The sequence below is a fragment of the Pelobates fuscus genome, chromosome 1, assembly GCF_036172605.1.
Source record: "Pelobates fuscus isolate aPelFus1 chromosome 1, aPelFus1.pri, whole genome shotgun sequence".
Taxonomy (NCBI): domain Eukaryota; kingdom Metazoa; phylum Chordata; class Amphibia; order Anura; family Pelobatidae; genus Pelobates; species Pelobates fuscus.
Window position 1 is genome coordinate 136,830,321 of NC_086317.1, and position 57,072 is coordinate 136,887,392.

The 57,072-nt window shown below is 46.9% G+C and overlaps 1 protein-coding gene and 1 pseudogene across 1 annotated transcript; both read left to right on the forward strand.

Moving 5' to 3' along the window:
• The first annotated feature begins 35,439 nt into the window (after positions 1-35,439).
• TMEM183A (transmembrane protein 183A) lies at positions 35,440-50,324 on the forward strand. The gene is made up of 8 exons (XM_063444325.1): positions 35,440-35,692; positions 41,228-41,317; positions 41,471-41,626; positions 44,422-44,584; positions 46,123-46,303; positions 48,121-48,201; positions 49,786-49,941; positions 50,069-50,324. Exons 1-8 carry the CDS (start codon positions 35,629-35,631, stop codon positions 50,252-50,254), a joined length of 1,077 nt encoding a protein of 358 aa, XP_063300395.1. The 5' UTR covers positions 35,440-35,628; the 3' UTR covers positions 50,255-50,324.
• Positions 50,325-54,506: 4,182 nt separating this feature from the next.
• On the forward strand, positions 54,507-54,625 carry LOC134579088 (5S ribosomal RNA; annotated as a pseudogene).
• The last annotated feature ends 2,447 nt before the right edge of the window (positions 54,626-57,072 follow it).

Genomic DNA, 57,072 nt, shown 5'->3' on the forward strand with positions numbered 1-57,072 from the left:
GTGCCACGAATAATATGCTAGATTGCCTACTTACAACCAGATTAGGATGATGATGGGCTCTAGCTGCAGTCTGGCTCCACTGGTCTGGTGTAGAACAGGCTCTCTGGAGGCTGTTTGTAACTGGTCCCAAAAATCAATGTTCTGGGAGAACGGGAAGCAGCTCCATTTTTTGGGGGCCCTTTACACAGCTCAAGGTCTGGGTCCCAGGGTCCACCTTCACGTTCCACCAATGAGTTTGTTCACAGGGGGTGGAGTGTGTACGGGATGTCCTGATATGTGTGTAAGGGCTGCAAGGTGTGATTCTGTGTATGTACGGGATGCAGTGTGTGCGTCTGTAAGGGGTGCATTGAGTGTGTGTAAGGAATGCATTGTGTGTTTCTGTGTGTGTAAGGATTGCATGATTGTGTGATTGTGTGTGTGTAAGGATTGCATGATTGTGTGTGTGTGTGCACGGGGTGCATTGTGTGTTCTGTGTGTGTAAGGGTGGCATGATTGTGTGAGTGTGTGATGGATGTCAATCTCTCTCCCTCGTCACTCTTTCTCCCCCCCCCCTCCCTCCCTGCTTCTTTCTCCCCCCCTCCCTGCTTCTTTCTCCCCCCCTCCCTGTTTCTTTCTCCCCCCTCCCTGTTTCTTTCTCCCCTCCCTCCCTCCCTGTTTCTTTCTCCCCCCCTCCCTCCCTCCCTGTTTCTTTCTCCCCCCCTCCCTCCCTGTTTCTTTCTCCCCCCCTCCCTCCCTGTTTCTTTCTCCCCCCCTCCCTCCCTGTTTCTTTCTCCCCCCCCTCCCTCCTTCCCTGTTTCTTTCTCCCCCCCCTCCCTCCCTCCCTGTTTCTTTCTCCCCCCCTCCCTCCCTCCCTGTTTCTTTCTCCCCCCCTCCCTCCCTCCGTTTCTTTCTCCCCCCCTCCCTCCCTCCGTTTCTTTCTCCCCCCCTCCCTCCCTCCCTGTTTCTTTCTCCCCCCCTCCCTCCCTCCCTGTTTCTTTCTCCCCCCCTCCCTCCCTCCCTGTTTCTTTCTCCCCCCCTCCCTCCCTCCCTGTTTCTTTCTCCCCCCCTCCCTCCCTCCCTGTTTCTTTCTCCCCCCCTCCCTCCCTCCCTGTTTCTTTCTCCCCCCCTCCCTCCCTCCCTGTTTCTTTCTCCCCCCCTCCCTCCCTCCCTGTTTCTTTCTCCCCCCCTCCCTCCCTCCCTGTTTCTTTCTCCCCCCCTCCCTCCCTCCCTGTTTCTTTCTCCCCCCCTCCCTCCCTCCCTGTTTCTTTCTCCCCCCCCTCCCTCCCTCCCTGTTTCTTTCTCCCCCCCCTCCCTCCCTCCCTGTTTCTTTCTCCCCCCCTCCCTCCCTCCCTGTTTCTTTCTCCCCCCCCTCCCTCCCTCCCTGTTTCTTTCTCCCCCCCTCCCTCCCTCCCTGTTTCTTTCTCCCCCCCTCCCTCCCTCCCTGTTTCTTTCTCCCCCCCTCCCTCCCTCCCTGTTTCTTTCTCCCCCCCTCCCTCCCTCCCTGTTTCTTTCTCCCCCCCTCCCTCCCTCCCTGTTTCTTTCTCCCCCCCCTCCCTCCCTCCCTGTTTCTTTCTCCCCCCCCTCCCTCCCTCCCTGTTTCTTTCTCCCCCCTCCCTCCCTCCTTGTTTCTTTCTCCCCCCCTCCCTCCCTCCCTGTTTCTTTCTCCCCCCCTCCATCCCTGTTTCTTTATCCCCCTCCCTCCCTGTTTCTTTATCTCCCCCTCCCTGTTTCTTTATCCCCCCCTCCCTCCCTGTTTCTTTATCCCCCCTCCCTCCCTGTTTCTTTATCTCCCCCTCCCTCCCTGTTTCTTTATCCCCCCCCCCTCCCTGTTTCTTTATCCCCCCCTCCCCTCCCTGTTTCTTTATCCCCCACTCCCCTCCCTGTTTCTTTATCCCCCCTCCCTCCATGTTTCTTTATCCCCCCTCCCTCCCTGTTTCTTTACCCCCCTCCCTCCCTGTTTCTTTATCCCCCCCTCCCTCCCTGTTTCTTTCTTCCCCCCTCCCCTCCCTCCCTGTTTCTTTCTTCCCCCTCCCCTCCCTGTTTCTTTATCCCCCCCTCCACTCCCTGTTTCTTTATCCCCCCTCCCTCCATGTTTCTTTATCCCCCCTCCCTGTTTCTTTACCCCCCTCCCTGTTTCTTTATCCCCCCCTCCCTGTTTCTTTATCCCCCCCTCCCTCCCTGTTTCTTTATCCTCCCCCTCCCTCCCTGTTTCTTTATCCTCCCCCCCTCCCTCCCTGTTTCTTTATCCTCCCTGTTTCTTTCTTCCCTCCTCCCCTCCCTCCCCATTTCTTTCTTCCCCCCTCCCCTACCTGTTTTAGCGTGGCCGAGCTCTGTACTGTCCGCGGGTACAGGGAGCTTTTGTTTCCTGTACCCGGCGGACTAACAGGAAGTGCACACTCAGTGTTCACTTCCTTTTAGTCCGGCCGGGTACAGGAGACAGATGCTCCCTGTACCGGCGGACTATACAGGGCTCGGCCATGCTACAGTGAGGGAGTGACAGGAGGGAGCGCTGAGCGCTTCCCTCCTGTCAGCCCCTCTCCTCTGGCTGCGCCCGGGCGGTGCGCCCTCATGGACGCACCAGCCCGGGCAGAGCTGCAGCCGCCTGAGGCTCTCTGCAGAGCGCTCGGGCGGCTGCAGCAAAAGGGGGGCCGGCGGAGCTGGGGGGGATTTCCCCATTACCTGTCCCCCCCGCATGATTTGCTGGGGGGGATGCGTCCCCCCATCCCCCCCGGTTCCTACGCCCATGCTATCACCTCATCACCCCCTCTTACTTTGTAACCCCCTTTCTCACCCTGTCACCCCCTCTTACTTTGTAACCCCCCCTCACTCTGTCACTCACCCTGTCACCCCCTCTTACTGTCATCCCCCCTCTCACCCTGTCACCCCCCCTCACACCATGTCACCCCCTCTTACTATGTCACTCCCCCTTACTCTGTCACCCTCCCTCTCACACTATGTCACTCTCCCCACACACTCTGTCTCTCTGCACACACTGGCACCATTCTGTGCACCCTGGCACCTCCCTTCATACACACTGTCAACCCTCAGCACTCTGGCACCCTCCTGCTCTTTTACACTCACCCTGCCACAGTTACCCCTTTACTTACCCTGTCACCCCCTGAGGGCAATCATTATACACACCGTCATAAAACATACCTTCGCCATAAACTCAGTGCCAAAGGCCACAGGCAGTACACAAACATACACATGCTCAGAGAAACATACATACAGATACAAGGATACTCACTGCCAGACACACACTCAGGTAGACAATGCAACAATGTATACAGAGACTAGTTCTCTAAATCCAGTGCTGCAAGCTCCCCCTTCAATATATCTACAGCTTCTTATACACAAAGTCATCTGCTATTTTTTTTCAATAATGGTGTTCGTGGGGGCCTCATGTATGAGTTTCGCCTAAGGCCTCGCCAAGTCTAGAGCCACCACTGCAGTACAGCCCTTCAGTATCCAATAGTCTCTTATGCAGGGAACTCCTCAAAGTGGTTTGCTCCTTCCCTCTGGAGCTGTAAAAAAAAAAAATATAGTTACAACCAAATCGTAACCAGAAAGCATATTACAATGTACTTTATATTATAACAAACTACAATTTCAATGTTGAGGATTGGAGGCGTAGAATAGAAAGAAAGATAGAGCGCTTTCAATTTTGAATAAAAGCATCTCTGTGACCCCTTTTAATTTGTTAAAAATACCTCACAGGTTAAACACAGCGCAATCTAATAGTAAATGGTTCTCAAGTATCCACTATTGGCTGCCATTGTTAATACATAGAAAGTTTAGAGGGCTCTCAGAAAAATTAAAATGGTCAGAAATTGGGCAGTGAACTTTTTCAAAAATTCTATTTCATTTTTTTCTAATTTTTGAAGCTCAGCTTTGGCTCTAAATATATAATTTCATGACATTTAGGAGTATTATGTATAACATGCTATGTGGGGGGAGCACAAACAGCCTGTAGCTGCAATGGTGACCAAGTGAATTGTCATCTGAGAATCATTTGTCACTCTCTACCTTATGTAGCAGCCAAAAGATACAAAGAATAGATTTTAAAATACTGTACTGAGATGTCACTGCTATATGAACATTAACAATATGGGGGAGTTTAATAAGTAAACGGGGAATGGAAGAGAACAGAAAATTCAACTTCAAATTTTAGGCCAGAATAGAATTGATGGAAAAATAGCTGTTCTGGACAATTTTTCTCATTTCATATATTTTTGGCCTAAAATTTGCAAAATATGCTTGTGGATATGACTAAATTACAAGGTCAGCATTTATAGGCTGTTAAGCTGCCCATTTACTTGATTGTTCAACTGAAGCGAAACATAGATCTAGAAGAATATGATGAGTGCATAGAATGGGATGAGCTGCACAGCACTCATATTCAACGTATAAGAAGTACTGAACATTAAGAGGTGTGACCTTGGCAGGAAGGGGCGGGTAGATTTAAATTAGGGTGTGCCAGAGATCTGTCATGCCTAAGGCACCACCATTTCAAAATACACCACTGTCCTCACCTTAGTGCATTATCTTTCTTTATTGTGTATGTTGGCGTATATTGATGGTCTTACGCCGCACCTAACCAAATAATTTAACCCCTTAAGGACACAACTTCTGGAATAAAAGAGAATCATGATGGAATATTTCAGCCATGTGTCCTTAAGGGGTTAAACACAACAGGTTTTACATTATGGTACAACATATTAAAATGCCATTGAATGTGTATTTTCACTTTAAACGTTTTTGGGAGTGATTTAATAATAAACACATTTCTAGCAAGATTGGATCCATGAGGATTTAGAGTATGAATACATATTTGCATTATAAAGCTTTCATGCAGTGTGAGATATAACTGACCTTTATACTGATGTAGGGCAGAAGCTATTTCCAGTCGTGCATCAGATAAATCTTTTGCAGAGGTCTTCACTACATGAATGGTTCTGGTCTGTAGAAACTCCTTGGCAAACTGTAATAAATGATTCAATTTGTAACAGCAATTCACATTAGTTATGAATAGCTTTTACAATGGTACATGAATGTTTACCATCAAGATCAAAACTCCCCAGCTGCTGGAATCCTGCTGGTTGCTGTGATGCATTATATGGATATTCCATTGGGTTACTTGTTCTTACGAAATATACTTCTTTAAGAACATACTACTAAAAAAATAACACGAAAAAACACACACAAACACACAAGTTTTAATTGAAAGTTGTGCACATCAGTTTAAGTGAAAACAATTTTTTCCCTAGGCCCACTCACCTCCAGTTGTGTTGTACTTTCAATAGATAGTTATGTTCATTTCCCAGTGGGTCCATTAGCACAAAACCCTTCTTCCACGTGATGACAATCTAAAAGATAATTTGGGAAAACACACAATTTTCTTTATGACATTCATATTTTTGGTGTATACAGCAGGTCTGTTCTGCGGTGTCATAGGGATGTAGTTAAATATCTGTATATGTAACATAATTACATAAATTATAAAAGCACATGATAACACAAGTAAAGAAAGGTTAATGAATGTAGTCCTTTAATAAATACCACTAAAATCCAATGAGCTCTGAAGTTCACAGGGCACAGCCAGAGATCTTCCACAGGAATCCTCATCTGAAGATTACCGAGAAATCAAAAGAAGACATTTTGTTTGTATTTTATATTGAAAAAAAAAAATTGTATAATGAAGCAACAATGTGATTCTTTACTGAACTCATTAGCATATGCTTACCCAGTATCCCTTGCAGTAGTAATATCACTACAAATTTGAGATTTCAATGGGAAAAGCAAGTCTTATGGCTTGACAGGTGTGTGTAGATCTGTGTTTAACAATGCATTGACACATTATAAATGCACACACACACACACACACACACGTATGTATGTATAATATGTGTGTGTACCTGTGTGTGTGTGTGTGTGTGTATATATATATATATATATATACACACAAAGTAGTAGAAGGCAGTAGTAGTCCCAGTTGTGATAGGAGTACTCGGGGGTGTGACTCCCAAGTTGGGAGAGTGACTTCAACAGATTCCAAGTGGGACATCTGAGATCACAGTCCAGAAGAGTGCAGTTCTAGGAACAGCTAAGATACTGTGCAGAACCCTCAAACTACCAGGCCTCTGATAGAGGACCCGAGAATGAGCAATAAACATAACAACCAGGAGGGGGTGAGAAAATCAATTTTATTTTTGTTAATGTGTATGTGTGTATGAATAGCTGTCATTGAGACAAATAACTAACCTTTCCAAGTCTATCGAATTTCCCTAAAAAATGATGCCGATGAAATTACTGCATCCAACTGGTGAATAGGTTCCTGTTTAAAAAGATTAAGAGTTATAATGCAGAATAATAATGCTACAAACACAGGGCTCGAGTCCTGCAGGAACGCGTGGGAACGGCGTTCCTGCACTTTTTCCACAGCAGGAACGCCGTTCCCATTACTAGTCCTGCAGGATCCAGGGCTGGCACAAGCGGCTGCGAGAGCAGGGGGAGCACAAATCCGAATCCCCTGCCTCTGACTGGGGACTCGGATTTCTAAACTCACCTCTCCCCCTGCAGTCAGTGGAGTCGTCCAGCCTCTCCTGATGATGTCAGTAGGAGGGGGCGTGACTTTCTCTGCTCTTCTCACAGGACCGCTGGGGAGCAGATGAAGCCACGCCCCCTCCTCCTGACATCATCAGGAGAGGCCGGCTTACTCCACTGACTGCAGGCTGCAGGTTCCAGATCCTGTCCCACCCCTCCTGGCCCAAGGTAAGCCTCAGGGAGGGGGGAAGGCACTTTAGTTGTTTTTTTTTTTATCCCTTTCCTCAGTCCCTGTCCCCCTCCCCAGTCCCTGTCCCCCTAGTTAAGGCTCTGCCCCCCCTCCTCAGTCCCTGTCCCCCTATTTAAGGCCCTGTCCCCCCTCCTCAGTCCCTGTCCCCCTATTTAAGGCCCTGTCCCCCCTCCTCGGTTCCTGCCCCCCTCCTCAGTCCCTGTCCCCCTATTTAAGGCCCTGTCCCCCCTCCTCAGTCCCTGTCCCCCTATTTAAGGCCCTGTCCCCCCTCCTTAGTCCCTGTCTCCCTCCTTAGTCCTTTTCCCCAGTCCATGCCCCCCTCCTCAAGCCCTATCCCCTTACTCAGTCCCTGTCTCCCTCTCCAGTCCCTGTCCCCCTATTGAAGGCCCTGTCCCCCCTCCTCAGTCCCTGTCTCCCTATTTAAGGCCCTGTCCCCCCTCCTCAGTTCCTGCCCCCCTCCTCAGTTCCTGCCCCCCTCCTCAGTCACTGTCCCCCTATTTAAGGCCCTGTCCCCCTCCTCAGTTCCTGCCCCCCTCCTCAGTCCCTGTCCCCCTATTTAAGGCCCTGTCCCCCCTATTTAAGGCCCTGTCCCCCCTCCTCAGTTCCTGCCCCCCTCCTCAGTCCCTGTCCCCCTGTTTAAGGCCCTGTCCCCCTCCTCAGTCCCTGCCCCCCTATTTAAGGCCCTGTCCCCCCTCCTCAGTTCCTGCCCCCCTCCTTAGTCCCTTTCCCCAGTCCCTGTCCCCCTCCTCAAGCCCTATCCCCTTACTCAGTCCCTGTCCCCCTCCTCAGGCCTGTCCCTTTCCTGAGTCCCTGTCCCCCTATTTAAGGTCCTGTCCCCCTATTTAAGGCCCTGTCCCCAGTCCTCAGTTCCTGCCCCCCTCCTCAGTCCCTGCCCTTCTATTTAAGGCCCTGTCCCCCCTCCTCAGTCCCTGTCCCCCTATTTAAGGCCCTGTCCCCCCTCCTCAGTCCCTGTCCCCCTATTTGAGGCCCTGCCCCCCCCCTCAGTCCCTGTCTCCCTCCTTAGTCCTTTTCCCCAGTCCATGCCCCCCTCCTCAAGCCCTATCCCCTTACTCAGTCCCTGTCCCCCTCCTCAGGCCTGTCACATTCCTGAGTCCCTGTCCCCCTATTTAAGGCCCTGTCCCCCCTCCTCAGTTCCTGCCCCCCTCCTCGGTCCCTGTCCCCCTATTTAAGGCCCTGTCCCCCCTCCTCAGTCCCTGTCCCCCTATTTAAGGCCCTGTCCCCCCTCCTCAGTTCCTGCCCCCCATCCTCAGTCCCTATCCCCCTGTTTAAGGCCCTGTCCCCCTCCTCAGTCCCTGTCCCCCTATTTAAGGCCCTGTCCCCCCTCCTCAGTTCCTGCCCCCCTCCTCAAGCCCTATCCCCTTACTCAGTCCCTGTCCCCCTCCTCAGGCCTGTCCCTTTCCTGAGTCCCTGTCCCCCTATTTAAGGTCCTGTCCCCCCTCCTCAGTCCCTGTCCCCCTATTTAAGGCCCTGTCCCCAGTCCTCAGTTCCTGCCCCCCTCCTCAGTCCCTGCCCTTCTATTTAAGGCCCTGTCCCCCCTCCTCAGTCCCTGTCCCCCTATTTAAGGCCCTGTCCCCCCTCCTCAGTCCCTGTCCCCCTATTTGAGGCCCTGCCCCCCCCCCTCAGTCCCTGTCCCTTAGTCCTTTTCCCCAGTCCATGCCCCCCTCCTCAAGCCCTATCCCCTTACTCAGTCCCTGTCCCCCTCCTCAGTCCCTGCCCCCATCCTCAGGCCTGTCCCTTTCCTGAGGCCCTGTTCCCCTTCCTCAGTTCCTGCCCCCCTTCCTCAGTTCCTGCCCCCCTTCCTCAGTTCCTGCCCCCCTTCCTCAGGCCCTGTCTCCCTCCTCAGGCCCTGTCCCCCTTCCTCAGGCCCTGTCCCCCTTCCTCAGGCCCTGTCCCCCTTCCTCAGGCCCTGTCCCCCTTCCTCAGTCCCTGTCCCCCTTCCTCAGTCCCTGTCCCCCTCCTCAGTCCCTGTCCCCCTCCTCAGTCCTTGCCCCCCTCCTCAGTCCCTGTCCCTTTCCTCAGTCTCTGTCCCCCTCCTCAAGCCCTGTCCCCTTACTCAGTCCCTGTCTCCCTCCTCAGTCCCTGTCTTCTTACTCAGGCCCTGTCCCCCTCCTCAGCCCCTGCTCCCTTCATCAGCCCCTGCCCCCCTCCTCAGCCTCTGTCCCCCTCCTCAGCCCATGGCCCCTTCCTCAGCCCATGCCCCCCCCCCCCTCCTCCTAAGCTCCTGTCCCTCTTCCTCAGCCCTGCCACCTTACTCAGCCCATGGCCCTTCCTCAACCCATGTCCCCCCCCCTCCTCCTAAGCTCCTGTCCCTTTTCCACAGCACTGTCACCTTACTTAGCCCCTGTCCCCCTCCTCAGCCCCTGTCCACCTTACTCAGCCCCTGTCCACCTTACTCAGCCCCTGCATACGAGCATCAGCCCCTGTCCCCCTCCTCAGTCCCTGCCCCTCTTCTTCAACCCTGCCCCTCTTCCTCAGCCCTGCCCCTCTTCCTCAGCCCCTGTCCCTTTTCCTCAGCCCCTGTCCCTCTTCCTCAGCCCCTGTCCCTTTCCTCAGCCCCTGTCCCTTTCCTCAGCCCCTGTCCCCCTCCTCAGCCCCTCAGTTCCTGTCCCTTTCCTCAGCCCCTCAGTTCCTGTCCCTTTCCTCAGCCCATGTCCCCTTACCTCAGCCCATGTCCCCCTCCCCCTCCCCCCACCCTCCTAAGCTCCTGTCCCTCTTCCTCAGCTCCTGCCCCCCTCCTCAGCCCCGTGCCCTTACTCAGCCCCTGCATACAAGCGTATAATTTTTTGGGGGTGAGGGGGGGAGGGGGCGGGGAGTGGATCTGGGGTGAGTTCCTGCACTTTTTTACCCAGGACTTGACCCCTGTACATACATACAACACAAGCATACACTAATTCACACTTGCCTGCTGCTTTCCAATCAGGTGATACAGGTATGCATCAATCACCTGCATTAGAGAGAAAGAAAAATAAATGATTTTATTTATTAGAGATTTTTGCTTTTTCTAAATTTTCTACAGTGCAGGCTCTTACCTCATCAACCAGCCACTCTGTCCCATGCAGTGTTTTGAATGACGAATTATATTGTTTGTATTGTCCGGCAACGGCTTCCACAGGGTCGTCATCTTCAGCACTCCACAGCCCTTTAACTGGAGAGAGAAAAAAAAAAGAAACTTAAACTGCAGTTAAGTTATTGTACTATTGGGACCCAAAGCTAATACAGGTTGAGTATGTCTTATCTTCAAATTTTAAAGTATCCAAAAGCATTGGTTCCAAATACAGCAGCCAGTCTGCATGAGCTCTCCTCATATATGCAAATATTCGTACATAAAAATCATCTATGTTCAAAAGCATTTGTGATAAGCCTGTATAGGTTCTCTGGTATAATATTAACTTTTAAGCTAATAAAACAAGAACATAATGCCAAACAGCTGCAACTTTATACAACGGACAGAATGGCCAACAATGATATGGCCAGACCAACAGGGCACGGCCAATTAAATGACCAACAGGGTCTAAATAGAAAATGAAGATCTTTGCAAATGCTACCTCTGTCTTCCAAGCTCTGCTGTAAAGTCAAAGATGCAGAAGGCTTAAAAAAACAAAACAATATGGGGGCGAGCCTGGAAGAGCATGGTGCAGGACGCTCGGTAAAGGAGCTCCGCACCCCTGGCCGTCAAAATAGCAACTTACAGAGGTGATGGTCCGGAATAAGAAGCTATCAGTCTCGGGGATGGCGGCAGTCAGCTCCCAAAGAAGAAACACGGGACCAATGGACGAATAAATCGCAACGCCATCAGACCTACGAGGCCCCTCACACGCCGACAAAATGGCGCCGGCCTCTTCGAGCTCGGAGAGTACAGGGGAATCCCTGCCGAGCAGCGAGCAAGCGGAAGCCCTAACGCTGATCCGAGCGGAGGTCACGCAGATCTCGGAGAGAATGTTGACCAAGGCAGACACGGGCACCCTGGTCCAGGAAATGCGAGCGGCCCTGCGGGAGGAATTAGATTGGAACAGAAGGTGGAGGAAGCGTAAGCGAGCAGCAACACAGGGCGGCGGAGGTGGCGGCGACCAGACAGGGGAATATGCTTCTTACCCTCCGCAGGCAAGTCGAAGACCTTGAAAACAGGAGGCAGAACCGCTACAAGCCACACTGGTAGCGTTATTTCAGCAAATCCTTGGAGAAGAGGCACCCGATGAGCTTAGGCTGGAGCGCGCACACAGAGCACTTGGGCCAATGCGGCAGGATGGAACCCCCAGAGATGTGGTGTGCTGTCTGCACCTCTGCAGCCTGAAAGAGAAGATCATGGCAGCCACCAGGGGGACGGCCACCATCCAGTTCCGTGGCTCAGACGTGTCCCTATACCGCGAGCATTGCGGCCAGTCACCAGCACCCTCAGGGAAAAGAGGATCCCATACCGCTGGGGATTTCCGTTTAGCCTGCAGGTAAAACACGGCCACACATGGCTGACGGCTCGCTGGCCTGAAGAGGTCCCCGGCTTGATGAGGGCACTCAACCTACCGCAGCCCAGTGTCCGCAACTGGATCCTGGAGGAAGCGATAGTGGCACGGCGGGCCCCCATGGCCCCCATCCGAAACACAGATGCATCTACCAGCGGGAGAGCCCCCCCGAGGAGATGGGGAGGGCTGGAAGGCCCAGAAGAATAGCTCTGCTCAAGACGAGTCGGGTTACAGGGAGACTGGTGAGTCTATGTACACACAGGGGACGTGGGGACACTAGGGTCTATCGGAACACCCGGGTCGCTATGGGCACACCTGGACTCTTGGCGTGGGAAATGTAAGGGAAGCACTGAAAAAGGGGCAGAAGGGTGACAAACAAGCCCGCAAACCGAACAATTTTTTCTCCCCCCCTCTTTTTTTTTTAATTTTTTTCATTGCTCAACTGGGAAGGCCCTGCGCACCGGGGGAATGGGGGTCACAACGGGCAGGAACTCCCCCCCCGCATTTGGGCTGTCACAGAGTCAGACATAAAAAAGCCCGACATGGGGCACATGCAGTTGATTGCACCACTGAGGGGAGGTAATGGGATCCACATTGGGGAGGGGTGCAGGGTCTCTGGGGGGAAGGGACAACGGCCCCAGCAGAGAGCGATGCAGTGCACAGCCGTCAGGACGTGCTTCCCCCCCGACATGCAAAGCGGTAGGAGACACAGAGGCCTATGGGCGGCCCGGAGCGGGGGGACCCGGCCCGCTTGCCGGCCGCAGAGAACGTGAACTACTGCTACTTCCGTGACACATTTAGTTTCCTCAGGCTGTGATCAGCTCCCTCAACCGGGCCTGATGGGTTTAATTAAAGGTTGTGGGGGGGGCGCGGGGTGGGACACTGGGGAAAAGGGTCGGGATCCGGGATTAGCTAAACATGGGACGGAGTGATATCGTTAGCTATGACCGAGGGTTTGTTATGCAACCATGCAAGGAGACCGCCCGACGGGGACCCCGGAGGCCCCGTACCAGCAAGGAAGGGGGGACCCGAGGGAGCCCTTACTGCCGCGAAAGAGTAACTACGAGGCCTGGAGGGGGGAGGGAGCGACTGGGGGCACTGTAGGCCGCATAGACCAACGATAGAAGACACTGAGGCGAGTGACCCACCCTGAGCAAGCGCACTAAGCAGTCGGTAGTTACCAAAACCCAAGGGTCGCCCTGCCCCGGCGGACTTGCCCCGACCCCTTTATTGCACCCACATGACTGAGAATAGGGGCCCATGCCCACCCAACCAAAGCTAGAGAGAGCCGATGGACCAGGAGATCCCTACCCCGGGTGACTTTGAAAGGGTCCAAGGGAGACCGTAGACCCCATCCTAACGACTCCCAGCTCTCTAAACCGATGACGGACCAAAAGTAGATACTGACACCCCGTACCAATGTACAGCTTCTGGACACTTTTTGCCTCCTTAGCCATAACTACTTTTCGGCCATGGGGGTGGGACAGAGAACCACACTATATACAAGAAAACTATAGACCCACTCTCACTGGGAACAAACCTTATACCTGCTTATCACTTGACAGCAGGGTAAACAATATCCACAGCAGTTCCTGCGCAGGTGCAGTCTAGGTTTTGCACCCACACATGGACATCCTCCCCGAACTGGTAGGGGGAGTGCGGAACACTCCCTAGAAGGGACCCTGCACGATGCCCCCACCACAGGTGTCAAGTCTACGTAAACCCGCTAACGGGTCTATACTCGCGGCCAAACCCAGGCCTTCCCCCCAGTGTCGGTCTGACACAGTTCTTTCCCTCCCCCCATCCCGCCCCCCCCTACCCAGCACCCGCCATGGGACCGGGGTTTGCCCCTGTGCCTCTCCGGCTGTGGTCCAACAACGTCCGAGGCCTGAACGCGCCCGAACGGAGGTCACACCTGCTACACACCCTGTGGATGGAACGGGTATCAGTCGCGTTCCTACAGGAAACCCACTTCCGAGGGGACCGGGACCCAAACTTGAGAGATACCAGATATGCCCAGGGCTTCTTCGCGAACCACCAAACAGCCAAAAATATTAAAGGCACTATCGCCGAATGCACGTACACCTTCGCGAGTATCTATGCTCCTGATACCAGACCACATAGATTCATCAAGAACACGCTGAACAAACTCGACCGATTCCGCAAGGGCCTATTGGTGGCCGCGGGTGATCTGAATGTGGCGCTCGAACCCAGACTCGACACCTCCAGAGGAGTCAGCTCCTATCCGCCTCACGGACTGAGAGACATCAGGGACATACTACGCGGGGCAGGCCTAGTGGACTGTTGGAGAGCCCTACACCCGGGTGATAGAGATTACACCTACTACTCACCAGTACACAAAAGGTACAGCAGGCTGGATTATATCTTCATGGCACAGGAGCTCCTCCATTTGCTCCTCTTGTCTGAGATTCGCCCACTGGGCTGGTCCGATCATTACCCTGTATTGACATGCATCAAGTCCCCCTTGTTCCGGCCCAGAACCCGACAATGGAGGATGAACAAATCAATCCTGACGGATACTACCACTGTCACGGAACTCCGAACGACGCTAACCACATTCTTCGAAGAAAATGAATCCCCTGACATGCCAGCCCTAAACCTATGGGAGGCACATAAGTGCGTGATTCGGGGAATGCTAATCAAACTATGCACCCAAAGGAAGAAAGAGCAGCAGAGGCGCACAGAGGAGCTCTACAAACAGATCTCAGAACTGGAGGAGGCGCATAAGTCCACGCAGTCCGAAGAGGACTACATGGCCCTACTGGACGCCAGGAAGACTCTACGTGACATCTTACAGCGGAAACTGCATTATACTATCCGCCGGTCCCACCGCTTCTTTTATGAATATTCAGATAAATGCGGTCACCTACTAGCCAGAATGCTCCAAAGGAGGAGGCGCATGTGTCACATCACCAAAATCAGAACTAAAGAACAGACAACAACCCAGATGCCGGATAAAATAGTGGAATTCTTCTGGGAATTCTATGAGACCTTATATAATCTACCCACCGTGACTACCCGAGAATCGATAAACTATAGGGAATTGCGGATGTCGGAGTACTTGCGGGAGCATGTCACTAAGCCGCTAAGCCAGGAGGCGGCAGAGGAGCTGGAAACGCCCATTTCACTAGAGGAGCACCAGGCGGCACTAAAAGGATCAAAGCTTAACAAAGCCTCGGGCCCATACGGATTGCCGGTCAAATATCTCAAGGAGTTTGGGGACGTGCTGCTGCCCAGATTCCTTACTGGCATTAACTCCCTACTGGAAGGAGGGACGCTCCCACGGGACTCCCTAGCAGCGACGATAGCCGTCATCCCAAAGGAAGGTAAAAACCCAGCCAGCTGCTCCAGCTATAGACCGATCTCGCTTCTAAATGCGGATCTAAAGCTCTTCACAAAGTTACTGGCCACCCGCAGCAGTAATGCTCTCCCGGAACTGGTGGACCCCGACCAGGCTAGGGACAACACCATCTGTGCATTAAACATCATTCACGCGGCCGGGAGCTCTGCACAGAAGCTCATATTGCTCTCCACCGACGCGGAGAAGGCTTTTGATCGGGTGGACTGGAGGTATATGAAGGCTACGCTACAGGCTATGGGTTTCGGACCGCACCTGATGACCTGGATTCTCTCCCTCTACACGACCCCAACTGCAAGGGTACGGGTCAACGGCGCTCTCTCCGCTCCAGTTTTAATACGAAATGGGACGAGACAGGGCTGCCCACTCTCCCCCCTACTGTTTGCCCTCTCCCTGGAACCATTCCTGGTGGCGGACAGACGGGATGAGGGAATAGGGGGGTATACCCTGAAGGGCACGACGCATAAGGTGCCCGCATATGCTGACGATATGCTGTTCTTCATCAGCGACTCCTTGGTCTCCATTCCAAATATGCTGCGAGCCTTTGCGGAGTACGGGCTCATATGAAACATGAAATTGAATGCAGATAAGTTGGAAGCCATGCCCATCTCACTGACGGAACCTGAAGTCACCCACCTACAAACTCAGTTCAAGTTCGCATGGTGCAGGATGAAACTTAAATACTTGGGGATATGTATCTCTGCGGACCTGACCCAGCTCTACATGCACAACTTTGCCCCAATGCTACTCATGCTGAAACATGACCTCACACGCTGGGCTAGCCTATGTGTGTCGTGGTTTGGCAGAATGAACGCTATTAAAATGAACCTCCTTCCGCGCCTGCTGTACCTCTTCCAGACACTCCCGATACAAATTCCAACGTTGTTCTTCCGCACCATTGACACAGCCATCTCCGGATTCATATGGCACTCTAAGCCTTCCAGACTCAAGAGAGCTCAACTGCAGCAGACAAAAGTGCAGGGAGGAGTGGGACTCCCCTCAATTTTAACCTACTACAGGGCAACACACTTACACCGCATAGTGGACTGGCATGCACTGAATACAGACAAAATCTGGATACGCATGGAGCTGGTGCAGACGGAGGAGACACTCCTGGCGGCTGTTTGGTTGGACGGGCACCCGAGGAGCGAGCAGACACGGACCCACCCTTTCATATGGGCGACCCTGCAGACTTGGTACTCCATAAGAACCAAACTCTCGCTAACCACGACACCAGGGCCGCTGACCCTAATCATCCATAACCCTAATGTATCTGGGGGCCTCAGGCCACAGGATATCAAGACGCTTGGAGCAACGGATTTCACGCACATGCAACAATGGTGTACGGCAGACGCCCTCAAAAAACTCCCAGACCTCTTACCAGATAGAGCCCCGACGGGTCTGGAGAGATTCCGCTACTTCCAAATAAAAGCATACTACACCTCACAAGAGCTTGACGGAGTTCGAGGAACTCTGCAGGGCCCGAACACACCTATGCAGGGGTGTCTCCACACTATGCGCTCTGCTCCAAACAGCAGTCCGCCCTGAACCCGCGAGATACATGGCACGCTGGGAGGAAGCCACAGGAGTCACGCTCACGGAACAACAGTGGACAAAAATCCACATACTTGCGCACCAAAGCTCTATGAGCTCTAAACACCAGGAGCTCAACTACAAATTGGTGACTGGATGGTATAGAACCCCTGAGCGGCTACACCGGATGAACCCTGACACCTCCGATTTATGCTGGAGATGCGAGGAGGCAGTAGGGACGGACTTACACATCTGGTGGTCCTGTAGAAAAATAGCTCCGTATTGGACCCAGGTCCACACACAGATCAAGGAAATACTGGATACCGACCTCCAGCTACAGGCACTTCAGATGCTCCTCCACCATACAGAGATGCCGATATCGAGATATAAAAAAATCTCACACGAAACACCTACTAAACACAGCCAAACTGCTCATCCCAGCCAGATGGCGCACCACACAGGCCCCCAATCTCCAACAGTGGATGGACAAGGTGGAAGAGATCCACGGGATGGAGACACTCACAGCATCCCTGAAGGGAACCACTGAACAATACCTGCAGACGTGGACACCGTGGATCGACTTCATATCTCGAAGAGGGAACTAGGACCACAACCCAATACACTCGACAGAAGGAAACCAGGACGACCGTCTCTACCTAGGCCCCGAGGAGGGTGACGGGGACGCATGAGGAGGAGGGATGCAGACAGCCGCGGGGGGAACGGGGGGCGCGCTCCTCTGCCCAGGTGGGTACTTGGGGGGGGGATACCCTCCCCTCCACACACCTTTCCTACCCCACCCCCTGTTCAATCCCTACTTGCTTGGCCGCCCTCCACACCTGCCCTATTACTGGTGCACAACCAGTACATCACCCTCCTAGCCAGTAACCTCACACCGTTGAAAACAGATCTCGTTTCCTGGCAACTGAACCTGCTCGGACGCAGGGACAACAGGAACACGGATAGAACCGAATCGGGTGCTGGGTTAGCTAAAGGAAGATTACCAGGCACACGGGGGCACCACCGACGGCTCACACCCTGAGACCAGATAGGGAAACAGGAGGCACAATGGGTCTTGCTGCTCCCCAGACTGATACTCGGCCCGACTTAGACGGGACGCACCGGTGGTGGCGGGTGAAATGGGGGCAACGGACACAACAACCCGAACGCAACAACTTTTGACTTTGAGCCCTGGAACCCAGACGCTAACGAGGAGACGACCACTAGTGGACCTGGAATCACAGCGACCCACTTGAAACAGGGTCATGACCCCCTAGAGCTAATAGACCGGACACTAGGTCACACCCTAATCCTAGAACGCACGCCATAATTTCTTCACAGTGCACAAGGCAGGCAAGAGAAGCCATGCACTTCGTAATCCGGTCATATGTTACACGATCTAAAGCATATACTTGATACTCTTGAAATACTGTTAGAGAAGCTTGACTAGAGAATGACTGTAAAAAATAAGGTCAAGCATTTTGTTAAGATTTTCTGAATTACGAAGTTACAGTTGTTGTATTATTACATTTACGCTATCCTGTGACAAAATGATAAAATGAAAATAAAGATTGTCAAAAAAAAACGAAAAAAAAACAATATTAAAGTTAAGCAACTACATTTAAAAAAAATATTGTACAAAAAGAAAGAATATGCTGAGGATACAGATTAAACACCCCATTTGCAATATAGATGTATGCAAGCTTTTCAGGTAGGGAGTTCGGTTATACCTCCATTGTGCTATCCTTTATCTTCGGGGCAAATTGAATCACAGAGGTCCTTTGTGGTACGTCGCATACGCCAGTGTCGTTTGATCAGGCAATTTCAGTGATCTGATATCACTTTGCTGTCTGGTTAATTTTAATCTTGTTCTTCAGGATAACATCGTCATAATTTGCCAACTTAACTACATTACCACACAGCTCCTTGATGATATAAGGGCCAAGGAAGTCAGGTTCAATACTTCCTCCTTTTCTACCACGCTTTCTTTATATTGTAAAAGAAAACCTCGTCGCCAACACTGTAGTGTAAATCCCTGTATTTCTTCTGCACTCTCTTGGCATACGCTACCTTCTGCTTTTCCTGCGACTTGGCCATGTTTTCCAGCATTGCTTCTTCTATCGACTCCCTCGAGGATTTCCTCTCCTCCATATACGTTACGTAATTCTTCTCCCTCGGCAGAACGATATTTGAAAGCTGAAAAACAAATTGTTTAAATGGTAGCACAACACAATAGAAATTTAAAAAAAAAACATCTTTCGTAGTACAGTTTTCAAGGAAAAAAATCAAACTGATAGTTATGAAGATTAAAATGCTTACGGAAACAAGAAGAACATGTTTATTTGTATATGCACACTACCTTTAAAGACAGTAAAGCAAAGCTTTACCAGATTATAGTTTAACAACAAACAACATTCAAATGTAATGTGCCACATAAGTTGAATAAAGCAAGTAGTTCGAATTAGGTGAGATCTGTATATACAAAACAATTAGTCCATGAAATATAGGCAAATATTTCACTGTGGCCGTAACAGACAGACATAAATAAATAAAAAACAGCTACCAGCAGATCAACAGGAACTTCAGCTGGGAAAACTGCCTCCCACCCATACCTCAGAACAAACGGAGAAAATTTGGTTGTGGTTTGGACCTTTGATCTGATGGAAAATAATGTAGCTTCCAAATACATGTCCCAGTTGTTCTGCTTTTCATTTACCAATTTAGAGAGAGCTCTAGAATGAAAAAAAGAAAAAGAAAAACATTAACACATTTACAACTCTACAAAGTAATGTGAAATTTATAGCTCTAACCACTAATAGAAACAAGTGGAATGTAATCATTATTATTATTATTATTTAACATTAGTTAAAGTGAAACCTGTGGAGCAAAGTTCTAATAAAACCCTGAATGAAAACTAAACTTGAATGAAGCTTACCTCTTTATATTATCATTTGTTTTCTCATCCAGCCCGTTTGTCTGAGGATGATATGTCGCTGTCACGCTTCTTTCTATTCCTAGTACACTGCACATCTGGTCGTTAAGCTTAAAAAAAATAAAAAGATACATACAGGTATATATAATTCTCATTTTAAAAAAAGGTTACTAAATCATTTGTGTATGTATGGTACATGGAAAGTAATCATACTTGATCGACAAATTCTCTGCCCTGGTCAGAAAAAAATCATTTTTAGGGCAACCATGTCAGTATATCAGGGAACAAAGATGACGTCCCCCCTCGGCAGCACTCCCACTTGGAGAAGTAATCCGTGGCCGTTAAAATGTACAGGAAACCATACACTGTCTTTGGGAAAGGGCCTGTCAGGTCAATCCCAACCAGCTCCCAGACAGCAGACACCTAATGGGATGAAAAAAAAAGATATATATTTATTTGTAATAGACCAATGTAATAATAGCAAAAGAAAAAACTGAAATGGGTTAACTAAAACAGTGCACCCATAATCAGAATCTAAACCCTAAATGGATCTGCTCCGCCAATTAATTGCAAAGAGTTGCTAGTAATGGAGAATGAAACAAACTAATTACAGTATATATGAATCTTTATTAGTCCCTCTTAAGGAAAATAAAATAAAATAAATAGAGTGAAAAAAATGTGTATGTACAGTGACCACATTATAAAATTAGGATCATCAATTAATCTATCCACACAAAATCATTTACGCAGTAAGAATAACTTGAGATAGCTATTGGGAGATAAAGTATTAGCAAGAGCTTATTGTAAATAGCTTCCAAATGCTACCTTGTCTGCAATCAGCTTGATACACTAGAAAATGTGGGCCAAACTCACAATATATGCATGTCTCCTACTTAATGTTAAAACAGTTACGAGAAACTGTTGCAAACAGCTTATAAGCGTATCCGTAGGTCGACTACAGTATCCGTAGGTCGACTATGCAAAGTGTGGACTAGAGAAAAAAAATAATAAATAAGAATGTATCCCCAGAAAATGGAGACTGTTTGTATAAACCTTAATAGAGCAATGTGCTATCAACAGTCAAGGCAATAGATTGCAGAGGGTATATAGGAATATATTGGGAGCAGTGTAAGTCGAACAAGTAGTCGTCTTAGTATGGCAACAAAAGTCTCCTTCCCAAACTCAGATTTAAAACGAGCGGCTAAGCGGTTAAGTAAAGAAATAATAGTAAATTCAACAAGCCCTAGTAACTCAAAAGAAGTAAGTCCCCAAACCCAAATTTTTAGTAAAATATATAGTGATCCTAAGTAGTACTATAGGCATGGAAGGAGTTAATTCCCTCATGCCGATAAGGCTGGCTGTCACTCACTTCTCAGGCCCCACCCATAATTTGGTCCGTCTGTTATACATCATGACGTCACACTTTTTCGATGGGCTGGCTTATGAAGGTTTAAAAAGAGGCGACAACCTCATAATTGGTTAGCTCTTGACAAAGGCGCCTGCTGGTGCCGAAACGTGCTTTGAGCATTACTGATACCAACACACATTCTACTTTGGATCACTATCTATTTTTCTAAGAATTTGGGTTTGGGGACTTACTTCTTTTGAGTTACTAGGGCTTGCTGCATTTACTATTATTTCTTTACTTAACCACTTAGCCGCTCGTTTTAAATCTGAGTTTGGGAAGGAGACTTTTGTTGCCATCCTCATTAGGCTGTACTAAGACGACTATTTATTGTCAACAAGCCTTTAGCTCTCTTAGGATTTATTTATACATACATAATATGGGGATTGAATTAAGAGCGCTCTAGATACTCAATTCTTTGAGGGGTGTTTATAAAAACCAAGCGAACACTTCACATTTCTGAGCTCTGTCCGGCCGGACCAGTTTAATCACCCCACGTTCTCTTCGTATATTATCATTTTTTATTAACCGTGGCATAGGGGGTTTTGATTGAGTGAACTAGGGTGATAAGAGGTTCACAGGCTAATATTCCGATTACATTATTAATGCGGTCTATACTGCCGTCTACTCTCTACTTTCCCCTTAGTTCTCCGATACCCGCATTGCATCTGGGGACCATTTGGAGTACTCTAATTGGGGGGACAGTGTTATTCACCGACTAGCATTACGATTACACTACTAGTTCGTCTTACACTGCTCCCCATATATTCATTCCTATATACCCTCTGTAAGCTATTGCCTTGACTGTTGATAATATCCCCTACCACCCTTGATACAAAATTCTTCTAGCACACTGGCAATTCTCTATAAGTAAGTAACTATAGTGCAGAAAAACAAATATACCTAGATGCTTCAAGAGACACACTAGCTCCTTCTTGGTAAATCACGCACACACTTTTTTCCTGTTCATAGACAGAATCAGTGGTGGGATTCAGCCGGAATGCTTATATTGATGATGATGATACTCGCCTTTTAATGTATATTTGGCAGTCACCTTTCTAAAGACTTATCTCTGCGACTTATTATACCCGGATGGGTATTCTCCTACTGACAGGAATTGGAAGATTTTGTCATACTTCTTCTCCATACCTATAAATGTAGAATACTATTCTCGGGTAAACTATTAAAATCCTTCACAGCCACCATTAGCCATCTGCTCAGATTAATAAACAATCAACAAATTTAGACAATATAATACTACCCTGAATAACCATACGTAAACGATATCTAAAACTATCCCTTTCACACTGGAAAAGGAAAGATGCCCCACCACGCTGTGTAAAGTCTGCTTACACTACACACTACATTGCAACAGATATAAATTAACTGCAAAGCATATGAGGAGAGAACTGTGAAGTGTGATAAATGTCACAACACGATATGGGTATTACTCACCGGCGGGGAATCTAATCAGACGGGCACTGTTAGGCAAGAGATTAGCCTGTGAGGGGACAATAAGGATAGAGTTGTAAAATATGATATATTTCTCACAACGATATAGGAATTAATCATGGCTACACAGTCTGATAAGATCCGACACAGGCAAGGGATGGATTCAGGGCCGGCGTGTCCATAAGGCGGCACAGGCGGCCGCCTTAGGGCGCACCGGCTCCGGGGGCGCAAGATTTCAGTGACCGGCAGGAGGGAAGCTCTCCCTCCTGCCGGCCACCATCTCCGCCCCCGGCGTGCGGCAGGGCTGCGATCAGGCGCTGCGAGGGAGCTCTAACCTCTCTGCTCTGCTCCCTCGCGCGCTGTCTGCTGATGCCGCGGGAGCCGGAATATGACGTCAGAGCAGAGAGGTTAGAGCTCCCTCGCCGCGCCTGATCGCAGCACTGCCGCACGCCGCCCAGCAGCCCCACTGGACCCCAGGGAATGATCCACACCAGCTCTCCAGGTAGGGAGGCTGGGTGGATATTATTTATGTATTAAAATAATTAGTGAATGTATGTGATGTGTCTGTGTGTGAGAGTGCCTGTCTGTGTGTGTGTGTGAGTGTCTGTGTTAGAGTGTGTGTCTGTCTGTGTGTCTGTGAGTGAGTGTGTGTGTGTGAGTGTCTGTGTGTGTGTGAGAGTGTCTGTGTGTCTGTGAGTGTGTGTCTGTGAGTGTGTGTGTGTGTGTGTGAGTGTGTGTGTCTGTGTGTGAGTGTCTGTGTGAGTGTGTGTGTGTGAGTGAGTGTCTGTGTGTATGTGTCTGTGAGTGAGTATGTGTCTCTGTGTGAGAGTGTCTGTGTGTCTGTGAGTGAGTGTGTGTGTCTGTGAGTGAGTGTGTGTGTCTGTGTGTGTGAGTGTCTCTGTGTGTGAGTGTCTGTGTGTGAGTGTCTGTGTGTCTGAGTGTGTATGTGTCTGTGTGAGTGAGTGTCTGTGTGTGAGTGAGTGTGTATGTGTCTGTGAGTATGTGTCTCTGTGTGAGTGTGTACGTGAGTGAGTGTATGTGTGTCTGTGAGTGACTGTGTGTCTGTGAGTGACTGTGTGTGAGTGAGTGTATGTGTGTCTGTGAGTGACTGTGAGTGTGTGCGTGAGTGAGTGTATGGGTGTCTGTGAGTGACTGTGAGTGTGTGCGTGAGTGAGTGTATGTGTGTCTGTGAGTGATTGTATGAGTGTTGCATGTGAGTGTGTCAGTGTATGTGTGTGTCTGTCAGTGTGTGTTTGTGAGTGTCTGTCAAATCAGTGAGAGTATCTTTGTCATTGAGTCTGTGTGTGACTATCAGTGTGTCTATCAATGAGTGTCCATCAGTGTGTGTGTGTCAGATCAGTGAGTCTCTGTGTTTGTCATTGAGTGTGTGTGACTGTCAGAAGAACACTAAGGGACAGGGAAGGGAGGGGACCAATAATGGACGGGGAGAGGGACTGGTTAAGAGGCACATAGGTGAAGATGTTATTTTTGAATGGGGGGGGGGGGCGGAAAAATACATCTTCGCCTATATACCCAAAAATCCTTGCACCGGCCCTGGATGGATTCAAATGCAAAGTCATTGACGGAACAATATAAGGTCAATATTGTGAACTCTGATAAGTGTCTCATCACGATATGGGTATTACTCTTATCAGGGAGTCTATACAAATCGAAGACTGCTACACAACTAAGATCCCCTTAACACTTACTGTAAACAGCACAGTGTGTTATATATAGAACAATGTGATATAGTATAGAACCCACTGTTCTATAAATATAGGACAATACAGCCTTATCATCTCTGCTACAGAAGGTGTAGATGTTCATGGACTTTATTGCCCATGGGTTTCTTTGACTAAACTGCACAGATAACCAATATCTAGGCACTAAGTCCACCAGGTCTATCAGTGCAGTATGTATATCCTGCATTGCTGGTAGATACTACTCAAACTACCAACTTTGATCCACCGTCAATGCTGGGATTTACCTACTGCACTGATAGCTCTGGTGCGTAAAGGATATTAGATCTATCTAGCACATTGGCAATTCTCTATAAGTAAGAACTATAGTGGAGAAAAACAGCAATATACCTAGATGCTTTAAGAGACACACTGGGGGGCGGAGCCTGGACGCCAATGGAGAAAGACGTGTGAAGCCTGAGCTCTCCCGTCCACGAGCCATAATCAGCTAACATCGGCACCTTTACCCGACAATCTACTCCCAAATTCAGGGGTACGCACTTGCCAGAGAACCCCCTAAACAACATCGCCATGGGAGGCACTAAAAAAAAAAAGGACACCCCCTTAACAGTGGCCTCGATGTTCCGCGCCACCAGGGAACACGGGCGGCCATCTTTGTCACAAGAGGCCCAAGAATCCGGGGCAGAAACCGACGAAAGTGAAGCCCCTGACAGAGACACATCAACAGCCTACCGCACACCACGAGAGCCGCTCACCAAAGCCGACCTCCGCCAAATGCTGCAAGACGCCACGGCAGACATAAAGGCACACACGGCTGCAGAACTGGAGCGACACATCTCAGGCCTAAAAGGAGAAATCGAGGCCCTCAACGACCGCACCACCCAGGCAGAAACCGACATCACGCAAATTAAAGCGAACACCACCCAGCATAAACAAGACATCTATTATCTAAGTGATAAAGTGCAATTTCTGGAAGACAGCCTCGAAGACCTAAATAACCGTTCACGCAGGAACAACATTAGAATAAGAGGTATGCCAGAAACTGTGGACACAGACGCCATCTTACCCACATTGCAAGATCTATTCAGATCCTTACTCCCACACTCCTCAGACCAAGACAGGGAGATAGACAGGGCACACAGGGCCCTGAGACCAGCAGCCCTCAACCCATCAGTCCCCCGAGACGTGATAGTCCGCCTTTTACACTTTGCCACAAAAGAAAAAATCATGGCGGCGGCCAGAACAACACAACCAAAGCATGGGAATCACACACTAGCCTTCTTCCAGGACCTAGCCCCTACAACATTGAGGAAAAGAAGAGACTTAAAACCCCTTACAGTGGCCCTGACACAACAAGGACTAAGATACCGTTGGGGCCACCCCTTCAAACTCCAAGTACGCATTGGAGAACAGGAGCATGTCCTACATCACCCAACGGCCATGGAGGACTTTGCAGCGGCCCTGGGACTACAGCTCGCCACCGTAGCACCGCCAAGAGACCGATGCAACAACAGCGAAATCAGAGAGGCCAACGCGAACAACCGTCCTCACCCATCGCACCGACACCAAACAAGGAAAGGGCCCCCACCGACAACCGGGACTGAAAACCAGGCCACTGGGACTTGACCAAAACGTTCACGGCCCGTGGACTCTCTCTCTATCCAGTGGACCATACCGCTGTAAACCCTACAAGGACTCAGGCCTGTATACCCTAAAGGACCGAAATGTTGAAATGTGTTAATGTTTCCTTTCTTTTCTGTTAATACTCACTCCCGTTACGAGGTTTTAATATGTGAAATCATAGGCTGGCACGCCCTCACGCAAAACACACCAGACCCGGGGGAAAAAGGCTTAAGCCACCAGCTCAGCCGAAAATCCCCGTCCCTACCTCCCCATTTTTTTTTTACTGCGCTACCCTAGCAATCACCCACAATACTGGGCCGTTTGGAAGACGAGGGTTTGGCAGACACCGCTTTACGGCCCACTCCACATTCCCTCTACCCTGCGAGCCATGATATAACCCGCCACCCGGGCACGCTAGCCCACCCCGCGAAAAGGCCCAACACAACTACTCTGGGTAGCACTACGCTACATGTAACAGGGCTCATAAATGACAAGGCGCTATCTCCCCCCCCCCCCCCCCAATTGAGACAGGGGTACCAAACAACGCTGACCCCCTTGTTACCAGAAGTTACCTTGCCAGGACTCAAATCCGGCGGTATCACTATCCCCCCTTCACGGTGGCACAAAGGTCAGTAGACACGTATTCCCTACAGCGGAACCTACCGCTATACCTCTTACGGGGACATAGACAGCTACACCCATTTACATTACAATGTTGAAATATCTTATTGTTATACTGTTTATGCTCATCCTTGCTACTAAGTTTATATGAGAGGTAACAGACTGATGAACCAGCATAATAAATATGCCAGACCAGGGGGCCAAGCCTAATGTAACTAGGCCACAGACAACCCTCCCCCCTTTTCTCTCTTTTCACAATCCCCCACAGCACCGAACCGCCAAAATGGCGAGGGTATGGCAGGTACTACTATACAGCCCAAATTATGTCCCCAATACTCAGCAGGCCATGGCACGACCCGCCAGCATGAAAAGCGGACATGCCACGGGCCAACAAGACCACTATTCTCTACCACCAGCCACCTAAAGAGCCACGAGCATAAAAATCCCACACGGCGCTTAACGCCACCGATATTATGACGCAAGAGTATGGCGGCACTATTCCCCCATCCACTACGACACGAGTAACAATTAGCAATACTCTGCCCATACTAGGACCAAGAGGTTATAACTCGCTCTATACTGTGGCACAAAAGCCAAGGGACACTCTTCTCACCCAGCAGATCCTACCGCTAAACCCCGGATAAGGACTAAGAACTATCTACCCCAATAAGTTGCACCGTGTAACTGTTATACGGTTATACTCCTCACGCTCACCCCAACTGTGATATTAACAAGGGAGACACAACCTAGAGTAAAGGTACACAAAATGCACCAGCACAGGGGGTCCCCCCCTCAGAGATTACTAACGCACAGTCACCACTCAGGCGTAAAGCCTATAACATAAAGGACAACCCAGGGTACCACCCACCATGGACCCCCAGCCACCTCAGCTCACCCCTCGTCTGATAACAAAGCCTAACGATATGTACACTCTCTCCACAGATCCGCAGAACTTATACCGCCTTTACACACCCGGCCATGCCGAGGCCTCCTCCTAAACGCAACCCCAGTCACCGGGCCACAATGACCCGCCAAAAGAAAACGATTAAGGTTACACACCCATGGCTCGGAGAGGACGGGAAGCGAGGTTCTACCCCTTCCAGACTCCTCCGACTCAACTCACACATCCTACCCTTAACTACATCCACCTGGTAACAAGCGACCAAACCCGCTTCCATCTCCAACAGGCCCATAGAACACCCACGAGGGACCTGGAATAGGTTTGCACCGATACAAGGGCACCTACACCCCCTCTGCCTCCGCCCCCACCTCACCTGGCAGCGTAGGTATAAGACCAGGACATATCCGACCCTCCTCCCGACCCAAAGGCGATCCCCAGACCTCACTCACTCAAAGACCCGACTCTTCACACTCAACAGCCAACAACGGAACAGACAACCCTTCCACCCCGGACCCACACTCACCTCCCCCCCACCGACCCACCCCCCACACACCAAGACGCCATGAACACCAAGCTGACATGCGTATCTATCAACTGCAAAGGACTCAATAACCCCGCAAAGAGACACAAACTAATGAGATGGGCAAACCGTACCAACGCAGACATAATTCTATTACAAGAAACCCACTTCACACAATCCAAACCGTTCCCCCTTACTAGCAGACACTACAGAGAGTACTACACAGCAAACTCCCCCATGACCAAACAAAATGGAGTGGCTATCCTACTGAGAAAAACTTGCCCCCCCAACATAAAACAAATACTCAAAGACCCACAAGGTAGATTCCTCACGATCACGGGCCAAGCAGGACACACCCGCTACGCCATAACCTCACTATATGCGCCACACACCCCAAATAAAGAGTTCTGGGACACATTCCAAGCCCACCTAGCTCTAACCCCAGGCCACCTCAAAATCGTAGGAGGCGACTTCAACGCCACACTGTCACCTACAGTAGACAGAAGACGAACCCGGACGCATCAAAACACAACACCCAAGATGGACAAACTACTACAGGAATTCGTACAAAGACAGAGACTGGTAGACGTCTGGCGCCTACTCCACCCGACCACTAAGGACTACACATTCTATTCCCACCCCCACAACTCGTACTCCCGCATTGACCTTTTTCTGATCTCACCATCCCTCACGCACATGACCCAAGCGGCTGACATAGGCAACATCACGTGGTCAGACCACGCAGACATTACATTATCAATCAAAGTCCCCGACGTAGCTAGACCATGGTCCTGGAAACTTAACCCCACGCTACTACACAACCCACAAATAACAGAGGCAATACACACGGAACTGACAAGCTACTTCACACTGAATGCACCTACAGCATCCTCACCAGGCATACTGTGGGCTGCCCATAAGACGGTCCTGAGAGGGAAATTTATAAGCCTAGCATCACATCTGAAAAAAACCCAACTAGCAGAGTTAACTACAGCCCTCACAAACCTTCGATCCCTGGAAACGAGCCACAAACAAAACCCCACACAAGACATTCTCAAAGAAATCACAGAATGCCGATCCAAAATCAAGGACTTCATGACAAAAGACACACACAAAGCCATGCAATGGACCAAACAAACCTATTATGAAAAATCTAACAAAGCCGACACCCTACTTGCCAGGAAACTGAAACGCAGGGCCGACCAAAAGCGAATAGACACAATACAATCACCAGACGGCACCAAACACCAAGCACCATCTCAGATCGGGGAGGTCTTCCAAAAATATTTCTCCACGCTATACGACCACAGCCCCAATACCCGACTAGACCCCGACAAGACCAGACGATCCATAGACGAATACCTAAAAAAAATACCCCTACCAGCCTTAAAAGCGGAAGCAATAGCCAAAATAAGTGAACCAGTCACCATCGAAGAAATTGCAAAAACCATCAAAAATACCAAACCCAATAAAAGCCCAGGCCCGGACGGTTTCACAGGACTATATTACAAAACTTTCCCCGCCATCCTCCTCCCCCACCTCTGCAACCTCTTTAACGCAATATTACAAGGACACCCCATACCCCCCGACATCCTAAGAGCAAATGTATGCCTTCTCCCCAAACCTAACAAAACCCACCTAGATCCAAGCCACTACAGACCGATATCCTTACTAAACGTAGACGTAAAGCTACTAACAAAATTACTTGCGGACAGGATCAACCCCCACGTACACAAACTTATCCACCCAGACCAGGTGGGTTTCATACCCCTTAGACAGGCGTACGACAACACAAGACGAACCTTCGACCTCCTATGGACGACATCTCACCGACAAATTCCCACTCTATTCCTATCCCTAGACGCCGAAAAGGCATTTGACCGACTGTTATGGCCATTCCTTTTTGCCACCCTGCACAAATTCCGATTCCCGGACACAATTCTAAATGCACTAGAAGTCCTGTACTCCACACCGGTAGCGAACCTCCTAATCCCAAATGCTCAGCCCCCCTCTTTCCGCATTTTCAACGGGACGAGACAGGGCTGCCCCCTCTCCCCACTCCTATTTGCCCTCTCATTAGAACCCCTACTCCAAACCCTACGCACTGACGCATCAATAAAAGGAATACGCATTAGAGACGAAGAATATAAAGTGGCAGGCTATGCCGATGACCTACTCCTCACCATCACCGATCCGAGGAACTCACTCCCATCCCTACTACACACCATACAAGAATACGCACGGGTCTCAGGCTACCGCCTTAACCTGGACAAGACGGAAGCACTCCCGGTACAAATCCCCCAAGAGGACCTAGACGCACTAAAATCAGACTACCCATTCCGCTTCAACCTCACACACATACACTATCTAGGTGTAGACTTACCAGTAGACGTATCCAAAATATACCAACTCAATTACTCCCCCCTACTGCTAAAAGCAACGGCCGACCTCAAGACTTGGGAATCCCACTCCATCTCTTGGCTAGGAAGGGTAGCTTGCATAAAGATGAATCTCCTCCCGAGATTCTTATACCTATACCAGACACTACCGGTCCAAGTAGTTGCCAAGGACTTTAAACTATTGCAATCACAAATAGACCGCTTTGTCTGGGCCAACAAACGAGCCAGGATACGGAGAGACATCCTCTACCTCCCGACACGGTCCGGAGGCCTTGGCTTACCCCATTTCCTCCACTATTTTCACGCAGCTCAACTAGCTCAGATTAAAGCACTGCACACCCCCATAGGACTGAAAAGATGGGTGGACCTTGAGCATGACTTATTTGGCCAAGATTTCCCCTCCCTCTATATCTGGGTCCCAAAACAAGCAAGACCACAACCCCCTCCCACCACACCGGCACTCGACACCTCCATAGCAATCTGGAACAAACTCTCCATAAAACATGCACTCACGACGAACCCCTCCCCCATGACACCAATCCTGAGAAACAAACACTTCACACCGGGCATGACCCCAAAAGACTTCACCCACTACGAAGACAATGACCTCATACGGACATACCAATTCTTCCAAAACCAGAAAATCACTGCATTCACAGACCTACCTCAAAACAGACCATTCACCACACACGACTTCTTCCGATACCTACAAATCAAAAACCTCTTGGAAACCCCCACATACAAACGAGCCGGTCTCACACCACTCACAGCCTTCGAACGAACATGTATACATGCCCCCATACAAAAAAGCCAGATCTCCACGACTTACGCACACTTACTCAAAACAACGGGGACACGGCCCCCAGGGTATGTCACAGCTTGGGAAAGGGATCTAGGACCCCCCGCAGACCCCACTGATTGGTCAGCCATATGGGAAGCCACAGCAACGGTTACAATATGCGTAACACACAAAGAGCAGGCATACAAAACCCTAATGCGCTGGTACCACACCCCACTAAAACACAAGCAAATGGGACTATCCGCATCAGATAGATGCTGGAAGAAGTGCGGCCACAAGGGAACATATCACCATATGTGGTGGGAATGCCCCCACATCACACAAATTTGGACAGACGTAGCGGCCCTTGCCTCAAAAGTTTTACACGACAATATTCCAAGGGACCCGTGGCTATGGCTACTATCCAAACCGCTCGAAAATACACCGCGAGCCCACAACAAACTGCTAGCCAAATTAGCCTTGGCCACTAGGAGAGCCATAGCTTCCCACTGGGGTGCACCCACAATCCCGACACTCACAGACATAAAAAAGAAAAAGAACGAGGCCAGGTCTATGGACAACTTATCAGCGCTCATACACGATACCACATCACATTGCAATAAAATATGGGACCTGTGGCTCATGGAACCCTCCACAGCCACTTAGGAAACAGAGGGCAAAGAAAGTGTATACATCGAGAGACCAGCAACTGGTACACAGGAGAACCATAACCTGGTCGACTCATGAGGAACACACAAACGACAAACGAAGGGATACATCCACCAAAGACGAAAATTACCATTACAGGCAGTAAGATCTACCTATACTCAAACCCGGTCTCAATTGTAACCACACAACAGGGCTAATCTTGATACCACTAAAACATCCTTAGTCAATAACGAGCAACCACTCAACCCAGATGTCAGGGACGCCTACGCCCCCACCCCTCAACCCCCCCCCCCACTACCCCTCTAGACACCCCAATACAGGGGACCCCCCAAAAATAAAACATACCCCACCCCTGAGTGATGTTCCCCCCCCCCCTACACCTAGCAAAGGTTAAATACTGCTCACCATATCGCTACAAAGTTACATAACTGTATGTTCCAACTGGCTTGCATTTATTTAGGTTGAGTTGAAAATGTGTTAAAAAGTCTATGGGAACGACACCCCCAATATTGGTTACAAACATAAACAATGCAAGGAATCATTATCGGAACAATGCTAGAGACGCAAAGTTAAGGAATATGTACCCTACTCCCCACCCTTTTCATTTCTGTACCCCACCCCAATCCCCAGATACAAAAGATATCGACCAGAAGGTAGAAAATGTTTATTTGCAATTAAAGCAGGTGGAAACCACCAACAGTTATATGATATACACGCTTGAACTGTTTGTCTATCGCAAAAAATACACGTTTGTTTTGTGAAATTTGTACTACAAATTTTAACCCCCCGTTTTCTTTTCTGTACCCCCACCCCATAAAACAAAAATCTTTTAAAATAAAGAATTTAAAAAAAAAAAAGAGACACACTAGCTCCTTCTTGGTAAATCACGCACACACTTTATTCCTGTTCATAGACAGAATCAGTGGTGGGATTCAGACGGTTTGCACCGGTTTGTGCGAACCTGTCATTAAAATTTGACAAGTTCGCCGAACCGGTTGCTACTACGGCTGACTGAAGTGTCGGCTCCTCGGTCCATGACCAAGGGCAGACACCAGGAAGGGCCCGGCGGCTTTCTCTGTATGCGAGGCCCCTCCCAAGAATTGGGAGTACTATACATACACAATGCGCGAAAAGACAGAGATAACAGTATTCAGTGACAGATGGATTTGGTTGCAGATGTAGGGCAGTCCCTCTGGCTGGGGTGCAGTTTCTCATCCATCCCTAGATGGGTGGGCTTTCGTAGCAAAAAGCAGGCCATGGCATATGAGATCTTGGAAATAAATATTTTGTTGTGAAACTAGAGTTGTACACATCTAACACACAGGCCACACTTACTACACAGCTCCCCATCTAACGCACAGCCCCCAAATCTAATACACAGCCCCTCCATCTAATACACTGCCCCCCCGCATGTAACGCACAGCCCCCCCATCTAAAACACAGCCCCCCCATCTAAAGCACAGCCTCCCCACATCTAAGGCACTGCCCCCATCTAATGCACAGCCCCCCCACATCTATCGCACAGCCGCCCCACATCTAAGGAACTGCTCACATATAATGCACAGCCCCCCATCTAACGCACAGCCCCCCACATCTAAAACACAGCCCCCACATCTAACGCACAGCCCCCACATCTAACGCACAGCCCCCCACATCTAACGCACAGCCCCCCACATCTAACGCACAGCCCCCCACATCTAACGCACAGCCCCCCACATCTAACACACAGCCCCCACATCAAACGCACAGCCATAGGCGTGCGCAGCCTATTGCATTAGGGTGTGCACCCTAAAGCACAAACACACACCGCATGTATGTATGTATATATATATATATATATATATATATATATATAATTTTTTTTTGTTTTATATACACACACACAGACACTCATAAATTATTATTTTTTTAATTAAAAATTGTCCACCCAGCCTCCCTACCTTGAGTGCTGGCGTGGACTTGTCCCTGGGGTCCAGTGGGTCGGGTGCCGGTCTCCATCTCAGCCGCGGCGAGGGAGCTGTGTGCTGTCTGCTTCCTCTCACCGCGCGGGCTGTCTGCTGTAGCTGGGAGCTGGAATATGATGTCATATTCCGGCTCCGGCATCAGCAAACGGCGCGCGGCGAGAGGAAGCAGACAGCACACAGCTCTCTCGCCGCGGCTGAGATGGAGACCGGCGGGGGGGGGTCCATTACCTCTTGCCCTCCCCCCCCATGACAGGGGGAACTCGGGGGGAACTCGGAGGGCATTTGGGGGTGGCAGAGTGCCTGCAGGAACGCGTGGGAACATTGTTCCCACGCGTTCCTGCAGGACTCACAGGCGTGCCGCGGGGATTAGGGTGTGCCTAGGCACACCCGGCACACCCCGTGCGCACGCCTATGCGCACAGCCCCCATCTAAAACACTGCCCCCCATCTAACGCACAGCCCCTCCATCTAATACACTGCCCCCCCACATGTAATGCACAGCCCCTCATGTAATCCACTACCCCCATCTAATGTACAGCCTCCCCCATATTACGCACAGCCCCCCACATTTAAGGCACTGCCCCCATCTAACGCACACGCCCCCCAATACACTGCAAAGCCACTCCCAAGTGCTGCACAGACCCCCCATATACTGCACAAACACCTGCCCCATATACTGCGCAGACACCCCCCCTATATACTGCACAGACATCCCCCCCAAAATACTGCGCAAACACCCCACCCCAATATACAGCGCAGAAACCCCCCATATACTGTGCAGACACCCCACCCCAATATACAGCGCAGACACCCCCCATATACTGTGCAGACACCCCACCCCAATATACAGCGCAGACACCCCCATATACAGCACAGACACCTCACCCCAATATACAGCGCAGACACCCCCCATATACTGCGCAGACACCCCCCATATACTGTGCAGACACCCCCATATACAGCACAGATACCTCACCCCAATATACAGCGCAGACACCCCCCATATACTGCGCAGACACCCCCCCATATACTGCGCAGACACCCCCCCCATATACTGCGCAGACACCCCCCCATATACTGCGCAGACACCCCCCATATACTGCGCAGACACCCCCATATACTGCGCAGACACCCCCATATACTGCGCAGACACCCCCCATATACTGCGCAGACAACCCCCCATATACTGCGCAGACAACCCCACCAATATTCTGCGCAGACAACCCCCATATACTGCACAGACACTCCCCCAATATACAGCGCAGACACCCCCCATATACTGCGCAGACAACCCCCCAATATGCTGCGCATACAACCCCCAATAAGCTGCGCAAACACCCCCAATATACAGCGCAGATACCCCCCAATATACTGCGCAGACACCCCCATATACTGCTCAGACAACCCCAATATACAGCGCAGACACCCCCCATATACTGCGCAGACACTTCCCCAATATACAGCGCAGACACCCCCCCCATATACTGCGCAGACAATCCCTCAATATACTGCGCAGACAATCCCCCAATATACTGCGCAGACAAACCCCAATATACAGCGCAGACCCCCCCATATACTGCGCAGACCCCCCCAATATACAGCGCAGACAACCCCCCAATATACAGCGCAGACAACCCCCAATATACAGCGCAGACAACCCACCAATATACTGCGCAGACACCCCCCAATATACTGCGCAGACACCCCCCAATATACTGCGCAGACACCCCAATATACAGCGCAGACACCCCCCAATATACTGCCCAAAAACACCCCCCCAATATACTGCACAGACAACCCCCCAATATACTGCGCATACAACCCCCAATAAACTGTGCAAACACCCCCAATATACAGCACAGACACCCCCCAATATACTACGTAGACACCCCCCCAATATACTGCGCAGACCACCCCAATATACAGTGCAGACCCCCCCCCAATTTACAGTGCAGACCCCCCCAATATACAGCGCAGACCCCCCAATATACAGCGCAGACACCCCACAATATACTACGCAGACCCCCCCAATATACTACATAGACACCCCCCCAATATACTGCGCAGACACCCCCCCAATATACAGCACAGACCCCCCCCCCATGGCTGAGAGTGTTGGGAGTAGGGAGAGGCTGACCATCAGGTGTCAGTCAGGATTCTCCTGATGGTGGGACACCGCGCATGCGCACTGTGGGGTAGGGAGATTTCACAGAACAAGTGGCCATCAGCGCTCCCTGCCCCCACACTGCGCACGCGCGGTGTCCGCGTGCGAGGCAGTGTTGGCTGGGTCGGCGCGTGCGCAGTGCGGGGCAGGGAGATCGGGTAAGTGACGTCACCGTGAGCACCCGGAAGTGATGTGGTCCCACGATGGCTGAAGATCCCGGTGGATCTGAGCGGCATTCTAACACGTTCTGCCCCCTTCCCCGCGGTCTGTAGCCATGACCCGCTCCGCCAGCTCTACAGACAGACCCCGCCGCGACAACTCCCGCCCGATACCGCCCTCACCATGCCCAGGAAGGGCAACAGGAAACGGCTGAAACACCGGGTGGACGCACTGAGCTCCCAGAGAGGTGAGAGCCCCGGGCGGAGGGGGGGGAAGAGGGACAGCTGCCAGACACTGAGAGAGAGAGAGAGAGAGAGAGTCTGGCAGAGTGTCACTGGAAATATAGTGTATAAACATCTGGGAGGGGACTGGGCTAGCATTGATATTATGGGTAATATGGGCAGCAAGGTCTATCATGCCTCTTTTTTTTAGTTTGTTACAAGTGTATTTTTTACATTTTTTTATATATATATATATATATATATATATAAAACAAAATAGTGCAAAAAGTAATTTCTTCTTTTATTCTTCGGGACCATGCATTCACTTTCTGAAATACACATTTAAGATCCTGCATACTAATTTGGAGTGACCGGCAGGAGGTGGGCGCACAGACTTCCTTTTGCCAGGCACTCTGTTTAGCATGGCCGAGCGGAGCAGTACTCACTGAGAGAGCACTTCCTGTCTGTCCAGCCGGGTACAGGAGATTGAATTTCCTGTACCGCGGAAGACTAGACAGGGGGAAGTTACTTTGGGAGAGAGAGGAGGAAAGGACACTATGGTACAGGGGAGAGAGAGGAGGAAAGGACACTATGGTACAGGGGAGAGAGAGGAGGAAAGGACACTATGGGACGGGGGGAGGAAAGGACACTATGGGACGGGGGGAGGAAAGGACACTATGGGACGGGGGGAGGAAAGGACACTATGGGACGGGGGGAGGAAAGGACACTATGGGACGGGGGGAGGAAAGGACACTATGGGACGGGGGGAGGAAAGGACACTATGGGACGGGGGGAGGAAAGGACACTATGGAACGGGGGGAGGAAAGGACACTATGGGGCGGGGGGGAGGAAAGGACACTATGGGACGGGGGGGAGGAAAGGACACTATGGGACGGGGGGGAGGAAAGGACACTATGGGACGGGGGGGAGGAAAGGACACTATGGGACGGGGGGGAGGAAAGGACACTATGGGACGGGGGGGAGGAAAGGACACTATGGGACGGGGGGGAGGAAAGGACACTATGGGACGGGGGGGAGGAAAGGACACTATGGGACGGGGGGGAGGAAAGGACACTATGGGACGGGGGGGAGGAAAGGACACTATGGGACGGGGGGGAGGAAAGGACACTATGGGACGGGGGGGAGGAAAGGACACTATGGGACGGGGGGGGAGGAAAGGACACTATGGGACGGGGGGGGAGGAAAGGACACTATGGGACGGGGGGGAGGAAAGGACACTATGGGACGGGGGGGAGGAAAGGACACTATGGGACGGGGGGGAGGAAAGGACACTATGGGACGGGGGGGAGGAAAGGACACTATGGGACGGGGGGGAGGAAAGGACACTATGGGACGGGGGGGAGGAAAGGACACTATGGGACGGGGGGGAGGAAAGGACACTGTGGGACGGGGGGGAGGAAAGGACACTGTGGGACGGGGAGGGAAGGGAAGGACACTGTGGGACGGGGAGGGAAGGGAAGGACACTGTGGGACGGGGAGGGAAGGGAAGGACACTGTGGGACGGGGAGGGAAGGGAAGGACACTGTGGGACGGGGAGGGAAGGGAAGGACACTGTGGGACGGGGAGGGAAGGGAAGGACACTGTGGGACGGGGAGGGAAGGGAAGGACACTGTGGGACGGGGAGGGAAGGGAAGGACACTGTGGGACGGGGAGGGAAGGGAAGGACACTGTGGGACGGGGAGGGAAGGGAAGGGAAGGACACTGTGGGACGGGGAGGGAAGGGAAGGGAAGGACACTGTGGGACGGGGAGGGAAGGGAAGGGAAGGACACTGTGGGACGGGGAGGGAAGGGAAGGACACTGTGGGACGGGGAGGGAAGGGAAGGACACTGTGGGACGGGGAGGGAAGGGAAGGACACTGTGGGACGGGGAGGGAAGGGAAGGACACTGTGGGACGGGGAGGGAAGGGAAGGACACTGTGGGACGGGGAGGGAAGGGAAGGACACTGTGGGACGGGGAGGGAAGGGAAGGACACTGTGGGACGGGGAGGGAAGGGAAGGACACTGTGGGACGGGGAGGGAAGGGAAGGACACTGTGGGACGGGGAGGGAAGGGAAGGACACTGTGGGACGGGGAGGGAAGGGAAGGACACTGTGGGACGGGGAGGGAAGGGAAGGACACTGTGGGACGGGGAGGGAAGGGAAGGACACTGTGGGACGGGGAGGGAAGGGAAGGACACTGTGGGACGGGGAGGGAAGGGAAGGACACTGTGGGACGGGGAGGGAAGGGAAGGACACTGTGGGACGGGGAGGGAAGGGAAGGACACTGTGGGACGGGGAGGGAAGGGAAGGACACTGTGGGACGGGGAGGGAAGGGAAGGACACTGTGGGACGGGGAGGGAAGGGAAGGACACTGTGGGACGGGAAGGGAAGGACACTATAGCTACCCAGACCACCCCTGTCCCAGCACCCTTAACCCTGAACATGTAATGGTTGGTGTATTTTAACAGTGAGAGACAGAATAAATCCAGAAAAACGCATGTCAGTTATACATTGATTTGCATGTCAATGAGTGAAATAAGTATTTGATCCCCTATCAATCAGCAAGATTTCTGGCTCCCTGGTGTCTTTTTATACAGGTAACGGGCTGAGATTAGGAGCACTCTCTTAAAGGAAGAAACATAAAATAACTGTCAGTCTCCCTTGGTCTTGTGCTCCATGCAAGATCTCACCTCGTTGAATTATCATCTTGTTAATGATCTCAAGGCAGCTGGGACCATAGTCGCCAAGAGAACAATTGGTATCACACTACACCATGAAGGACTGAAATCCTGCAGCGTCCGCAAGGTCCTCTTGTCAAGAAAGCACATGTACAGGCCCGTCTGAAGTTTGCCAGTGAACATCTGAATGATTCAGAGGAGAACTGGGTGAAAGTGTTGTGGTCAGATGAGACCAAAATCGAGCTCTTTGACATCAACTCGCCATGTTTGGAGGAGGAGGAGGAATGCTGCCTATGACCCCAAGAACACCATCCCCACCGTCAAACATTGAGGTGGAAACATTATGCTTTGGGAGTGTTTTTCTGCTAAGGGGACAGGACAACTGCACGGCATCAAAGGGACTAAAGGCAGGGCCATGTACTGTCAAATCTTGGGTGAGAACTTTCTTCCCTGAGCCAGGGCATTGAAAATGGGTTGTGGATGGGTATTCCAGCATGACAATGACCCAAAACACACAGCCAAGGATAAAATGTAGTGACTCAAGAAGAAGCACATTAAGGTCCTGGAGTGGCATAGCCTGTCTCCAGATCTTAATCCCATAGAAAATCTGTGGAGGAATCTGAAGGTTCGAGTTGCCAAACGTCAGCCTCGAAACCTTAATGACTTGGAGAGGATCTGCAATGGTGAGTGTGACAAAATCCCTCATGAGATGTGTGCAAACCTGCTGGCCAACTACAAGAAACGTCTGACTTCTGTGATTGCCAACAAGGGTTTTGCCACCAAGTACTAAGTCAGAGGTCAAATACTTATGTCACTCATTGACCTCCAAATCAATTTATAACTTTTTTGACATGCATTTTTCAGGATTTTTTTTTATTTTTTTTTATTCTGTCTCTCACTGTAAAAATACACCTGCCATCAAAATATAGACTGATAATTTTTCAGTGGGCAAACGTTCAAAATCAGCAGGGGATCAAATACTTTTTCCCCTCATTGTAATCTCTCTAGTCCATACCAATGCTTCTTATTGAGTAAAGTTGGGGACCACCTAGACCAGTGGTTCCCAACCCAGTACTCAAGTACCCCCTAAAAGTCCAGGATTTAGGGATTACCCAGTTGTGTTTAAGGTGTTTATAGAAAGAAAGAAAGAAAAAAAAAAACACACTTTAGACACAACAGGGTAATCCCTAAAATACTGGACTGGTAGGGGGTACTTGAGGACTGGGTTGGGAACCCCTGACCTAGACATTCACGCAACTGCCTCACTCAGCCTGTCAAATGCTTCTCAAAAAGGAACTCTGAATCCAGTGTTTTTCTATAATAATCATTCACAGTGTTTAGTGGTATTATGCTCTGTGTGTGTGTGTGTGTGTGATGTGTGATGTCACTTTGTGAAGATTTTCAATAAATAAAAGTCTTCAATGAGGACGTGCCTCAACTAGCTGTCTGACAACCACTACGGGTGTGTTCTTGGTGAAGTGTAAACATTGCTGTTTTCTGAAACGGCAATGTTTTCCACTCCCACACAAAAAGGTCAGAATCTAGGCAATAAAACCTCCTAATTAAGATGAATTGGTTTGTTGCTTAGAGTCTCCATCTACCTGTGCAGCTATATGCAGTTCAGGACTGCTCCTACACTTTTTCCCTACTTTGGCATGACAAAATGATAGATGTCCAGTAAAACATGGATGCTCTGTCAGTCCTAGTAATAAATGATTTATGATTCTTCCAGTACTCTGTTGCATTTCCCCCGTATGCTCAGCAGTTCCACCTTCTGTAGATATAAACACCACAAAATAGTGTGAAATTACTTGGCTTTGATAAGTGTGCAGCCTCCGGGGATCGTTATCCACAACAAACGATCTTTACAAGTATAAAAAACACAACCAAAACGGGATACGGCTGAAAATTCTATAAAGGGAACATATAGGAAAAACACAATAGTGTAATACAGTAAATGCAATGTATCTTGCGCTGATAATAAATGTACTCACGAGATGATGTAGATAAAAGCGCTCATAAGGTGCCTCCCATGATGGTATGGGGGGCTGGTAATCTCCCTTCCAATACGAAATTGTGTTTTCGGCATTTAGATCAATAAAAACGAGCGTGCTCAAATCAAAACGAAAATCGGAAGTGCCGGTTTGCCAAAAACACTATCAGCTGAGAGGATTTGCCCTAGGACCAATGGAGAATGTGAAGATTGGAAACACCCACAGTATTGATTAATTGAACATTGGGGCTAGCCCTATTTAAAGGGATTGTATTAAGGGGGAGTAGGATGTATGATTTTACTGCCTGTAAGATTGTATGTGGTAATTTTTTACTGCGGTCCCTGATGAAGTTCATGTTTTGAACGAAACGCGTAGGACCTAATACCGCATTTCTAATATTGATTTTAATGGTGTTGATTTCACCTTTTTATATAATAAAAAGATTTGCAGTTTGATCCTACTTGGAGTCCCGTGTACCTTTCAGCAATTTCGTATTGGAAGGGAGATTACCACCTTCTGTAGACCCTCGTTCCTATAACGTACTGCCCACATCTTGGCAGTTAAGTGTATATAAGCATGCAGGTAGAACTAATATTTGGGGGGGGGGGGAGTTACTGTTGAAACTGAACGTTTTGCTGTGCCAATTTGTGTGTAAATATAGGCTTCTATATAATCCCACTTTATACACCTTAATTTACCAATGGTAACTGCTTTAGCATTTTTGGACTAGTGCAGCTTTATTAGATTTAATAAATCCCAAATAATTTCAAGAAAAATTCAAAAAATGAGACTAAATAGTACATGGATCCTTGTGGTTGAAAACATTGCAAACAAATGAAAATATTGGTTCTGTATATTAAGATTTGTTTTGTAAACATTTTTCTCACCAGTGACTGTGGCAGATTATGCCAATTCTGATCCTGCTGTTGTTAAGTCTGGAAGGTTGAGAAAGTCGTTGGCCAATGCTGTACAGAAAGAAGGTAAGTTGATGTAGAGTGTTATACTGTGAGGCGCTTCTGTCATTTGAGTAGAAGTTCCCACTCTAGTTTATTCATCTCAAAAAAGATGAGCTCTCAAACTTTTGTTATTCAAAACGCTTTGCCTTTCTCCTTTTTTCATGGATTGCTGTTCAGTGAAAGCACTTTGTGGTGCAGAAGCCTCTCATGTCCCTACTGACGATGTAGACTCCCTTTTGTCGGAGAATGGAGCACATTCTGAGAGCAGCGATGAAGACTTTGACAGTCTCAATGAGTTGTCCTCGAAGAAAAAGAAATCCAAGAAGAACAAAGGTATAAATAAAAAGTCACATGATTTAGCCTGCTGGGTTAGCAGGGTTTGTAGATCCCTGGGCTTTGGTTAGCCTTCAGTGCCTACCAAGTAACTTTAGGAAATATTATGATTTCTCACCTTATTAGTTTCCTCTAATAGGTTTGTATGAAAATGCTCTACATATGGGATCCATTCAGCTGTGGGGGCGCATTCAAAAAATGTCACTGGGCATACCATCCTCTTTCATAGCCTGGTGAGATTGAATCTCTTGGAACAGCATTATTTGGAAATGCTTACACTGCTGTACAACTTTGCACTGTACTAGTAAAGTAAAAAAAAAATGGCTGCATTAAAATGGACCTCTTGACCAAACAACTTTTGCTCATTAGATTGAGCATAAGAATGCATCTATACATTGTGCTGGCAGTTTTGCTAGTAAATGTATAGATTAGGAGAAAAACCTATTTAAAGATAGGTTTTTCTCTCAGCTGTTAGCGGCATTGACTGACCAGGGAGATCAGAAAATACCTCTTTCTGCTCTCCACCCATAGCATGCACTGCGGTTACTATGGAAACTCCCTAGCCAGCACTTCTAGTATAGTAACTGAGCGATGTCGTGTCACTCCATTCACAAACTGGCAATGAAGCCAGGGTGCCCATGTCACTGACGAGATTTGTCCTGCTTGGGGATGCATCCCAAGCAGGACTAATCAAAGAAGAGTACAGAGGACTGCCCTGAGGTGGATGTAACACGAAGAGTAACACCCACGAAGTGTTACTGGAATGGAGAAAAAAACTAGTAAATCTCTATATTTTACATTGAATCCACCATGTTTCTTTGTGATATATGGTGCATTCAATGTATATGGTAGCAATTTAAGATAAGTGAAAATTTTCATTTCCACTGCCCTTTGCAGAAGCCTGATTTTAAAACTTATGCAGCCCAGCAAAGCACCCAGAGCTCAATTATCTGACCCCTGATAAATCAGGCTTTCGTCCAAATCACTCAACTTCGACTGCCCTCTTAAAAGTTTGCAATGACATCCAAATTGGCATGGAACAAGGAGACTTAACTGGAGCTATTTACCTTGATTTTGCCAAGGCCTTTGACACAGCTGACCTTGGCATTCTTTTGCAAAAACTTAAAACTCAGGCATTGGTGATCGTCTACTAACCTGGTTTCAATCAAATGTTTCAGACCGATTGCAATATGTGTCCATTTCTGATATCGCTTCCCTCCCTCTTCCAGTCATGTGTGGGGTTCCCCAAGGCTACATACTCTGTTCACAATATTTATAAATGATCTGCGCTCGTAAACCCAAGGTACCGCAGCTTGAGGCTGTGCTCCAAAACCAATTCACAGAGGTAGAAAAGTTGCTAGCGGATAACAAACTCTTCCTAAACACTGACAAAACCGTTAAATGATCTTTGGAACTGTACCTAAATTACGTAAACAAAAAAAATCCACAATTGTGTATCAGAACAAATTCAAATAGCACACTGACAGCAGTCTGCTCTTTTAAATATCTAGGTATGTTGCTAGACCCCAATCTATCTTTGACATTGAACAAATCTCTTCAAAACTTTACCCAAAACTAGGTGCCCCATACAGAAACAAATCTTGCCTAAGCCCTACAGTAAAGAAACGGAAAGTGCAACAAATGCTAGTTGATTATGGGGATGTAGTGTATGCACCCGCACCGCAAACCAACCTTAATAAACTTAATACATTATATAATTTGTTCTGCCGCTTTGTACTAGAATGGAATTACTTTACCCACCACTGTGACATGTTGAAAGAGCTAAACTGGCTGTCGCTGGAATCCCGATGCGCTCTTTATCTTTCCAGCCTTGTGCAAAAGAGCATTTCTGGTAAGCTCCCACCCTACCTGAGTAGAATGCTCTGCCTGGCTGTTCCCACCTCCTATAACCTCCGATCCAGTAAGAGCACGATATTTAGTATATCGCAATACAAAAAGAAAGTGGCTCGATCATAATTTTCCCACAGAGCACCGCAATTTTGGAATAACCTCAGGGACACAGTCAAATCTTCATTCAATCTAAAATCTTAGAGATCTATGGCAATCTACCTCAGCACAGAATGCACCTGTCATGGTTGAATATATTTATTACCGGTTATGTATTAAATTTATATATATGTGTGTGTGTTTATGTATAGTGTATTTTTGTAATATTGTATCATATTGTAACAATGCAATGTTTTGTGGACCCAGGACATACATGAAAACGAGAGAAATCTCAATATTTCTATTCTAGTAACATATATTTTATAAATAAATATCAGGCGTCAGCTATACAAGTGAAGCAGAACAACGGAGACCATCACTAGAGGTGGAGTTATCCCTGCAAGGTAATTATTGCAGTTTATAAAAAACTGCAATATTTACAGTTGCAGTGTTAAGGGTAGTGGGAGTTGGCACCCAGACCACTCCAATGGGCAGAACGAGAACAAAAGTATATATACACTGAACAAAATTATAAACACAACACTTTTGTTTTTGCCCTTATTTTCATGAGCTGAACTCAAAGATCTAAGACTTTTTCCATGTACACAAAAGGCCTTTTTCTCTCAAAAAAATGTTAAAAAATCTCTCTAAATCTGTGTTAGTGAGCACTTCTCCTTTGCCGAGATAATCGATCCACCTCACAGGTGTGGCATATCAAGATGCTGATTAGACAGCATGATTATTGCACAGGTGTGCCTTAAAGTAAACATAAGTTCATTATGGTGTCAGTCAAAAAATAACATTTAGTTTGTTGATGTATTTTCTCCCCCCTCTCTTTAATTCTGTAGAAAACAGCATAGTAGATAGAACAGGAGATGACTATCCAATTGATATCTGGCTTGTGTTATCTGGCTACATCCGACCTGAAGACGTTTTGAAGTTTGCTCTTATTTGTAAGAATGCTTGGATCGTTACTTGCACTGCTGCCTTTTGGATGAGATTGTATAAAAGGTGTGATAAGTAGTGTAGAATTTTAAACTGAATTCACATTTTTATTGCTTAAAATTACTAAAATGTTATGTATGCTTTTATGCACTGGATAAAATGGACCAATGATGTCAATGTTTCAAATAAACCTGTAGGTTTTCGTTTTCATAGAGCAATGTTTGTAGTCACCAAACCTTTATAAACCTGACACACTGTTACAAGAACGGTTGATATTTACTTGGTACATAATAGTGATCAAAATTGTGTATAGTTGGGAAGGGTTGTTTAAGTAAACCCGTCAAGCAATGAATATATAGTTGTTGTTTTTTTTTTTTATATAGAGATAAATTACTTGGTTTTAGATATTATCACTATTTATCTTTGCGTCAGTGCCAGCATAACTGTAGTTGTATGGGTGTTACACTGTTTTGCTCTGATCTGATTTTTTTTTTTTTTTCTTCCTGCTTGGGGAGACTACTCAAGCAGGGTAATCCTCTTCCTTGACAGCTGGTTTCTGTGTCTGTGCGTCTGAACCTGGATAGAATTGCTACTCTATTCAGAGCAAGAAGTGCTAGAAAGTGGAATATCCACTGCAACAATCGCATTTCATGTGCTGACCTTTCTGTGCCGAGCCCGGGAACTGTCTTAACGTGGGTTTTCCTGCTCTCACCTGGCACTCTGCTTTCTGCATAGTGCTATTCTGACTCTATGCTGCACAATTTATTCATTTACATACTTACTAGAAAAATAGAGGATAAATCTGCTTCCATTTACTTTGCTGAATAATAAGGTGTGTACAATGATGAGAACACTTTTAGGGAAAGGGGAGATGTAATATTAAAAATCCTGGCAAGTGACATTTATTTATCCATTATTTTTGACCATTAATTTTTGAGTTTTTTAAAGCCGCAATGGGGCTGCAGTTATAGGTTGAGAGCTCCAGTGGACCCTCTCAGCCTACCACTCAACCCATTTTGAGTAAAGGTGAAAAAAAAAATACATTTGTGTGCAATGGGTGTCCTGTGATTGGCTAGCTCAGAATTTACCAGATCTGAGCCAAGCTCAGTGAAAATGACTATTATTATATATATATATATATATATATATCATTTCCAGATGGAATGGGCTTATTCAGGCAGACATTTCTTTAGTAAAGTAACTGCACATCCTGAAAAGTGTTATTTAATAAAGTGAGAATAGCTGGGAATTCAAATTTAATTTCAAATTAAAGGCCAAAGGAACGGAGTTGGTTGCATAGCTGACATGGATAATGTTTCCAGTTTGACTATTTTGAGCTTATATTTGAATTCACTAAAATTCTCATTTTCGTGAATAACCCTGTTCGTGTACCTGAGTCGCACTTTCTTTTTCTTTTCAGATTGTTCCTGAATGTTGCTTTGATACTAAGTTCTGTACTTTTTCACTTTTAGAAATTAAGTGCATTGCCCATTATTAACTAGTTCTTCTTTGCTGTTTGTGTGCACTCTAACATTTGACTAGTGAAACCCATGAGATTTTATATAACTTAAAAGCTAGAAATGAGTATATGATTTTCTCTACAGGCATTACTGTGTGAACGTCTATCTTCCTGTCCGTCTCCTCCCAGAATGCATCTGTAGACTGCGTTCCTTGCGTGCTTGTGTAATCCGCTCCTTGTATCACCTGTATGAACCCTTTTGCTCTAGAGTGGCAAAAAGCCCTCAGATTCCTGAAATGACACCATGCACTTTGGCAAATTCAAAAGTAAGTTCCTGTTAATGTTTTACTTGTGAAAATCATGCTAAACGTTTTATTCATACAAGTTCAACCCCTTAAGGACACGTGACATGTCATGATTCCCTTTTATTCCAGAAGTTTGGTCCTTAAATATGATGAGGAATAGCTCAGAATGTAGTGTATACATTAAGCAAGCTTCATTTTATACCTCTTCTATCTTTGGCCCCAAAACTAGATACATTAACATGCATAGCCTACGCATTACCAAAAGCAGTAGTTAGAAGAGTTTTAAAGATCTAAAATACATGTTTACATATTTGCAGGTTGTTAGGCTAGCTCCGTGCATATGTAAAATAGCAACAAGATTAAAGCACAATTGTGAATGATACATTTTTTTAAAGAAGTGAGCTTTAGTTGGAGAGGAAACTGCACTCCTATACTGGTCCTGGGGCTGGCCAACCCTATTCCAATGGTATAACAAACATATGGTCCTGATAGTCAAGAGGCTTGTTTTTTTTAATTGAAAAACAGGGTCAAAGTTCAATGTTTTGATCTCCACTGAGATCATTTTCAAGCTTAATAAAGTTGAGATTGAAATGTTGCAAATGTCTGTAACGCAAGGTAGTACATTCGCTAACCCCTTAAGAACACATGACATGTGTGACATGTCATGAATCCCTTTTATTCCAGAAGTTTTGCCCTTAAGGGGTTAAAGAAGTCCTGTGATCTAAAATTGGAGGTGAGAATTTAAGCACAGGACAATTGACAGCAACTTAAACACACCTCCGTTGTCTTGTTTATAATCGTTTATGATGTGTGGGGGTGGTACACTATTTGAGTATTTTGTTTTTAATTGAATTTTGGTAAATGTGCAGTACTAGTATTGTATAAGTTTTTAGTTTTTCATTTATATTGCTGGTTAATAGATATGTATCTCCTTACTACTACATAAAGAGAGAGATTTATAAACAAGCTCATCAATCTAGTTATTCTGAGGCTTTTTTTCCTGCCACTGCAATGATTATGCAACCTTCACTTTAAGTTGCTGCCAAATGATTCCAAAACAGTTCTATTATCCTGTTGACTAAGTGTAATCGGAATCCTAGACATTTCAGATGATTATGGTTACCTATCCTATAGCTAAAGTTTTAATTGTTAAATAGTTTGTTTGTGTGATGCCATTAATCTGCAATCTTTATTTCCACTTTCATTTCTCTTAAAGAACTAAGAACAAATGAAAGTCATAAACCAAAAGTAAATTTGTAAACAACGCCCATGTAAGAAATGAACCATTTTCTATCTGTAACAGAGTGAAGTCAAGCAGTAATCTTCTACTTAAAGGGACACTCCAGACCCTAGCTTGAAGTGTCTCCCTTTTACCTCCGCCACCCCCTTTTCCAAAAAGTCTTCAATAGAAATGGTCTTTATAAAATAGCCTACTCTTCCCTCTCCAATCAGACAACCTTCCCTGTTAATGTTTTGTTGTTTAGCTAAACTCAAAAGTGAGGCAATTGCTCAGAGCATCTGCTTTGCAAGACTTGTCAATGACCTGGTATGTGATTGGACAAACAAAGAAAGGTTGGAGAAGAAGCAGATAGCTTACAAGGTCTGCAGACGAGAGCTATTTTTAAATATACACCCAATGAAAAAATGCACAATTAAATGCATGCATGTTTTCACTGGCAGTATATCTACCAAATAGTGGTTTCTCTTTTTTTTTTGGCTGTGGAGTGTCCTTACACTCCTGACTTTTTCATGTTATTTTTTATGAATATATGTGTATGTATATCTGTTTTGCATAGAAATTTTGGAACCTTAAAACGATTCATTTTTCTTTTTGTCAGTGTTTACTTTTCTGGTGCAGAAAAGTGACTGGAAGCAAGTCAGAAGCAATGTGGGAGTTTAACTTTAAATTTAAAAAGCAGGTAAGACACGATAAGTTGCGATACTTTTATTTGGTGTAGTGGTTACATCTATGGATGTGCAGCAACCAAAGTCCTGCATTGAATTCTCTGAAATTTTTTGCTTTTGCTGTTGTTACTGGTAGTGTTTGAGCTTGGCTTGAAACCTGTACACAAACGTGCCAATGGATCCGCAATCTCTAGAGTACTGTTGCTGGGTCATAGTTGGTTTTTGAGACCAGTCCAGTTTGAATTGATACAGTTTCCACTTTACCAGATGCTTGTTAGATGGGTTGTTTTCTATTTCTTTTTTTTTTTTTTGTCATGTGTATGAATGCTTCACCTCCCTTGAATAACAAGATGAGTGTTGGGATTTCTCATTAAAGTGAGTGAGTATTCAAAGTGAAAAAAAGGGTTACCTGCGCACGTGCCTAAATTGCTATGCATATTTAAATACATTTTGGTTATTTAGTTTCTCCAATGGCCACGAGAGTGTTTAGCCCACCTGCCGAAAATCTCTCAGGTGGGTCCTACACTAACCTTTCAACTTGCTTCCTTGAACTTCATCCAAAGATATCCGAGACAGAAAGGAGTATTTTTCTAAACCCCTACATACTTATTAACCCTTAATAGGGAACAAATGGCTGTGTGATACAAAAATAAGTCCTGCGCTCAACGCTCAAACTCCCCCTACTCCTGGGCGGCAGCAACATCCATAGCACACCTGAGCCTCAATACATACAAAAACATGCTTGTTTTGTATGTATTGGGGCTCATGTGTGCTATGGTCGTTGCTGCCGCCCAGGAGTAGGGGAGTTTGAGCGCAGGACTTATTTTTGTGTACTGGTAAACATTCTCTGTTATCTCTGCTTTCAATTTATTTGGCTACTCTGGCCTTAAATTTGAAATTCACTTTAAAGGGACACTCCAGGCACCCAGACCACTTCAGCTAATTTAAGTGGTCTGGGTGACCCTTTTGCACTTAGTGCTGCAATGGAAAACATTGCAGCACTAAGTCTGCCCATAGTGGCTGTCTAAAAGACAGCCACTATAGGGCTTCCGGAATCCAAACCGACCTTATGTCCGCACGGACCTCCAACGTCAGATTTTCCCCATAGGAAAGCATTGAATAATGCTTTCCTATGGGGAGATCTAATGGGTGCAGCGCATGCGCATTAGGTCTGCCCTGCCGGCGTTGGCGGAGCCTGACCCAATGCCAAGGGACATCGGCGCTTGATTCAGGTAAGTAGCTGAAGGGGTTTTAACATGGGATGGGGGCGGGAGGGAGGGGGGGCACTCGAGGAGCCTAAAGTGCCAGGAAAACAGGTTTGTTTTCCTGGCACTGGAAAATCCCTTTAAATTCTCACTTTAGTAAATAACCGTGACTGACCTTGTTCCCCTTTCTCTTCATGCTGGCACTCTTCTAATGTAAAAATATGACACTTTTTTTGTTTTTGTTTTTCCATGTGTGGTAATTTTTTTTATTTAAGAAAAAAATTTGATTGGGCTTAGGTTTTAGTGGGTGAGAAATAAATATTTTAGCAAGGTAATTGGTTAGCCTTTGCCTGTTATGTTGACTCAGCTTGCTTTTTTTCTTTAATTCCTTAGCCTCCAAGACTGAAGAACCACTGTCCTAATCAGCTGCAGCCACCCTCTGAATACAAGGAAGTTCATTTTAATCCAGACAATGACTGTTTCCTTCTTAAAGTGTCCACTCTAAATTTTATTTTCATACCTGTTGTCATGGGCATGACTCTAACATTTGTAAGTATTTAATAAAACTTCACCTGGTGGGGAAATATCTGTTCCCATCACTATTTACCATGATTTAAATTCATGAATTTGTCTTAGATGTATTTAACATACTTTGTTTTTTTTCTTCTTCTTTAAGTTCACTATTAATGTGAGCACAGATATGCGACATCACAGAGTAAAGCTGGTCTTTAGAGACTCTCCAGTGTGGAATGGAAAAAAGCCTCAGGGTGATCAAGGAGTTCAGATTATATTGGATCCTGTGCACAGCGTGTCTCTCTTAGATTGGTGGCACCCAAGATATCCATTTTCGTCCCGGGCCTAATACCTGTGTGGCAATTGACAAACTACTGGAAGCTTTCTGGAACCAAATAAAACTCTGAAATACAGTGTAACATGTTAAGCTCTCTTCTAATGCATACAGCAAATGTGACCAAGACCTGGTTATTGATTAGTGCCAAAGTGAAAACCCAACATTGTGTTCGCAGTCAACACTGCTGATTTATGAATTTTACCAGTGTTTAAAATGTTTGAACGTTTAATTTATACACCGTGATATCCATAGTATTCGGCGGAGTGGATTTCGAAAATCAAAAGGCAATTTATTTCTGTATTTCCTTTCAAATGTTTCAGTTACGCAAGGCTTTCCTTTTCTCATACCCAGCCAGTTGGTAAAATCTACAACGTAGTGTTGGTTGCTATTAAAATGAAGCCGTTCCTATGGGGTTAAATAAAGCTAGTTTTGTACACAGATGAAAAATGAAAATCCTTTTTTTTTTTTTTTTAGATTGCAGTAACCAATAGCAAATTAATTTTCATTAGATAGCATAAGAGATGTCACCATACCAATTTCAAATTGGAATAAATTTGAGACCATTGATTTAATAAAAGTGCATTTACTATTTAATACATTTTTATTTTTCTTTAACAGAAATGTAATCTGTAATGATGAGGTTTCTCTAATACAGTTTTTCCTAATTTTTTTTTTTTTTTTTTTTAATGCTGTCGGCTGTTGAGATCAATCTGGTTTAGTTTTCACTGCAGCCATTTGATCATCTGCTCTGGAATTTGTTTAAAGGAAAACTGTTCCAAGAACGTTCAATGTATATATTAATATACCACGTAATATATATATATATTTACTAAGAAAATTTAAATTGAATAGTTTTTGGGGAGTTAATCACTTGTAATCCACTAACCATATGTCATTAAAGCCCTCTTCCTTATAGACCAGTGCCATCTATCTGCCTTATTAGCCTATTTAGAGAGCAGTTTTTGTTTGCTTCTGAGTTATGTCCCATTTCCTAATCATTAGAAGTAGCGTGCGTGAGTAGGTGAATATAACCGTCCCTTTTTCTGCCAAGTACTTTTCAGTAGACCAATATTTTGAATAACAAATATATGCATTCCTACTTTATCTGAAGGAAACCTGAAAAGATTTTCATAGTGTATACTGTAGACTACAAACATGTTTGCAGACGGACACAGTTTTACGCTTTGTGCTGTCTCACAGATAATAATCAGGCTTCCTTTTTCTGATGTGTCCTAGCAAATCCGCAACTGCTGGTGCAAAACCTGTTAGCCAGCCCCTTTTGGTTTTTATTCACTATAGTGTTTTAAGTGCATGTTTACATCAGCCATGCAAGAATGGAGGGGGTGGGATTCCATCACCTTTAGGAAATGAACATCTGCAGGGATTAATCTTTTATTTTCCCCTGAATGCACACACTAAGGACAATAACTTATTCTTCTTGTATATGTTATCGCACAAAACATGCCCGGGTCTCTTTCTACAAAGAGTCCTTTTTCGAAAATCAGTACAGCTGTAATTCTGCTCCTTTACTTCCTCCCCCTGCTAATATAAATCTACGTATGGTATGCGCTATACAAATATCCACCTCCAAGCATTCTCTGAAAGAGACTGAGCTACGATCGAGTGCTCATGTATATATCCACTTAAAAAACTGAATGACGCTGACCGCACTTGCTATCCGCTAATCCTCAAGTCACTTCATACTGTTCATCTATGTGATGAACAATTGTTGCCGATTGCTTAAAGGACCACTTTAGTGCCAGGAAAACATACTCGTTTTCCTGGCTCTATATGGTCCTTGGGTCCCCCTCACACTCAGGACCCTCTCCTGCCGAGCTGTAGGCTGAGGAAGGTATTAATCCCTTACCTTTTTCCAGTGCTGGGGACTCTCCTCCTCCTTTCCCCGTCAACGGCTGAATGTGCATGAGCTGAATGCCCATTCAGCTAGCCCAGGGGTAGGCAACCTTCGGCTCTACAGATGTTTTGGACTACATCTCCCATAATGCTTTTACAGCCATATTGCTGGCAAAGCATCAAGGGAGATGTAGTCCACAACATCTGTAGAGCCGAAGGTTGCCTACCCCTGAGCTAGCCCATAGGAAAGTATTCTCAATGCTTTCCTATGGATGCTGGTGTCTTCTCACTGTGAAAATCACAGTAGGAAGCGCCTCTAGTGGCTGTCAATGAGACAGCCACTAGAGGCTGGATTAACCCTAACTGCTATGTTTACAGCAGAAAGGGTTAACCCTCGATGGACCTGGCACCCAGACCACTTCATTAAGCTCAAGTGGTCTGGGTGCCTATAGTGGTCCTTTAACTAGATATCCCATGTGCATGGTGAATTTAGGGGATAGTTTTAGGTTCCTTGAAACAGAATGAGACTCCTGATTGGCTGAACAACATCTCTCCCCTACTCCCTTATTCAATGAATTTGTAGATTTTACATTTCTTGAATTTTTTTACATTGTTAATCAATGTAAAGTGAATGATTTTACTGCCATTTATACTCATACAGACTTCCCAATTAATATGTATTAAGCACATGTGAGATGGTTGAATCTATATTAATATATGAAGATGCTACATTCGCTTATATATTGAGAAACAATTAGCATGTTTAGATTTTCTATACACAAAAATAGGTGGAGCTGTAAATACTACCCTCACTTCAAAATACAGCCAACAAAGCTGAAACAGAAAAAGAGGGAAACACAATAGTGCAGATGATTTTAAAATACAGTGTAATTACGATATCTTTGAATTGCACACTCACAAATGTAGAGCCATAAAATAACCTGGCTCTGGTCTGGATGTCAGTAGGATCCTTAAAGGACCACTCTAGGCACCCAGACCACTTCAGCTTAATTAAGTGGTCTGGGTGCCAGGTCCAGCTAGGGTTGACTAATTGCTTTATAAACATAGCAGTTTCAGAGAAACTGCTATGTTTATCAATTAGTTAAGCCTTCCCCTTTTTCCTCTAGTGGCTGTCTCACTGACAGCCGCTAGAGGCGCTTGCGTGATTCTCACTGTGAAAATCACAGTGAGAGCACGCAAGCGTCCATAGGAAAGCATTATGAATGCTTTCCTATGTGACCGGCTGAATGCGTGCGCAGCTCTTGCCGCGCGTGCGCATTCAGCCGACGGGGAGGAGAAGAGGCGGATCGGAGGAGGAGAGCAGGAGGAGAGCTCTCCGCCCAGCGCTGGAAAAAGGTCAGATTTAACCCCTTTCCAGAGCCAGGCGGGAGGGGGTCCCTGAGGGTGGGGGCACCCTCAGGGCACTCTAGTGCCAGGAAAATGAGTATGCTTTCCTGGCACTAGAGTGGTCCTTTAAGGGGAGATCCAAACCCCCACTCCAGGTGATAGGGAAGATTTTCAAGAATAATAAATACTTAAATTTCTATAAAAGTATATCATTTATTCCAAAACAAAAGCATAATTAAAAGTCCAGTAGTCACCAAAACGCGTTTCGCCTAATGGGCTTCCTCAGTTGGTGTATGCTGTGCATCAAAGTCCCTGTGATTCTTTTATATCCGTCCATTTACTACAATTTCGCAGTATTTTTTTCTGTGGAACGCATCCTGCGTTCCATCCGGTGTAGGCAATTGACAATTCCTGTTCAGCTTGATGTGTTCGCCATCAGATTCCTGTTTTGCTGATCATGTGCGTCGTTCGTGGAACGCACATGCGTTCTACTGAGCATACACATCCGCCTCCTACACTAAATACAAACGGATATGACGGCAAATGCGTTCCACCAACGGGAATTTAAAGAAAAGGCGTACCGGACTAAAATATATGTATATATATATTTATATTGTAGGGACGGACTTAGTTATAGTGATCAATTAGGTCCTACGACACTGGCATATACAACTTTGGCAGTGTAGATTTATTTTTTGTATACATTTTTCTGTTTAGTCTGTGTATATATATATTTTTTTGTACACATTTTTTGTACATTTTTCTTTAATCCAGTCAGTGATTGATATCGCAATAGATTTTTAGTATTACCTCATATGGCTATATTTCAATCACTATCAGTGATTGTCCAAAATATATTTAGCCTAACTGGCATTTCCACCCCCCTTTCCTTGCTACTATAGACTCTGCAGTCTTTATTTGAAGTATCTATTTCCTTGTATTTACATGATATACAGAGTATATGGATTGGTCCTTTTTTCCTCTGTTTTGGCTTGAATGTGGTTTCAGTCCACTACCTATAGATTATCATTGAATACCTAGTTTCCATACTCTCCTGCCTAGAGCCTATGGCCATACCAGTCTGAAAATGCCTGATCTCGTCAGATCTCCGAAGCCATCCAGACTCGGGCCTGGTTAGTACTTGTATGGGAGACCAACTAGTAACCTCAGGTGCCATAAGCTTTTGTCCTAATCATTTATTTTTTAAGAATCTCTAATTAAAGTCTTCACATAGTATACACATTTTAATACTCTGTATATTTTGTGCCCATGTTATGCTTGATTTAATTGTATGTGTTATGTATTATACATTTGTTCTTTGTATTGTTCCTACTGGGTGCATGTTACACTACTTCAGATCCACATACATATGGTCACTTTAATTGGTGTATGTCAGATACTGGACCAATATCAATATAGTCTCTTTTTTCATAGAAATGGACCTTTGAGTCCTCACTATTAGTGGTGATCACTGTATTGCGTGTATACCATGCTATTTGGTAGGTATTATATTCCTGTATACTCCACAGGGCTTTATGCCCTTTCACTTTATTGCACAGATAATTCTCTGCCTAATCCGAGCTGTTCCATGTTCACTACATACTTGCTCGGGTTTAGTTTACCCGTTTCCTAGCAACCACGTCATAGTAATGGCCACGCCCATACGTCACATGACGCTCCAATTGCACTTTCAGGTTCGGACTAATGGAAACCGGTGTACACTGTTTGTTTGGTGAGTAACTCCTCCTATGTTGCCTATATATTCGTGTTTTATATGTTTGTATACTGATCTTGAGGAAGACCTGAAGAGGTCGAAACGTCGATTAGATGTATGTCACCTGTTATTAAATAATATCGAGTTTTTTCTACAAAGACCTGAGAGTGCATCTCTTTCCTTCTTGCTTTACATACCCAGCGTGGGATTGCACCAAGGCAGTTTTTTACTTATTCATTGAAAGGGTGAGTGCCACTACACTTGTGTGTGTGTGTATATATATATATATATAGGAAACATGGGGGGATGGTTGCACTCACCTAAACATGCTTAAATGGGGTGCTGCTGGGGGCCATATTATACAATAAATACACAAGATCCAGCGCACTCTCCTATCTACTAAACAGCAACTTCAATGTTGACAGATTTTATTAGTTTGTAAAAGTTTTTTTTAAAAACACCTAATCTAGGCAAAAAAAATGGGGATTTAGTTACATTATATGATCATACATTGCATAAGCCTGCCACAACGTCAATGTACCCCATCTTTGGCAGGTCCTACTCTCACAGTCTAATGTCTGCTCTTATGAGATTAACCACTTACTTGGGAAAAAATTCCATCTGAGGCTCTCTGCAGTACAAGGCTAAATAGGGACCTGAGATGAGGCACCTGTAACAGGGAGGGGTGCAGAACCAAGGAGTTGGCTAGACTCCCAAATATATATAGGAAACATGGGGGGATGGTTGCACTCACCTAAACATGCTTAAATGGGGTGCTGCTGGGGGCCATATTATACAATAAATACACAAGATCCAGCGCACTCTCCTATCTACTAAACAGCAACTTCAATGTTGACAGATTTTATTAGTTTGTAAAAGTTTTTTTTAAAAACACCTAATCTAGGCAAAAAAAATGGGGATTTAGTTACATTATATGATCATACATTGCATAAGCCTGCCACAACGTCAATGTACCCCATCTTTGGCAGGTCCTACTCTCACAGTCTAATGTCTGCTCTTATGAGATTAACCACTTACTTGGGAAAAAATTCCATCTGAGGCTCTCTGCAGTACAAGGCTAAATAGGGACCTGAGATGAGGCACCTGTAACAGGGAGGGGTGCAGAACCAAGGAGTTGGCTAGACTCCCAAATATATATAGGAAACATGGGGGGATGGTTGCACTCACCTAAACATGCTTAAATGGGGTGCTACTGGGGGCCATATTATACAATAAATACACAAGATCCAGCGCACTCTCCTATCTACTAAACAGCAACTTCAATGTTGACAGATTTTATTAGTTTGTAAAAGTTTTTTTTAAAAACACCTAATCTAGGCAAAAAAAATGGGGATTTAGTTACATTATATGATCATACATTGCATAAGCCTGCCACAACGTCAATGTACCCCATCTTTGGCAGGTCCTACTCTCACAGTCTAATGTCTGCTCTTATGAGATTAACCACTTACTTGGGAAAAAATTCCATCTGAGGCTCTCTGCAGTACAAGGCTAAATAGGGACCTGAGATGAGGCACCTGTAACAGGGAGGGGTGCAGAACCAAGGAGTTGGCTAGACTCCCAAATATATATAGGAAACATGGGGGGATGGTTGCACTCACCTAAACATGCTTAAATGGGGTGCTGCTGGGGGCCATATTATACAATAAATACACAAGATCCAGCGCACTCTCCTATCTACTAAACAGCAACTTCAATGTTGACAGATTTTATTAGTTTGTAAAAGTTTTTTTTAAAAACACCTAATCTAGGCAAAAAAAATGGGGATTTAGTTACATTATATGATCATACATTGCATAAGCCTGCCACAACGTCAATGTACCCCATCTTTGGCAGGTCCTACTCTCACAGTCTAATGTCTGCTCTTATGAGATTAACCACTTACTTGGGAAAA

Bases quoted from the DNA above. Each gene is read 5' to 3' on its own strand.
- TMEM183A (XM_063444325.1), top strand. From the start codon at position 35,629: ATGCCCAGGAAGGGCAACAGGAAACGGCTGAAACACCGGGTGGACGCA. The intron at 41,627-44,421 runs GTATAAATAAAA...TTAATTCTGTAG, and splicing joins GAAATCCAAGAAGAACAAAG to AAAACAGCATAGTAGATAGA. The intron at 48,202-49,785 runs GTAAGACACGAT...TTAATTCCTTAG, and splicing joins ACTTTAAATTTAAAAAGCAG to CCTCCAAGACTGAAGAACCA.